General features: G+C 33.7%; 1 long non-coding RNA gene across 1 annotated transcript; it reads right to left on the bottom strand.

Annotated features, from left to right (window-relative positions):
- Positions 1–23,795: 23,795 nt before the first annotated feature.
- Positions 23,796–42,560, bottom strand: LOC116422314. Its single transcript, XR_004232905.1, has 2 exons — positions 42,044–42,560; positions 23,796–25,320 (listed from the first exon to the last, which is right to left on the bottom strand). It is a non-coding gene; the product is annotated as an uncharacterized LOC116422314 (long non-coding RNA).
- Positions 42,561–72,089: the final 29,529 nt, after the last annotated feature.

The raw sequence follows: 72,089 nt of genomic DNA, 5'->3' as shown, positions 1-72,089 counted from the left end.
CAAAGTGTAGGAGTTAGATTTCATGGCAATCTAAGGTGACTTCAAGCTCTAAATTTACAATATAAAGTCTACTACTTTAATTTTAATAATAAGAGATAGAGATAAGACAGAATTTATGGTTTTATTGATAGAAAACTCCTACTAGTGCACATTTTTTTTTTCAAATTAGAGTCTTAAAGATTGCCTAGAGAACTGCAAGGTAAAATAATTTGTCATATTAGGTTTTTTGGGAGGTGGAACTTGAATCTAAATCTTAGTGTCCCTGAGATTTACTATTAACCACTGTGTCACACTGCCTTTGATAACTTTAATAACAAAGAAAAACACATTTGGAAAAGTAGATGCCTATTTGCCATTTTTATCTATATAGACAAATCATATTAGTCATATATCCTATCTATAAACACATATGTATGCATATAGAGAGAAAACACAATTATTTCCTAAACCAATGATGCTATTACTTATGTAATTTTTTATATTAGATTATTTTCTTTCCCCTTCAGTTTTCAATATATCTGGAATATCTGAGACAGTTTTAATTTCAAGGAATTTTCAATTCTCTAATTGGTATTCTATTTTCACAATAAGGACTTTTATGCTTGAAGTCATAATAAAATAAAATGAATAATTTTTGTTTTTCTTGTTTCTTCAGTGGATGAGGGGAGGAGGAGAAGGAAGGAAAGAATTTGGAACTGAAAATAAGAGATGGCAAAGTATTTTCTAACGATGGTTCCCCTAACTCCTTTTCTTGAATATATCCAACCTAATTTTAAGTTATTCAGATAAGATTTACAAGTTCATTTGTGTAGCTATTTATCATTTTAAGCTACTTAATTATTGGGGAAATGCCTACCTAACACACTTATATTTTCATTTTTTGGTTTCCCTCCTATTTGCCTTTTGAATGCTCAAAATACAATTTTTTCCCTTCTCGTTATTCATTCATACCCCAATGACTGGGGTTTTACAACTTTCCCCTTTTAGAAGTGAATAAGCAACCCAAAGATGTCTTTAAGGATGACAACTAAAATCATACTGGTTTCTGGTTTGTTTCTGTCATGTTGTCACACTGAATCTGAGATTTATTTGTGGTCATTTTCCTCACAGATCTAACTCAGTTTTGCAGCTTTCCTACTTTATTCCTGAGTGTCTATTGTGTTTCTGTTTATTTTCTCCTAGAGGTATTTCCTTGCATTTTTACAGATGAAACTTTCCTGTTCAACCTCTTTTGTACATATTTCTTGTCTTCATGGTATTCTTCACAAGTTTATAATTTTGGGGGTGGTGGTAATAGGGACAGAGTTCTGTAAATCCAATAAGATTTTTAAATTAAATTTTTATTGATTATAATTGTTAATTTCCTGTTTTTTTAAGTTTTCTAGAAGTTCTTTCCTCAGAATATTACTAAAATGTAAATAATGATTATTTAAATACCACTATAAGCCCCTACACAAACCAATTTTTTAAAAAATCTTTGCATTGTATTTAGTCAAGTCAGTCAACTTCTTTCATATTATTTTAGATTGAACTTTCAAATCATTTCATAACATCTTATATAAAAATGTTTTACTGAATGTAAAAGTGTCATTTTAATGGTGTTACAAATGAAGAAAACTGAAGAAAATATTTTATTTTTCTTCCTATTTTTATATTATCATCCTAATGAATTCTAATTATTATTTGGGATTAAAAGCTCTGCAGTACAATCCTGAATATTAGAACCCAATGTTCTTACTATCATTGTAAATAATTTGCTTTGACTTAATGACTACATCTTTAAACTTTTTTTTCAGTGTCCATTATTTTCTTTTGACACTATTATCAGGAAAGTGGAACTTGAAATGATGGTAAGCACTTCACACATTTCTTTCTCACAGATGATTGTGTCTCATTTGAAAGTGGTGGCCTAGAGCTCTAAGAAAAGCCAGAACGGCTGCAGAAGGTTTCTAAGCTAATCCACTTAGAGATAAACCTAGGTTAAAGCAAAGCAGATCCAAAATGAGCAGTCATACAAGGCACCATTTATGGGTTGATGGTTCATAGATCAAAGGATTAGAGAAACACATGCACTTTTTTTTTACCAACTCTGGCAAAATGATAGGATAGTCAGAGATTAAATCAGAAGATACATAACCACCTGAGTGATTTCTTGGTATTATTTTACAATATTATTCAATGAAATGGTGTCTGTGAAGACACTGCAGTCATATTTAACCCTACAATGCTTTAGACAAAAATTAAAAAGGAGAGATTTGTTGGCCACCTGTCATGCAATGGAAAGAGTATAATGCAAAATTTTTCTTTAGGACTGAATGACAAGTGAAGAATTTAACAGAAGGTTGGGGATATATTGGAGGCAACTTTGCACATGAAACGACACTGAGTGGATATTAGAATAAGAGTTTAAGACAGTAAATGAACAAATTCACTGATAGCTAAGATTGAGTTTGACAAGGATGGAAATGGTTAATTATGGTCCTGAAAAGATTTATGTTTGCTTCATTCCAAGATAGCATATTTGAAAACAGAGAAATTCCATTCATTTTTTTCGGGGGTAGGGAAAATTAGAAAAAGTTTTCACACAATATTATTGCTCAGAAAAATGTTCTTCGTTTAAAAAAATGTTTTGAGATCAATGGGCTCCAGATTGAAATGTTTTTGCATGTTCTCTTAAGGCTGTGCTTGCCTGAACAATCTGCCATAGGAAAAATATGCTGCCAATTTCATACTAGCAAAAAGTGGTCAGGTTTATCCAACATCACTTTCATATACTACTTATCATCTCGGTATGATTATAGGTGTGTTTTCATGGGAATGATCATTCCCTTTAAAAAAAAAAAAAAGGATTGAAAATGCATTTATTCAACTTGATTCTTTTGGTCTTGGATAACTGTCTCTTGTAAGGTTATATAAGGCTGTAATAACCATCCTTAGAGTGTTTTGAGTTGGAAAGCAAGGCAGGTCTTTTTTACTCCCTTTACAAGAATCACTAAAGGGGGGTTAGCCAATTCATGTTGGAGCTATGGCAAGCCAGAGCATTGGGGAGCACAATTGCCATGATTTTCTTGTCTGTCTTCTTTCTAGTGAGACTGTGAAATAATCTGTATTCAGTGCCCACTGTGTGCAAGGGAATAGTTAGGTAAAATATGATCAGATCCTCGCAACTTCCTATTGTGCATCCAGAACAGAGGCTTCTGGCTGGCTGCTTGCCAGGGATTGTGTCCTCAAGTGGGGGAAGCCAGCTGGCTCGAGGGAAAAATTACTGAGAGGATAACACAACTATCCCATAACCTTTGGATAAACCATTGAGCATACAAAGAGTGCTGTGTTGAATGATAAAGGTTGTCTAAATCTCATATGGACCAATTCTTTCCTTTCATGTGCAGGGATGGACTTCTAGCTATATCTTCCCCCTCCCCTCCAGTACACAAAGGTGTTGATTCTTCCTGAAATTCTCCTGTGACCCAAAATTCTCTAAACATATTAACGTCATTCCCCTCACTTCACTCTTAACCTCAGGTCACCCTTGAATAAATTGAAAAAGCTTTTATAAACACTTTCTATATGCAAAGCAATGTGCTAAGTGTTAAGGATATTCATAGAAAAATAAGAGTATATTTTCAAAGAACTTACATTCTATTAGGTGGAGGCAATACATATAGGGGGTTACAACTGCAAATCTGGACTACTGATGACTCAGTGGTCCTTCAACTACAGCAACAAGGCTGATAATAATGGACCTTCTTTAGTATCATTTTCAATAATAAAGATATTTCATTATGATAAATTATTAATTAATAATTAATACTTTCATTAATAAAGAGAAATCAATTTCTGATGTTAAGCCATTTGGATTTTGGTGGTGAGAACTTTCTTGTTTTGGATCTAAAACACCCAAGGGAGTAGTTCTCAGGTCACATCTCCACAAGTAGTTTCTTTGAATAATACAAGAGAGGGAGAAGAGTTGAATTTGTTGTTCCCAGGATTATTCAGTTTACCTAGTTAACAGTGGCAGTTGGTCAGCACTAGTTAGTAATTAATGTTAGTATTACAACATAACACCTATCTCCATTCATCTGCCCTGGCTGATGGTTGGCTGGGGTGTTTCCTGGAAGCAAGGATGCCAGTCCAGGAGGAAATGTTCTTCTGGATCACAGAGTCCTGGGCTGTGTCCATTTGGGGCTGAGGGAATGAGATCCATACCGAAGCAGTGGTTTGATCAGCCTGACTGGTCTCTTCTTCAAGATATCTTGTTATGTTAGTCAGGCTAGTTTGCTTTGCCCTCTCTCCATAGAGGTAGGTCCCCTCAGACAATGGTCTCAGGGGAGGGTGGGAAGCATTCATCTCCAGATCAAACCCTTGAGGCTTTAGCCTGAGGTTCTCCCCAACCAACCAGTGAACTATATTTCTTATTGGGGTGATGGTGGTCCTTAAGTCGGCTAATAAACATTTATTAAGCACCTACTAAAGTGTCCAGGTACTATGTTAAATGCTGGTGGCAACTACAAAAAAAGAAAAATAGCTTTTGTCCTTAAGTAGTTTACTATCTAAGGGGAAAAGATAATGAATAAAAAGGAAGCTGAAAAGCAGAGAGTGGTGGGGAAAGGGGAGAAAGTATCCTGGGAAAGTTGGAGAAGAGCAAAGGAATCCAGTCTCTTAAGAAATAGTGATGGTAGTGACTTTTTCCATACTTCTATATATCTAAACCATCCATAAGCATCATTCTTTATTAGCTTGAAGACAGACCTTAAATAACCATTATTGTCAAGGTTGCTCTTCTCTAATGGACAAATATGTTTTCACTTGATCAATTACAAATCATTTCCTAATGCGCTTTCCTTCCCTTTTTTGCAATAATGGAGGTACTTTGGTCATGGAACATTGCATATGTTGTCAGATATAACTGATTTTTGCTGAACTGTTTTTTTTTTTTCCTGTTTCTTTTTTGATTGTCATCACAAAGGAGGGCTTGCTGGGGGGGGGGGGAGAGTGAGAATATACAGTCACAAAAGACATAGTAGAGCTTTAATAATTAATTTTTAAATGAAGTTCAGGACAAAGCAAGAGATTTCAATTAAAATGGTATTGAAAGTTAAAAAAAAAAAAAAAAAAAACTTTTCTCATTTTTCCATGACTCAGAACGGTTATGCAATGTGACTAAAAGTATCTATCAGTAATTCTCATAAAAGCCAAAATACATGCACTAGATAATTACAGATAGATGTTATATAGCCGTTCTTTAATGTATTTGTCTCTCAAAATTTTCTTTTTTGTAGATGTAGAAATCCAACTGAAATAAAAGAAAAGGTCAGAGGATTCAAATTTGGAATTCTTTTCTCTATTTCTTACTTGTTTTTTGAACCAGATATGCATTTATGAAGTTTAAATAATCCAAGGATTTCTTATCTTACATTATACAAACGGTCTCATATCTGTTCTTTTCAGGATTTCCTTTAACTCTTTACCCCCCTCCTTTCCTCAGTTTCCCCAAAGTTGGAACAGGAGAGATTTTTTTTTCTTATCATCACATGTATACTTCATTAACAGCTGTGTCATAGCCTGTTACTTTCTGAATAGTTTATACAACACCATTAATTTTGTAAATTCTTTTTCATCTGAAATAAGGATATTTTATTTGATAATATGCCTTTCTGTTTGAAAATGAGTCTGACACTAATTTAGGAAAGAATTATGTCAAATCAGAAGTTGCATTTATGATACAGATTTCATACAGCTATGTGTATGCTATAAACACAATGTTTATTTTGGGGTTGGAACTCAAGAAAGACGAAGGTTGTAGGAAATTAAACACACGGTGCATAATTTGCATTTGTGAGGTTCTTTAGAAAGAGTGGCTCATAATTAAGGCATTTCATGTTACTTGCATGAAATTAAAGTTAAAATTATGCCTGTAACACTTATCATTCCTGAAAAAGAGAGCAGTGGCAGCTGCCAAATGCTACTTTGTGTATAGAAAAGAAATGTTAATGTACAATACCATTGACTATTTGCTTAACAGAAGCATCATTATTTACAGAATTATGTTTGCTTATAAAAAGAAGGTTCTAGTCATTTATTTCATAGACTATTATTTAATATGAATTGCAAAATTATTTTCCATTAGTACTATGTGATTTAATTATAAGGTGATGAAAATCTAACCTTTTGATACACAAATATCATCTCAGATCACAGGATCATAGATCTAAACTGGAAAAGACCCCAGAGGCCATCTAGTCCAGCCTCCTCATTCTAAAGATGAGGACCTGGGAGATTAAATAATTTGACAAATTCACATAGAAAGCAATCAACAAAGGCAGGAGTTGAACCAATATTTATCTTAGAAATGAATCAAATCTATTCTTGGGGCAGCTAGGTAGAGCCCTGCCCTAGGAGTCAGGAGGCTGTGAGGTCACATTTGGCCTTAGATATAACACTTCCTAGCTGTGTGACCCTGGGCAAGTCACTTAATCCCAATTGCTTCACACACACACACACACACACACACACACACACACAGAAAGAAAAAATAGTCTATTTTGGGGGAACTATGAATTTGCATATATATAAAATGACATGTGCACTGAAATGTTTTCAAAACTTATTGAAATACATGGTAATAAAAGATATAACTATCCGTAGTAGAGGGGCAAATGGATGAAAAAAATACTAATTAAATTATGAGATGCAATTAGATAGGAAACTCATTGAATTAGTCTGCTTGTCTATCTATTAGACAAGTATCTCAGATGGATGGTGACCTGAACCAGTTGACAGGGACAAGAAGCTTGTGTTAAATTGAGTTTGGGGAATTTCATAGTGTTTCAAATACCTCACTGGAAACAAACTTGTCCTTAACACAAAAATTCTTCTAGCAACATTTATATGAATGTAATTTGTGTGATTTCACAACCATGGAACAATAAAAATATCAAGTAGCAATGGAAAGGGAAAGATACACCATAAAAAGTGGTATAAAAAACATCATCAACAATTTGTACCTGGAAAAAAAGATGGGAGATACATGTATACAGCGTGAGAGATAAGTAAAGACAGACTACAGACAACTTGTGCTTGACTGGTACATTGGGACTATTAAACATATGGTATGGAACCTTTAAGTATATTTATAAAAATGAGATTATTTATATAAGTATCTAAGAGATTTCCTTTAAAAGTTGAACATTCCTAGCTGTGTGACCCTAAGCAAGTCACTTAACCCCAATTGCCTTAGCAAAAGAGAGAGAGAGAGAGAGAGAGAGAGAGAGAGAGTTGAACATTCAATTTTTGCTTTGTAGGAATCTTAGAAAAATGCATGTTTCCTATATTGTGTTTTCTATATATATGAAATCTTATTATCATCAATCACTAATTTCTGCCAGGAAATTGCATTTCCCCCTTCCCCCATGTAATAAGCCTTTAACTACTTGAAAGAGATAACTCTATATACATAGGATCATTAGATGCAGAGTTAAAACAACATTGGAAGATAACAAGTCCCAATTCCCTCACTTTTCTTTTTTTACAGAGAAGGAAACTGAGGCCTAGAGAGCTAAATTATCTTGCCTAAGGTCATTCAGATAAGTGGTAGAGGTAAGATTGAAACCAAGGTTCCCTAATTCCTGTATCACTGTCTCAGTGAAAGCCTTCCTATTAATCTATTTAGTTATAATTATGCAAGAGAAATTTTGCCTTTGCTGAACAGTCACTGACCCTTAAAATAATCCACTTATTAATTTACATGTAAATCTTATGATTAAGATGCCCAGAGCTAAGGTTTATTTATTCAATAGTACCAGAGATCTTCATCCAGAGATGCTTTTGTAAAAAACAAACAAACAAAAAATCCTATTTTTGTGGCATTTTTTGAATAATAGCTGCTATTTCTATGGGAAGTTTTACAAAATAACCCATATCCACATTAATTATATTAGTTGAGTTATCTCAGTTGAACTTCAAAACCATCATGCTGACCCAGTAAGACATAGGATCCTCACCAATGTATTGCCAAATTCCAAGGCCAGAGATTTCTCCTCTACCCTACCCCCAAAGCTGTTGACAGCTATGAATAAAAGGCAAGTTCAATGAAGTCAGTTCTTTCTTTTTATTATCTTTCTTCTGAAAAAGATGAAAATAATGTGGAAAAAACTTTGATATTCCTCTGTCTCTGTTGATTATGAACTTGGGGAGCAGTGCAGAGATATGAGAATGGAAAGTGTCAAATTTAGCCCAAGATAGAAACAATGAATATTTTTTTTCCTAAAAGTTACCTTTGTGGTAACCATTTTGGACAGATCTAAAATTTAAATTATCTTGGCAATTTTCTTGTTTTTGTCTGGACTATTAGATTGATTGAGGAGGAAAAACAGGGATATCCAAAAACATAGCTCACCTAACTTACAGTCTCTCTAATGATTTAGATCAAGACTTACATTGAGGTAACCATGTCCTCTCCCAAATCATTAACTGGCAATAAATTGTACATGTCTTTTGACCTAGAAAAACCACTATTTGTCATATATCCATGAAGGCCACAGACAGAGGTAAAGTTTCCACAAATACAAAAATATTTATAATAGCACTTTTGTGGTATCAAAGAATTAAAAAGTAAGTGGGTGCTCATCAACTGGAAATGGCTAAATATATTTTTGGTTTAGAAATATAATAGAAAATTATTGCACTATGAGAAACAAACATCAGATATTTGCTGAAATTCTGGACAACTTGAGTGATATGATGTAGAAAGGACCAGAATAATCTAGTAATAGATGACTACAGTAATGTTCAGGAAAATAACATTAAAAGATTTCAGAATTTTGAAAAATGAAGTGATCAATTATGATTTGAGAGAAGTAATAATGAAGCATTCTTCTCAGCTCTTGGTAGAAGAGTAGCGATATATGAGTGCAGAATGAGACATTCACTGTTATATGTGGTTAACATGTTGACATGTTTTGAGTAACTACACTTTGTTATAAAATTTGAATCTATGGGACTGTTGGATAGGGTATCATTTGGAAGTGACTTGAATATAAAAAAGAACATAAATAAAACATGTTTATGTTCAATGTAAACAAGCTAAACAAATTCTCACATCAACCATGTCCAAAAATGGTCTCATTTTATAATTTTTAATGAGGAAAAAGGACACAGAGAGTGGGGGGAAAAAGAGAAATTAAATGAATTGAAAAGAATTGATTAACATAACATAATAATCAATGACTATAGTAATATAGTATTTGATAAACCCCCAAATTCTAGCTTCTGGGATAAAAAGTCACTATTTCACAAAAATTGTTGAGAAAACTTGAAAAAATATGTCAGAAGCTTTTCATAGACATACATTTCACACTCCATACCAAAATAAGGTCAAAATGGATACATGATTTGGACATAAAGTGATACCATAAGCAAAATAGGAGAGCAAGGGGCAATTTACCTCGCAGATCTTTAGAGAAGGGAAGATAAAAGAAGAACTAGAGAACATTATAAATGCAAAATTGATAACTTTGATTATATTAAATTAAACAAAAAACTTAAAAACAAAAACAAAAACGCGATTAAAAGGAAAGTACAAAGCTGGAAAAAAATTTCTACACTCAATGTTTCTCATAAAACCTCATTTCTAAAATATATAAAGAACTGTCAAATTTATAAGAATACAAGTTGAAATTCCCCAATTGATAAATGGTCACATGCTATGAATAGACAATTTTTAGATGATGAAATTAAAACCATCTATAGTCATAAAAAATGCTCTAAATCACATTGATTATAGAAATGAAAATTAAAACAACTCAGACACCACTTCATACCTCTCATATTGGCTAAGAGGACAGGAAAAGATAATGATAAATGGTGGAGGGAATATGGGAAAACTGGGACACTGATGCATTGTTAGTAGAGTTGTGAAATTACCCAAACATTCTGGAGAGCAATTTGGAACTAGGCCCAATGGGCTATAAAATTGTGCATACTCTTTAACCCAGCAGTGCCACTAGTGGGTCTGTATCCCAAGGAAATCAAAGAGGAGAGAAAAAGATCCACATGTGCAAAATGTTTGAAGCAGTTCTTTTTGTGATAGCAAGGAATTGGAAAATGAGTAATACCCATCTTGGGAAATGACTGAATAAGTTGTGATATATGAAGATAATGGAATATGATTGTTCTATAAAAATGATGAACAAGCTGATTTTAGAAAAGCCTGGAAAGATTTACAGGAACTGATGCTAAGTGAAATAAGCAGAACCATGACTACATTGTACACAGCAACAGCAAGAATGTGTGATGATCAACTATGAAGGACTTGATTCTTCTCAATTTCAGTAATCCAAGGCAATCCCAGTAAACTTTGGATAGAAAACACCATCTGCATCTAGAAAAAGAACTATGGAGATTAAATGTAAATCAACACATGCTGTGTTCACTTCTTTTTTCCTCTTTTTTTTTTGTCTCTTGGCTTCTCCCTTTTTTTCTGGTTTTTCTCTCCCAACATGATTTATAAAGAAATGTGGAAAGAAAGAAAGAAATGTGGAAAGGAAGAAAAGAAGGAAGGGAGGGAGAGAGGTAAGGAGGGAAGGAAGGAAGGAAGGAAGGAAGGAAGGAAGGAAGGAAGGAAGGAAGGGAGGAAGGAAGGAAGGAAGGAAGGAAGGAAAGGAAGGAAGGAAGGAAGGAAGGAAGGAAGGAAGGAAGGAAGGAAGGAAGGAAGGAAGGAAGGAAGGAAAGGAAGGAAGGAAGGAAGGAAGAAAAGAAATGATTGCTATGATGAGAACACCTCTCTGAATAATAAATTTGAAAAGATGTATGGTGCAGTGCATTCAGAAAGACTTATGTAGAATCCTGCACTTGAAATGAGAATCCACCTTCAAATACTTATAAGTTGTGTGACTCTGTGTATGAGTCATTTAACTTCAGTATCATCACTGTAAAATGGGAATAGTAATCACATCTATTTTATAGGATTATTGTGCTTGACACTTTGTAGGCTTCAAATTCATATAAAAATGTAAGTTACTGTTTTGTTAATTTATCTAGCTTAATTGACTCTTCTGGCAGATAATTTTAAAAATTCACATATATTGAGCATCTTATAGCTTACCTTGACTCAACTCCCATCTTTCGTAAGAGACTTTTTTTCCTGATTTTCCCAGATGTTAATGCCCTCCCCTCTTAGTTTTTCCTTACTTCTTTTTAAGACTTAAATCAAATCTCTGCTGAAGATCTGTTTTTGATTCCCGGTTATGAGTGCTTTCCTCTCTGAAATCAACCTCCCAATGACTCTCTATGTCTTCTATATATTTATATTCATACATTGTCTCCTCCTTTAGAGTATGAGTGCCTAGAGGACAAAGTCTGTTTTTTTTTTCCCTTTCTTTGTTTCCAAGATGCTTATCATGTTGTCTCACGCCCAAGGAGCTTTGTTAGTACATTTTTTCATGGATTAGTTGATCCTTCCTACATTGCACAGGAGGCCATGAGAATCAGGGTTAAAGTGACTTGCTTTTGGTCACACTATTACTTGCCAAGGCAGACTAGCACAGAATGGTCTTGCTCCTCAATCTAACAATCTTTTTCCTATATCATATTGTTCTATGGTGACAAGCCTGATGGGCTAGTTTTATGATCTCATGTTATATTGCAGCAAATTCAGTCATGAAAATCACATTCTATTGCTCTTCAACAGTTTAGAATTTGACTAAGGAACAAAAGTTTCATGTTCTATTGTTCCCCGAAGTACCATATGCTTCTGGTTCTGCAGTTCTCAGAGATTACAACATCAATCTGGAAACCAAACTAAAACTAAAACATTATTCCAGGACACATTGTGCTACTGAGCTTTAGTCTGTATACTTAAATATATAAGTATAATAATACATAATAACATATAATGGCCACAATGCTAAGTAGTATGTATGTAGAGGTGATAAAGAAGGTGACAGAAAAAAAGAAAGAGACAAAAGAACAGAAAAAATGGAGAGCAAAAGACAGAATCAGAGACAAGAGGAGAGATTGAATAGTGCTAACAGAAGGAGGGCACAAGAAATAGCTGTTATAGTGTAGAGGAGCAACAATGCTATAAACTTGATGGATTCAATTATTTTTTCTAAATATTCTTATGCCCTTAAAAATCAGAATTCTCCAAATTATGGCAAACAAATTTCAGTTATGATATCAAATTATTCCTACTTATCAGTCTAGAATAAGACCTCCTTACTATTGTTTGTCCTTTGTTCTCAAATGACATCAGGGAGGGAATGCCATGACATGCAAGTGAATTGGATTTAAATGAGGAAGGGGCAAGTTTACCTTCCTCACTTTCCCCTCCAGAGACACCTGGGTCAAGTGGCAAGATAGCTGGAGATGACTCTGGATTACATGGGAGACCTTGCCCTTTTTAAACTAAGGTCTTTAACAGGTCTCAGTTTTCCTGAGGCTGCACCCAATCAATAATCAAGGCTAGGTAGCAATTACTTACAGAGATGCCCTTAAAAGCATTTTTTTCTCTTATGCACCTCTGAACTTTTACTGGCTAGATTTTACTGGCTAGATTTCTTGCTTAAGGACCAGGCCTTAAACCAAAACCAGTATGTTTCGAATTGGCCATCAATAGGTCCTAGATCAAACTCTATTTGGTTATTGTTTGGGTCCTGAATCAACCAGGAATAGGAGTCATTTCTCTTTGGCCAAAATCCCTAAGAGTCTTCCCCTCCCAGATTCATTTATTTATTTAGATTGTTTTTTGGACCACGTGAAAGAGGAGATTGTTTACCTCCAAACTACCTATTATCAATCACATATTTGTATCCATTTATTACACATGAAGTTAATTCTAAATGACATTTTATCTAACAAATCAATATCAAGATAATTTAAAAGATAAGGTAAATTCAACATTTGGTCAAATGTATGTACTTCTAGGCTCATACCTTATTATGAATTCAAGATAATGTTGATTACATAATAGATTTAATATAGTAGATTAAAAAATCAGACTTTATCAGCAGCTTTGCTTCCTATTTAATGTACAAGTTTGTCTAACTCATGAAAAATCTAAAAGAACAATACAGATCAGATGGAATTAGTAGAAATTTTGCCCATTGCATAAGACAGAACTTTTAATGAGCATGGGTTTGGATTCTTCTTTCCAGGATTGGAAATGGGAAAGTGGAATGGAAGAGAGGACCATGGTGAGGAGTGTCTATGGGTAGCAGCTGTATACAATTGTACTTTGTGATTCTGGGGAGCCTTGAGGTGATACAGAGAGATGGTGATCATTGTTAAAAAAAAAAAAACCCAGAAATATTGGTTCTGTAGAGCAAAACTCTGTTTGCCCAGGTCTAAGTTACTCTCTGTCATGTAGACAAAGGAAAGGGAAAGCTGAGAATCAATATAGTTAAAATCATTTTTATCTACATTCTTTCTGGAATCAAATGGCAGGAATGAGGGGGGAGGTAGAAGAAGATAGTGTTGTTCTGTGCTGAAGTGTATAAAAATGACTTTAATCTACATTTCATATGTTCTGATTTTGAGTTGTTTTGAATTTTTAATCTGCTTTGAGTTGGATATCCAATAGGCATCTCAAATTAGACATGTCTAAAATAGAACCCTCTCTGCACTATACCCCTCAACAATGAAAAACCCTAATGCAAAATAACAAAAAACAAAATAAAACAAAAACTATTCCACAGATAGAACAGTAACAGGAGCCAAGAACCTATTTTTTTTTTTTTTTTTTTACATTTTTAGTGTGAGAATTTATATCTCAGAAATAATCAATCTACAAATATGGGATGGATTTGTTGTTTTATGTATTACTTAGACTTTAGAATGTGTTAATAATTCAGATTAAACTTCAAAGTATATTCAAAAATATACAGACTAAACTTCATAGTATGTATATTTTCCCCCTAGAGAGCCCAGTTGTTAAACATATGCCAGAATATCCTCGTATTGATTTATAAACATTGTCTGAGCTCAGCAGGAGTGCAGTAGGAGGTTCAGGGAATGAAGGTATCACCAAACTGGAGGCCTGGTGACTGATAATAATAATGATACAAATATAACTGATATGTATGTAATTCTTGACAGCTGGCAAAGCACTTCACATCCATTATTTCATTTGAGGCTCACAACACTCCTGATTTTTCATCTCTCCCAGCTAACCAATTCCATCTTTTTTATTTGAATGGCTATCATCTTAGTTTGACCCTCATTACCTCTCATTTGAACTGTTTCAAAAGTCTGATTGATCTACCTCCCCCAAGTCTCAATTTCCTCCTACTTCTGCCCCAGTCTATCCTACACACAGCTGCATTTATTTTTCTCAAGGACAGGTCTGAACATGTTACTACTCTGCTCAATGAAATACATTCATTCTCTCATCTCCAAAATCAAGCAAAATTCTTTTGTTTAGCATTTCAGCCACTTCATAATTTAACTCCAGCCTACCTTTCCAATCTTATTGTGCCATCTTCTTTTTCACAATCTCTAGTCTAAATATAAAGGTCTGCTTATTGTTCTTTATATATGATACCATTTTCTGTCTCCATATCATTTGACTCCATGTTTGGAATATATTCCTTCTTTACTTCCATATCTTTTTACTGACTCCCAACTATTAGGGCCTGCTCCAAAATTGCTCTGTGTTAATATGCATGTGTGTATACACACACAATCACTTCCATGCATATATTTACAAATATACACACGTATGTGTATATACACACACATTCACAAACATATGATTGTGGATGTTGTATTTCCCAATAGAATCTTACTCCCTGAGGACACAATTGTTTCTTTTTGGTCTTTTTGAATCTCAAACCCATATAAATAGTAAGTGCTTAATGAATGCTTATTGAATAATTGATCATTTATTCCAAAGGTCTTTATTACTGGAACACTCAATGCAAGTCAAAAAAAAAACTGATGTTTTGGATACCCACGAGCAGCAATTTGGTTCTTGAAATTATTCTTTGTGCCTCATTAAACATCCTCAGTTGGTATTTTCTGTATTCCTATCCCTTTTACCTCTTTTCATATACCTATCTTGTCTGAACTTGGTTGTATGAAACAGAAGTGGGAAGATTACTTGAACATGCTGTCAGCTGAAAGTACTATAAAATATAGAATTATCATTTTCAAGATTTTTTTAAAGATGTGGCACACTTTTGAATAAATTTTTGACTATATGAACTCATAGTAAGTTTTATACATAATAATAAATATAGATATTGATGTGCCATTCCACTGTTAAAATATTATTTTAATGACACCATGGAAATGATCCAGTTAGTACTTATGGTTTTCATGAACCCAGACTAGATACCAGACCTAGCTCATAATCTCCAAAATAAATGCATGTTGTTTCATTGTAAAGAGAACTAACTAGCAAAGTGAGTGTAAATTTACTCACTTGCATTATAATGTTGGAGAAATGATGCTATCTATATGCCCTACTGACAATGTCTTTACATTTATATATTATATCTCTCTGTGAATGTGCTTTTTAAAAAGGAAACCAGTTTCTTTGCACATTGGCTCTGCCCTCATGTCTCTAGTTACTGGATTTTCCCTAGTCTCCCTATCCCTCACCTCTATTCTGACTTTGTATCCCTTTCTTCATATCCTATAATTAGCCTTTTCAAAAATGCACTGTGTACCACTGCATTCTTCTGCTCTCCAATTCTGTTTAACCCATTCTATTGGATTTCTCCTTTTACTGATGCAAATTAGCCTTATCCAGGAATTTCCCATAAATACGAAATCATAGATGTGGTCTATGTCTACTGTCCCTAACCTTCACTTCTTCATTATTTTAAAAAAGAGTAGTCTGTATTACTTTTCTACACCAAATCATACCTCAATCCCTAATTTTCTAGAGGAAAGGCTATTTCTTTTCAAGATCAATGAATAATGGTTTAATTTCAGAACAAACAAAAGTTTTATTTATTTATTTTTAAATTCTCAGTACTTATCCTTCTTGATTTTTTGGTTACATTTTGTACTAATGATTACCCTCTTTTCTGGAAACATTCTTCTTCCATACTTTCTAAAGTTCTGCCCTTCATCTTTTCTATTTTTATTTAATATTCTTTGTTGATTGTATATATTTTATTATTTTATTTATCATCTCCATTCAAACAATTTCCATGTCTATACATTGAGTTTAAATCTCCTACTGATTATTACTAGTTCTGCATTTCCATATATGCCTGACAGATCTCTGTTCACTTGGATGTCCCACCAGCATTTCAAATTCAACATCTCTAAAACTGAATGCATCATTTTTTCTCTTAAATGTCTTTTCATTTCCAATATCTTATGTCTTTTGATAATATCATCATCTTTTACATCATTCAGAGTTGTAAACTAAAAGTCATCTTTGACTTTTCTGTCTCCATGATCTCCTACAACCAATCAGTTATCAAGATCCATGACTATTGAGTCTAATGATTCACATTTCTTGCATCTTCACCTTCTTTCTATTTATACTATTCTCACAGTGTGACTCCTTTAACCTGAATTATTGCAATCTCTTCCAATTTCTTCTCCCACACCTCCAACTTATTCATCCTAATAGCCAAAATAATCTTCCTAATTTGATGTTCTTATAATATTACTTCCCAGCTATAAAAAAATCCTGAATTTTCTTTCTAGTACTAATAGGATAAAAATGTAAATTTCTTAGGACAATATATAAAACCTTTTACAATCTGACTACAGCCTACGTTTCCAATCTTATTTTGATAACTGCATCTTTAGCTACTCTAGGTCCCAGTCAAAATGGATACCTAGCTTCATTGTTCTTTCCCCTGCATGCTTGTTTATTGTCTTCCCCATTCTTCTACATCTTTGACTCTTTAAATTATTTTCTTCTTTTAACACTGAACTCAATAATCCAAGTATTACCCCATCCATGAACCTTTTCAATCTCTTCAAGGTGTTCACAGGACTTTGTTTGAATCTCTCAAAATCACATTATTTCAGAGTCACAAGAGACATCAGAAGTCATGTAATTCAGCTCATATCTTTAAAAGGTATTCCTATGAAAACACTTGACATGATGTTTCTTCCAAGAAAGACTTCCAGTGAGAAGAGTCAAGGATCTTTCAAGATAGCCCATTCCACTTTCATAAAATCTAAATGTTAGGAACAAGTTCAAATTTGCCTCTTTGCAACCTCTATTAATTAGGTTTACTTTTGAAGTCAATTAGAATAAGTCTAATCCTATTTACACATTATAGCCTTCCAAATTCTTATTTGAGTATGACCTGCACAAGTCTTCCCTGTAATATTTGGGCTAACTCTCTGGAGGGGATCAGCTTAAGTCCTTGGTCTTAGTGGAGAAGTGATGAAGGCAGGACAGCCATCATGAGACTGGTCAAAAATAGAATGTCCCATTTCCAGTCCTTCTCAGCCCTTATATACCTTAGTACAATTACATCATTACAGCATACTGAAAATCTGTGAACTAGAGAACCATTACATCACCATGCTAAATACTAAGTATATCTGTGAACTAGAGAACTATCAACTTATCAATTCCACTGAGTTAACACCTTGTTTCAAGTATACTTCTCCAGAGTCCTGTTCCTCTACACTTCCCTTTTCCACGATGAACATGCCCAGTTTCTTCAATTGATCTCCATATGATGTGGATAAAAGGTCTTTCACCATTATTTATGGTTGCCTTCTTTGGACACTCTACAACTTGTAAATGTCCTTTTTAAAATTGTTCTTTGTCAATTTTGATCATATAAAATTTAAAAGTTTTTGCACAAACAAATCTAATGAATTAAAGTTAAATAGAAAACACACGTCTTCATAACAAACGTTTCTGACAAAGGTCTCAGAATCCAGCTACATAAGAAACCAATTTTGTAGCCATTACCCAATCAAAAATGGTCATAGGATAGTAACAGGAAGTTTTCAAACAAAGAAAGCCAAGATGAAAAAACACCCCAAAATAATAATTATTAGAGAAATGAACATTTACAACAATTTTGAGATTATACTTCACACCCATTGGATTGGCAAAAGTGAGAAAAGAAAAATTATGAATTTTGGAGGGGTTGTGGGAAAACATGAACAGTTGGTGGAGCTATCATTTGATTTAGCCATTCTGGAAAGCAATTTAGAATAATGATTCAAAAATTGTCGAACTCTGCATATAACTAGTTAAACCACTATTATCCCCAAAAGATTGAAGAATGATAAAAAGGATCTGCTTGTATGATTTTATTTACAGCAGCTCTTTTTGTAGTAGCACCAAATTGGAAGCTAAAGAGGTGCCCACCTTTTGGTGAACAGCTAAACAGATTATGTAATATGAATGTGATAGAATATTATTGTGCCATAAGAAATTACAAAATTACAGTTTAAAAAGATACTGGGGAAAACACTATGAACTAATACATCGTGAAGTCAGCAAACCTAGGAAAACAGTTTAGACAATGATAACAACATTATTGAGAAAAACAACTTTGAAACACTTTAGAATTTTATTCAATTTAATAATAAGCCCCAAGTTCACAATACTGAATATGAACCTTGCCATCATATTTCTGCAACAGCAATGATGACATTTTTATATATAGCCAATAAAAGAATTTGTTTTGTTGGACTCTATTTCTTGTGAGGGTTCTACTTTTTAATTTAAAAATTGTTGAATGAAAGAACAATGGGAAGGAGAGAGAATAAGTAGATGTAAGATAAATAGTTTTTAATTAACAAATTACATATCCCATTTGTAAAACTGTGATGCCTAAAATTGAAAACAATATTTGAGTCATTGTCTGAGTGGATGTAGCAGAGTGGAGAATAGGACTATCACCATCTTGTCTCTAGAAACCAAGTTTCTCTTTTATTTTCCTTACCACTGCTCTACTTTGAATCATACTTATTTATATGCCCATCTTATCGCACATTAAGTTGTAAGCCCCCAAAGCGAAGAAAAAATGATATATCAAATTCTCCATACCGTAACAGTGCCTTCTTCACTTATACCAGGTACTTAATTGTTTGTTTAAATTGGCAGATATTTAACCAAGAATAAAGTTTAAATTAGAATTTAATAATGAAGTTAATTAAAGAATACTCATTGATTTTTAAAATAGTTGTATCAAAATAAAAGTCTATTAAGTTTAAAATAAAATTAATAAAATAGTTTCACATAAGTTTAAATGTGACTTGACTAATTTGGTTGTTGTTGGAATCTGCTCAAATGAGCTGAATTTCACAAATGCAACTATGTTAATGTGCTTTACAAATACTCACATATTTAGTGATCCAATTATCTATTTATCTATCTACCTATCTCTTTCAGTTCTAAATGATAATTCCCTTTGAGATAATTGATGCACTTTTGTTTCATTCAGAACCCAACTTCTTAAACTGTTGTTTGCAACTGTATGTGGGGTCTTGTAACTGAATGTGAAGGATGATCATGAAATTATGATCTATTCCAATAAATGTTTAATTTGTATACCTATTTATATACCTATATACTCATGGTTTTCTTGTATGAAAAGGAATCACAAATATGAAAAGTTTAAGAAGCCCTGATCTAGAAAGTTGAAGACAACTAGAGTAAGAGGATCATAAATTTTGAACTGGAAGAATCTTTAAAAATCTTACAGATGAGAAAACTGATTGTCATATAAGTTAAGTGATTTGTCTCAGGTCACAGAGGTAGTGTAGGGACAGAACCGAAATTTGAACTCAGGTCCTCTCATGCCAAATATAGCACTCACTGCACTTTACTATTCATTTTATTTGCTAAGAAAATTCAGATTAGACTATTAGATGACTTAAAATAAAATGTTTTCCAAAGCCTTATAGTGGAGCTGAAATGTATTTGATACTGATTTCCAGAAAGTCTATATTTTATCATTTTAAAAGCATCTCTTCTTTTTTGTCATTAATGTTGTCTTTGCAGTATTTAAAATTTTAACCTGATGCAATACACCATTCAAATGCCTTCTTATAGAATCAGAGTATCAAAATAGGAAAAATCCTTGGAAAATATTTATTCTAATACTGTTATTTTATAGATGAGAAAACTGAAGAATTCAAATGAATTCTGCAAGACCACACACTTAATGAATGACAAAGCCAGAATTTGAACCTATGTCTTGATTTGCTTTCTAGTGCTGATTTAAGAGATTCATTCTGAAGAGATTTCTATTTTCTTAAACCACAACAGTATATTATAATTATATTAATAACAATAAACCCAATCTACATAGAACTTCATAAGTTAAAATGTTTATCATTTTTATTTGAGAATCTAAAAAAATTCTACCACTAAAATCAAAATGTATCTGATACATGTGTATGAAATAGAAATTATTTATTAATATAAAAACTAAACACTATATCTGGTTCCTGGAATGATGCAATGGAGATATATGCCCTGTGAGGCTCATAGGCAAGCTTTTTCAAGTCTATTCTTCTTTTGAGAAACATCTCGACTTAGTGTAGAGAGATGCTTACCTTCATTCTAGTATTAATTTCCAAATTATTTATATAAAAAGAGAAAGTAAAAGAAAACCATGATATTCAAGCCCCTGTTTATCCCATAGTTGAACATATTTGATAAAAGAACTGTCTAGAGAACTGTTACTACCAAATTCTGTCAGTTATGGCTCTGCCCACATTCTTATTTAGAATTTCCAGGGCTCTTCCAGGAGGTGTATTCTCTGTTCCCTATATATAAGAGAAGGGTGAATCTCTTCTACCCACCCCAAAAGAACAAAAGGGTACTTCAAGAGGCTACATAGACACTTATGATGACCCCTGCTTCTAAATATCATAAATCTTCCCATCTGCACAGTGTATAACTAATAAGCTAAGATTTCAGAAGATTTGTTTAGGATTAGATGCCCCAGATATAAGCCCTAAGAGTTGCACCCTCCTCCCCAGACCACTGATCTTTCTGAAGTCATTTCCCTAGAAAGCAATCCCTGTGAAGATGTAGCCTGACTTCTTTAGGAGCTATAACCTTAGCTTGAAGATTCAAAAAAGAAACTTCTCTTCATCTAAGTCCTTGGCAGTGTTAAATGGTTCAACATCAGAAAATGATTTTATCAGTTGACCTTAACAGACACTGATCAATATGACATTAAAGATGATATGTTGTCATCTACTTCAGCATTATGCCCTAAAGATTATGGGACCTTTCCATTTAGTTATTGAAACATTCTATATGCATTCTTCCCCGTTAAGATCTGAGCTTCTAGACAGTAGGAACTATCTTGTTTTTTTGTTTGTATCTCCAGAATAAAGCATGTGCTTTGCACATAAGATTTAATGATTGTTGAATTGGATAATTGCTTTTTTATTCATTTGCTTATTCAAAATCTAAAAATAAATTTATATTGAGCCTTTAGATTTGCATAGGGTTTTTCCAATTTTTTTTACTTTATTCTCACAACTACCCAATAAGATAGGTAATATTATAATTTCCATTTAATAGATGATGAAACTGAGGCAAATGGATTTTAAGTGATGTCCCTAGAGTCACACAGAAAGTGTATGAGGCTGTATTTGAAGTGAGGTCTTCTGGTCTTTCAGCCCAGATACTCCAGCCAGCACGCTGTCCAGCAACCTCTACTAATCTTAGTTATGAATGGTATTCTCTTGGATTAATCTTGGAGGTAGAAGGGAAAACAAGGTGCTTCTAAAGTTATTTGTAGCTTTAAATAATGGACATTTGAAGCCTTTCCTCTGCTTAACTATATTTATTCTGAATAACAAGTTATCTGAAGATAGCCAAAAAGAGGTCAAAAATAAGAAAACAGACTCATTGATTCTGTCTCTTCAGGCTATACTTTTAGGGAGCTATAGTGATTTCCTTAGGTAGATTGGGAAAGGATATGTTATTTCTCCTTTCCAAGTACTGTCTGAACTAGAAATAATCATCCATAACAGTAACAACCTACATGTGCAAAGTACATTATGTACTCTTATCTCATTTAGTCCTCATAGAATCTCTATGAAGTATAGACTGCAGATATCATCATACCCCTTTTCTAAATGAGAGAATTTAGAATCAGCAAGGTTGTCCAAGGTCATCCAGTTAGTGGATATTTCATACAGGATTCATGCTCAAGTGTTCCTAACTCCAAATGCATCATTACTCTATATAATAAGTTGCACTCTTGGCTCCCATTATTCCCCACATTAAATTCCTTGTATTGTGTTTTAAGAAGTTAGTTGGGAGAACAGAATCTAAGGTGAAGTTATCTATTTGCTAACTCTGTAAAGGGTCTCAGTAATATATAACATTCTCATCACTCTCCAAAGAAGCAAAATTAGTCTTCATATGAAAATCTTTGGAAGGATAAGATATGGTATAAAAAGAAGAGCTAAGATCAACGACTTCCTTTCAACAGTAAAATGTGTGAATATTTGACAAGTTCTCAATTATTACTTTCTCCATTCACAAGATAAAAGAAATGAAAAAAAGATTGGTTTGGATTTTCTTTTTTTTTCATGTCTAAAGTAATTTCTCTCTGCTATAGTAACCTCATTGGTTTCATTTATCTTCATGCTTTGACAGAGTCCATACAAATGAAAAATTCTTACACTAAATTAATTTTACTTGATTCTCTTTAGCAGTAGTTCAGAAATAATGTCCCTTTATTACCTGCACATATAATTATAGGATATGTTGGCATTTTTTTAGAACTTTCTAAAACATATTCAGCTTTTTTTGTGAAGGGGGGGTGGAGAGGGGGGAATGAGACCACAGCTCTAAAGTTTTAGAATTTAGATCTTTAAAGCACTAAAACTACCATATAAAACTAAAATTGTCTCAAATCTTTTAACCTCTGGTTGGTATCTAAATCTCTCCCCCAAAAAAGTGCTGATTTTGCAAGAGTAAAAGGGGGGTCCACATGCCTTCCTTTAAAAATTACTTTCCTCCTATGTAGTCTATAATAAAAGCAAATACAGCTTCCATCCATGACAAGATGTCATAGCTTTTGGCATCCAACTTTTTAAATAGGAATTAAAAATCCATTTCTTTTTAGATCATGTTTCTAGTAAGGACTTAAATATTTTGTCAAATGTTTAATGGATAAAACAGCTATTTTTGGTCAGTTATTTGAGTGTATACAGAGCAATTTTTGAAGCAGCAAGAATGGTTGTAGACTTCATTATACACCTATATTTTTCATATGACCATTCAAGCAGCTTAAAACATTCATTATCATCTTCTAATCCCATATGATGAGGTCGATTCTCCCAAATCCCTATGAATAATGGAAGGAGTTGTTCATGTGTAAGCCCATGTGGGAATATTAATCTCTGCTGACACAGGACAATGAAAAGTCACCTCTGTTCAGCAAAGGAGTGGAAAAGCTCTGAATGAAGCTAATTGACAATCTTTGGACAATAGCAATGATAGCAATGGGAATAGGGTAGGAAGATGGGATTCATAGACCAGACTATGTGCAAGTGAAATTTCCCTGGTATGCTGTAATTGCTCTGAGGCATTATTATGTCCATTCTGATAATGTACCCAAATTGCTTCTAAATCCATTCATAATAGTTGTTCACATTCCCTCAAATAAGGCAAGAGACCAATTCAAACTGAAAATCTTGGAAATGGTCCAGCTGAGGTATTTTCTCCCAGTTCTAGTTAAAGTGTACTGCTTGTGTCCTTTGAGATATAGAGCAATGTGGCCTTCTTGTTGAGGAAAACAAATGGAAATTTAGAATATCTTCAAAATATTTGTGACTTCTAAATTATAATAAAAAAATCTTGCTGATACTTTTAATCATTTTAACAATGTGTTTCTATAATAAAAAAGTCCCTTCTTTGACATGTATTCTAAGCATTAGATATGAGAGTAGGATCATTTTCTCATGACCTCAGAGGGTTAGTCTGAAGTCCTCACCATTGAATAATAACACATTTCATCCTGTTAACATTTGCTCTTCAGCATGACCACAGTTTATAGTATTAATGTTCTATCCCCAAATTGCTAATGCCATGTGTACTTTCATGAGCTGTGGTTTTCTTTGCACATTGTGAATCAAAGAGTGGTACTATGTCATACAGTTTCAAAAATATTTTTTATTTTCTTGAATAGCCATATTGTCTGAGCATTGTCTTTATTGCCTCTTTTCATGTGGAGAGACAGAGATGTGACAAGACAACACTAAGGTGCCACATCAAACCTGAAAGACAGAATTATTATAGCATTTAGAAAAGCTTACAAAATAATTTATTATGATGCATATGGATGGTATGGAGAGCTAACATTGCTGGGTCATAACTTTTCAAATACATTCATAGAGATAACACAAAGATCACCTGGCAATTCTCATGCTTGTGTAATCTGTTTTCCCTGAAGTTTTCAACAAAAGTGCAAAACTGCACATCCTTGGTGCCCCTCAAACTATGCAATGAAATTGCACTATGTCATAAAAATGAATTTGTTAACACTCCAATATGAATGAGATGCTGGCATACTATATGCCTATTGGCTTTCTTCTTTCACATTGAAAGTTCATAGTCTTTAATTACTTGGCTATTTATTTTTGGGAGCAGCATTTTTTTTTATTATGACCACTAAAATAAAATCATCTGGGGTAACTTTGGGAAAAAAATAAAAAAAAGAAGAGGGCCATAATTGAATTACTCATGACTGTTCCCTTGAGCACATCCCTCATGCAAAAACAAGCTAGAAGACAGTTAACTTGTTTACAAACTTTACTGAGAAAATCCATTGGAAAATGAAGTAGGCGAGACTCCAGATGTCACCTACCTTAAAGATGTTACAATCTGATGCTGATTGTCCTCAGGACTTCTCTAGTCATGTATGTAAAAGTAAAAATCTCCACAAAGCTGCCTCACAGATATTTTAAACAGAGAGCCCTGCTGGTTCAGTACCGTGCATAAGCAAGGAGGTCGATGAGGACTCCACAAGAAAGAGGGAGGAGAGACGGGCCAGGTGGGATGGCTCAGAATACCAGCAAAGAGATGTGATGGAGGCCTTGACCCCAGCTGTTGAGAGGGCCCAGTCATTGGACTATTAGGTGAGATGGGTGATGGCTGCCGATGGCGTCAATCCATATATTGTCTGCCCCACCCTCCGTCCCCACAAAATTGCACCATCAGCACTCTTGTTGACATGACAGTCCCAGGAGCAAAGTCTCCCCCTTCCATCCCTCAAAGGCGTCCCTCCACATCAGAATCATGGCACCTTGATGGCACCATGTATGCCTGTCTGTGCTGCTCTTGTGGTGTAGTAGGGCAAGGGATGACTCCACACTGTCCAGAGCTTTCAAGTCCCTCACTGGGCACTAAATGGAAGGAAAGAAGAGAAAAAATACACAAGGGGAAAGGAACAAAATCAATGTTAACCCAAAGAAAAAAGCTAAATCATGCAGGAGAGACATTTGACTTCTATATTTCTAAGAAGTTATTCTATAATTACTTTTAAAACTACTTGGCAATGCCCTTTTATTATTATATGCCTAGATTCCCATTGTTTATCATGGCAAGTCAGAGAAAAATGAATTTTTCAATTACATATAATTTTGATTGAGTTATATGGACAAAATAATAGCTAGCATTTATATAGGGCTTTACAGATTTGCAAAGCATTTTATAAATATGATTTCATTTGACACTCACAAGAAATTCCATGAGACAGACGGAGCTTAAGTGATTTGTGCAGGATCACACAACTAAAAACTGTCTGAGGCCAGATCTGAACTGGCGTTTTTCTCACTTTAGTTACAATGCTCTATCTATCCCCTGTGCCATCCAGTTAACTTAATCATAACATGAGAATATGGTGAGTCTAGATCTCTGTTTTTTTTTTTATTAAGGGAAATCCTGGGTAAATAAATTGCCTCTACTAAGACAGGTTGGTACAATTTCTGCAATTTAGAACTGTAAGGTGTTGACTTTAATAATGAGAGGTTAGGATCACATAGCTATTTTCTGTCAGAGGCAAGATTAGAACTCTTGGTGGCTCAAGGCCAGCTCTCTACTGCTACTTTATGTGCCTCTCATAATGTAATAGCAAAAACTATTAAACAAAATATATTTAAACTCATCTATGCTATTATCCTTTAATTAAAAACAAGTCATATTCTAAACAATTTTGGCAAGGGAATCAGTACAGAAATAATCAATTTAATTGGAGCAAGAATAATGTTATAGGAGGTTTCTTAATTGAAATTATTTTATGAGATTACTTTAGTGACTATAGATTTTTTAGTAATAAAACCTTAGTTTTCTATATCTTTACAGATACAGTACCAAAGATAAACATACAAAGGATGGCTCTTTTAACAGAGCCAGATAAAAATAAAATTGTGAAGTAGAAGGATTTGTTTTCAGCATCATCAGAATGTCTATTTTATCAGTCTTCCTCATGTCACTCAATGCCCTCTAAATACATAGTGAGTCCATCATTCCCTTTATGTCCCCATTGTTTTGCCCCACCTAGACTGGTCCTCCCTTAAGTTTCTCATGTTCTAACAGGGGTCCTCAAACTTTTTAAATAGGGGGCCAGTTCACTGTCCCTCAAACTGTTGGAGGGCCGGACTGTAGTAAAAACAAAAACTTTGTTTTGTGGGCCTTTAAATAAAGAAACTTCATGGCCCTGGGTGAGGGAGATAAACATCCTCAGAAGCCGCATCTGGCCCGTGGGCCATAGTTTGAAGACCCCTGCTAAGATTCTGTCCTTTTACAATAAGCTTGATACTATCAAAATAGCAGTGGAAAAGGAGATCTGGGTTCAACTCAGATTTGCTAGCGCTTAATTTTGTGACTTTTGACAAATCGCTTCACCTCTTTTGGTTTTAGTTTCCTCATGAAAAAAATGAGAAGGCAGATGACCCCTAAAGTGTCTCAAGTTTAGCACAGTGCCTCCAAAGCTTGGTGTTAATACCTGGCACATAGTAGGTACTTATGAAAATTTCATTCACTTACTTTCCAGCCGGAACAATCTACATACAAGATCTGTATCTATCCTCTTTCTCTCACAACCCTGGCCTTTGTTTTCCTAGGGGACAATTAGCTATTTGATAAACTCTTCTAGACTAAGAAGTCAATGAGTGAAAATGGATGAATCCATTTACCTCTTTTCAGGCATAATTGCACTTTAGTGCCACTGGGAAAACACAATATCTGAAGTCTGGAATTGGTTTCTAATGGTGGGTATTTCAGACACTGTGACAAGCAAGTTAAGGAAATCTTTCAGAAGACAGGGATACTGATCTTTTGTTGGGAGGCTCTCAATTTACACCAAGTAAGCAGCTGCTCGTCCTACTGATTTTGCCAATAAATTATAGTTGATTGAACTAATATCTAGTCAATAGTTTATTTGAAAATGCTATGGGAGTTCTAGAAAACTCAATATGAATCAACATTAAGATGAAAAGAAGCCAAAAATTCTAATAAGGGGTTAGTCCATGCTATGACCTGAGTAATGGAGGTGATAATCAATCCCACTGAACAGGTAGTAGTATATTAAAAAGTACACCGGCTTTAGGGACAGACAGACCTTACTTATATGATATTGGACAAAACAAGAAAACTCTGAACTTCAGTTGCTTCATCTGTAAAATGATTTCTGAGGTCCCTCTTCTTCCTAAATCTAATATATATCTACTACACCAGACTGCATCTGGAATATTTGCATTCATTTCTGGATGTCACATTTTAGAAAGGATGTTGACAAACTGGAGGAGGGTAATAGGAATATGACTGGAAGAGGGAGGAAACTAGAAACCATACTGTATAATGTTGGTTGAAGGAACTGGGGATATTTAGCCTAAAGAAAAAAAGACAGGTATAGGTACTCCTGTCTACAAGAATTTTAAGGGTTAATAAGTAAAAGAAGTGTTCAGTTTATCCTACTTGTCCCCAGAGAGCAAAATTATGAGCAATGGATGGAAAATTTAAAACTGTTCCAAAATGGAATAGACTACCTTGAGAGGTAGCAATTTTCTCTTCTTCATATAGGGGTTGGATGACAATTTGTCAGGAATGTTGTAGGAGAGATCCTTGTTTGGCTATAGGTTGAACTAGGTGACCTTAAGATCCCTCTGGGTATTCTGGAATTTTAAGTACCAAAAAAATGGCTTAGCTGTTTATAAGAACAGGATTTGTTGCATCATAGCTGGCTAGGGAGTTCAAAAATGTATTTCTACCCAATTTCTTGAAGAAAATGAAACAAAATAAAATTATACAACTCTTACACCAGTATGTCAGTTAAGCTCTGTGATTGTTCTAATTAACTGCCACAATTTGGAAGTCATGAAAGGAGTTTATGTGCTAGGCTGAAAAATCTGAAAACTCAAGTAAGGAAAAGCATTCATCATCACATAAGAATAATACATTTTCAGAGCATCGTCAGTCTCTATTTCTCTGATCTAAAACATTACTTGAATTAGTGTTTTTTCAATTTTAAAAATGTTTGTCTTGTCCATTTTTCTAAATTTTATTTTTTATAAGTAAATAATTTTTTTTGTTTTTTTTGGTCCTTTAAAATATGTTTAACATAATGCATAACTTTGTGTCTTTCCATCTTGCAAAAAATATGACGGTATCTTGCATTATTTGTTCTTTAACTATAGGTGTTGTGCCCTTTTCCATCATGTTTGTTATCCACAGATTATTTCCTATTTATCTGTCTATGAACATTGTATTCCAATGCTCCACAGAAACGAATGGAAGCTCCCAGGCAGGGATTGTTTTTCATTTCTTGGGTCTCTGTAAACCTAGAATCTAATGAAATGCTTTGCTCATTTTGTATTGGACTTGCGATTTCAATGGCAAAGAAAACTGCCCAGAAGGAAGCTCCCCATAAATTGCTAATTGGCAGCTGCTTCACAATTTAAAGACTAAAAGAGTTCCTGCAGACTCCAAGTATTTGTCAGGATCAAAAACCAGTAGGTATCAGTGGTAGGATCTGAACTCAGATGATTCTGATTGAAATTATTTTCCATCCACTCTACCATACTTCCTCTTTGCTAGAAGAGTTTGCATGCTTATAACTTCTCCCTTTCTTGAAGCTGTAGAGTGGATTATTAAATTTCAGCATGAACATTTGCATCTTAAAAATTGGCAATTGCTTAATTTTCTAGATTTACAAAAATTCTAAAAATTAAGATTAACTTTAAAATGTATATATGTATACCTTCCTCTCTATACCCCTTTCCTCCCAGCTTAGGCAATTAAATATTTACCAGCACGCTGCCTGATTACTCTATAAACAGTTTGAATTCAGAGGAAGCATAATAGCAGGCCCAGGAATAAAGTCACCACCAGAGTAGAGTTCTAATGACTGTAGCACATCAACAACTACAATGATAATAATAATGTATAACACTTATAGAGCACTTTATAATTTGCAAAGCTTTACATGATCTCATTTGAACCTTAACCCTCCTACCTCCAATTAAGTCCTATCTATTCTACTTTACAAATTTATTGCTTCAAATATTGCCTTTAAGCAATTCCTTCTAAATGGGTTTCTTGCTGTAAACCTGCATTATCTATTGTCTTCTAGACTCATCTTCTCTAAATCTGCTGTTTTTCTTAGCTTCTATACTTTTTTTTGTTCGTGATAGTACCATTTGTCCAGTCAACTATGCTTAAAGCTTTGCAGTCATCTCCCTGTCCCTCTTCAGTTAGTCAGTCACGAAAAACCATTTCTCCTACTTTTAAAATGCTACTTGAATCTGTTCCCCCCTTTAGCTCTTGCTTGGACTATTGTAATATTTTCCTAACATGTCTCTCTGCCTCCAATCTCTCAATCTGTTTTATTCATCAGTGCCCTATGAATTTTCCTAATGTACAATTCTTTTTTTGCCACCCCCTTCAATGACTCTAAACCTTAAGTTGATATTTAAAACTTTGTAAAGTTTAACCCCAATCCACCTTCCCCCCTTGTCTTCTACTAAGAGTTTTGTTTTACTTACAGCAATTCTATGAAATAGACATAGCTGGGATTATTATCCACTTTTTACACACAAGAGCTTGTCCATAGATTATACAATTAAGTAAGTATTTGATCTGGGACTTGGTAACTGATTGACAGAATCCATACTGCCTTTTAGGCAAATACATGAGAACAAAGGGTTCAATACCCCTAAAATATATAGGTCTTTAAATGTTTGTCATAGATTGTAAGATTACTTGATGCACTGGAAAATAAATTGGTTTGTAGTCAGATTTGAATGCCAATCCTGGCTGTAAACTTTACTATTTAATTTTTCTTTTTCTTTTTTGGGGTGTGTGTGTGAGGTAATCGGGATTAAGTGATTTGCCTAGGATTATACAGCTAGTAAGTGTTAAGTGTGTGAGTGTGAATTTGAACTCAGGTCCTCCTGACTCCAGGACTGGTACTCAATCAATCCACTGCACCATCTAGCTGCTCCCATTTAATTTTTCTGACCCTTAGTTTCCTCATCTTTAAAATTAGGTCATTGGAACAGATGGAATCCAAGGTCCCTTTTAAGTCTGTGATTCTATAAATTGAATTAATCTCTAGGGGGGAAAGTTACAAATTTATTTTGTTGCCACATTTCTTCTCTTTTGACCATAGCTTAGAAACACTATGGAATTTTTTGCCATGTATTTTAACAAGTTAGAGTGTCTAAACGAGGTGAGATCAGCACACAAATATGCTTTCTTAGAGGGCTTCCTAAGTGCCTAGTTGAGCTGCATAAGCCTGGAATCTCTATCCCTCCCAAGGGAAAGGGCCTGGGAAAGGAATTGCAAACACTGAAAATCTATTTAGAACTTCTTAGGTGTACTGAGGTCTTTAAATGTTGGAACAGCTTTTAGACTTCTTCCCATCCTAACTTAAATGTAATGAAAAAGATGTTTATATTTGAAGCAAAAGAAACTATCAAAAGTAGGAACGTATTGAAGGTCCCATGACAGCGTGAAGAAAGTGTTATACTTGGACTGAAGAGAGCTAGATTTAAAGTCCATCTCTGACTCTTAATGGTCTTGTGACTCTGGGCAATTGACTTAACCTTTTATGCATCTCACGGAACTCAGTGGGATTTTCCTACAATGTTATTGTGATATATTTTAAAAGAGGAGGGTTACACACAGTAAATACCTCATGCTAAAAATATCATAGAACCTGACTAAAATTTTCCCTCATAAGAATTTAACACAGAAAAGTAAGAATGTAGTGAAATAGTCCACTCATGGCAAGCACCAGGCAAAATTATGAGGGAATTACATTGTATCTTTGGTACCCTTCAGCCCCTTTTTCTTTCTTATCTTCCTTATCTTCCTCTCCTTTCAGTGTCCCATCAATTTTGTGCCCAATGGTCTCAGATATATCTAGTGTTATCCTAAACTATGATCTGAAAAATAATTTTTACTGTTATAGGAATGTTAGAGCTAGAAAGGACTTCTGAAGCTACCTGTTATAACCTTTTCATTTTGCAGATGAGAAAACTGAGCTTTTGCTCAGGGCTCAAGGAAACCTTGCTAGTTAGTGTCAGAGACAGGAGTAAATAAACTTGCCTTCTAATTACTTCTAATACCCAGTTGCTTTTCCTCTGGATCATACAAAACAATGTCCCAATTTGGACAGAAGAATCTATATTTTAAGAGAGTATTCTTGAATAGAGATTGTAGTGAATCCCCAACAAGTGCTATCATGTAGAAAAGGCTTAGATGTGTACTAGAATACAGCAGTAATGGAAGTTGGAAAGAGGAAAAAAGTGTATTTTTGATATATTATAAATAATATAATGAAAATCTGACAATTAGAATAGTACCCCAAAAAGGGGTAAACTGCTTCACAGACGATGGGTTCTATTTCAAAGGAGGTACTGCTAATCAGTTTTGTTATCAGTCATTCTTTTTTCCAGGTATGAGTTAGACTCGATATTCAAGGTACTTTCCAGCTCTGGTATTCTATGATTCTATAATTATTAAATATCAGCCATTATAGCACTAGATTAAGGGAGATAGTTTATATGGGGAGGGCTTTCCTGATATTCTTCAAATTACATTATATTTACCTCACTCATGTGTAAGTAAGCCTTTCCTGCTCCTATGATTGGGGGGTGTTATGCTTAATATAATGTACTATCCTCTGGCCTCCCAATCACAGTTGAATGTATGGAGTGAAAATGTTAATATCATCAGTTCAATAGAACAAAATTTGAGTTTAAAATATTTTAAGGGATAGCTTCACTTTCCAGACTTATGTTATATCACCCTCTGTTGCTTACTATATTTTGCAGTCAAATTGGCCTACTTGCCATTTCTTTTTATTGGATATTATATATCTCTTGCCCCTATGCCCTTGTGAAGGCCTTCCAACTCATGCCTTGAGTGTTCTCACTTTCACATGCTGATATCATTAATTCTCTTGAATTGTCAATCATAGTACTTAAGAAAGTACCAATTCTCTCACCTGCCTCCTTTACAATTATACTTCCTATATTTATATTTACATATTTATGTGCATATTGTCCTCTGCCCAGACAGAAAGTAAACTTCTTGAGGGCAGGAGCTTTGTTTTTTACTTTATGTGGCCTTGCCTAACACAATGTCTTGTATATAGTAGAGATTAATCAAAACTTGTTCAATTGAATGGAATTGAATGAAAATAGCATAGTTGTCATAGTAATTGTTAGTCCTATTATTTTAAAAAATAGCCAAATTATTTTTAAAAGTCTATTTTATTGTCTTACATGAGATTTTTATTTTTAGAGACAGCAAAATCTAACTAAGATTTTCCTCTTTATGTAAAAGATTTTGACGTTTACAAGAATTGGGATTGCTAAAAAATATGACTGAATAAAAGCTATCTATATTAAACTATTCTATGGCACTTCCCTTCTAGGTTTACATCATATTTCTTCTTCTTGAATCAACATAATGGTCAGCTATAAAATATCGCATGAACAAGTTATAAAATAGATTCATGGTTATTAGTATCTTTTGGATTTATATTTCTTGAGCTCAGAGAATGATTAAAGACTCAATCTCTATATTGTTAAATGTTCAAGAAACAATGAAAGACAAAAAAATTGAAGCTCCAGCTTATTATTTTGTCATTGTTGTTTAAAAAAAGAACACAACAAAGATCCTCTAAACTGTCCAGAAAATTGCTTTGCAAACATCTTCAGTTGGGAAGCAGCAGTGTATTTGTGGATTCTGGGCTCCCTGAAACATTGCTCTGGTCTGATTGGACTGCTGACTCTTTTGGCCAGAGTCCCCAAATTCCCTTAATAGCACATTGTACTATATAAAACTCTGACCTCCAAAGAGCTGACTTACATCCCCCTTCACTCCTCCTTGAAAAGAATAATTATTTATTCAATATGTTGCTTTGGGGGCAAAAATCTAGCATTTTGCTATAAATAGTAATTCTGAGGCCCAGGGAAAGAGACATGAAATACACTACAAATTCAATTGGTAGACGGGGTAATTGAGAACCATCTCCCAATATTTTAAAGCATTCATTAAGCATCTTCTATATAGCAAGACCTGTAACAGGCACTGGGAATGTAAATTCAAAAAACAGAACAAAATTAGAGTTCCTGCCTTAAAACATCTTACCTTTTCTTGTTCTACTGGGATCTAAGACACTAAAAGGCCACTGTTAGGCAAACCACCTGGGGAAGGGAAACAAGATAAAGCTGAGAAGTTCACCTGAACTAATAATCACCACCACCACAATAACTAACATCAGTATAGTGGTTTAAGGTTTGCATAGTGAAATATAAATATATATGTTTGTGTATTTGTATATATATGCACACACACTGTGTATGTGTGTGTGTGTGTGTGTGTGTGTGTGTGATTTCATTTGATCTCCACAACAACTCTGGAAGGAAATGCTATTTTTTTTTTTGAAGATGAGGAAACTGAAGCAGACAAAGGTTAAGATACTTGCCTAGATTCATATAAGTAGGAAGTGTCTGAGACAAGATTTGAACTTGATTTTCCTCACTTGAAGTTCAAAATGCTATTTATTATGTCACCTAATTGATCTAATTTCAACACTGGAAAGAGGATGCTGTCATCTTGTAGCTTTCCTTTTTAATTAGTTATTTTTGTTAATTAGGTGTCAAGTTTCTGTACTTCAAAGGGATTGAAATTGATATTGCACCTGCTTGAAATTTCATTATTAGCCTCTCGAAGTTAGGGTCACTTCCAATCTACAATGAACCTTCAGAGGGGGACTTTTGTGGATGAACTTACAGCACATTTAATTCAATTTATTACCTTGTGAAAATGAAACTCCTATTTTTATAACTTTAAGAAGAAAAGCTTACTCTCTAATTTTAAAATATCACCATTTTATTTTTTTAGAATGTTAATTCTCCTAATTCTTTTCTAGTAAGTCTATTTATTTCTACTATTCATTCACCTCTTGTGCTGCTGTTGCTTCTCTTTTTGTACGTTTAAAATGACTTCATTTTATCTTCATTGAAATTAGATTGAATTTAACTTCCATGTTCTTCTAATTCCCATTAGGCTAGGTAGATAGGTGCAAAAACAATAAAGAAAAGTCATTAGTAAAACCTTTTGACAATTTCTTAAGTTTTAATCCCAGTTAAACTGTGCATATCTCACAAAGATAACAAAAGCAATATTATCTTTAGAAGGTTATTAATTGTTAGAGGTTTTGAAGTGAGATAGTTTTCCCACTTATACTGAATCAGTATATGTTCTCTGAAGACTTATTATAATTGTTATGTTTAGCAAATCTATTACTTTAATAACCTTATCAAGTTAAATAGTCATCAGTGGGCATGTATGTTCTTCATTTGGCAAAAATATTTAAGTGCCAAAGCACAAAATCATCTTGTTATAAGGGAGAAACAGAGTATTTATTTTAGTGAAGAGGAGGTGATAACTATCACTGTTGAGTCATGGTTTAGTATATAAGAGGTGTTTGTAAAATAATAAGGGTTTTACTTTAATAAAACTGTACAGAACCAAATATGCGTTACCCCTCAAAGCCATCATCCTGAGAAGCTGTTCATTAGTTTTCATTCCAATGATGTTGATATTGCTGACACTATTTTTTGGAACTCACTATGAATTTGTGTTGGCAATTTATAAGCCACATACACAAAAATCACTCTCATTACTTCATAATTACATCTCATCTTTTACCTCAAATGGCATTATCCAGTAGCTCTGGATGACTTTTGGCTGATTCAAAAAAAAATGAAATGTACTTTCCAAGGATGCAGAATTTATGCCATTGAAGAAACTCAAAAGCATTTAATTGAATGAAATACAATAAGCATTTATTAAGCACCTATTAAGTGCTAGGCACTATGGTAAGATCAAAGGTACAGAGACAAAAATAATTATAGTCCTAGACCTCAAAGAGCTTCATTCCACTGAATAGCCTATAAGATCTGATAGCAATTGGGATAATAAGTTCTAAAAGTTTTTTAAATAATGCATGATGGAAATGGATGTGATCCCTGCCACACTGAGAACCTTGAAAAGAACAAAGTTCATTTGGAGGCATCAGCATTGAGATGTTTATTAATGTTTTTTTTTTGTCTTTTAGTCAGACCACATATTTTTCATTATCTAAAATAAAAAAAATATTTATAGAAAAAATAGATGAAATTTATGTGTGAAAGCTTATTCTCTTTAAAGATATGGTTACATCTATTTCACAAGTATTATCCAGCCAGGCTCATTGCACACTGGATTTTACTGTTTGACACTTTTAAGCTTAGATTTGATCATTTTTCTTAGTATCCTCTACTAACTCCACCATTTTTATTGGTGTTTTCTGTAAACTCATTAAATAAGAATGTAAACTTCTTAAGGAAGGGGTCATCTTTTGCTTCTTTTTGTATCCCCAGAGCTTAGCACAATGTCTAGCACATTCATAATAAATGTGTATTAATTGATTCATGTTTAGCTTAAGTCTTCTCTCCACCTTTTTTACTAAGTACAGTTTTATGTAAAACTTTGCATTGACTATTATACACATTTGCATCTTTTTACATGTAAAATTATATATATACATAATAAGTATGTGTATGACACATATATGTGTATTTGTATACATTATACATAAATAACTCCATTTTTATAGTGAACAATGTATCCAAAAGCTAAGATGCAAAATCAACATGCAACTTTTCTTATGTATCAAAAATGTGCAAGATTCTTTATTATATCTTTCAATATAGCAAATTTTATTAGTGAAGGACTTGCAATTGAGGTTAATTTAAATATGAACACTATATTATCTGTACAGAAGGGGTTAAAAATAAAGAGGAATCTACAATATACTTCATTTTATGCTTATAAAGCACTCTATATGCATTATCTCACTTGGGCCTCCAGATGACCCTCTGGGCTAAATAACAGTTATTATTTTATTCCCATTTTATCACAGTTATTTTATCCCCAATTTACAAATAAGCAAATTAAGACTCAGAGAGGTTAATTTACTTGCCAGAGGTCAAAGTTTCCTACTGGCAGGAATGAACTAGAATCTTCCATCTCTAAGCTTTCTATTTTTTTTTTAATATACCTTATTAATCAAAAGAAAAAAAATACAGAAAAGACTTAGATTTCTGACTTAAAGAGAGGACTGAATGAAGCCATCATTGGTATCTAGACACTATTCTTTAGCTAAATTTTCTAGTTTTTGAACACTTCATTTACACAGCAATGATATTTCCTTTTCCCTGAAATAATCATCACATTCTATGGGATAAGCACTGTCAAAATACTTAATGTCTTTTGGAGTATGCTTAAATTTCATATTTCTGTTTTCCAATCCTATCCAATAAAAACTCACTGATAATCTTCCTTTGTGAACATCTTTCAGGTCTTTAATTAAGTCAAATAAAAGTTTGATTTGAAACAATATGGTATTTGCTTATTACTTCTGAAAGCAATCAACAACTTAGGCATAATGTAAATCCACTCAATAAAGTGCTTCTATTAAACAGAGACTTCAACTTTGGACAGTTGCTATTTTAGCCATTTTTATTATACTGGTCAATTAGCTTATTCAAACTGTTGAATTCAGATTAAACACTTGACTTGATTGATTTTTCTTACTGAATTGTTTGGGGACTATATCTCCTGATGCACTGGATGTAAACATTGTTTTGGTGCAATGAATCATAGAATTTAGATTGGAACTTTAGGAATTATCTAGTCCAACACTCTCCAAATTCTAAGTTGCCATGTATTCTTGCAATTTTATCATGGCATTGTAATTTGGGTGAAACCCTATTTGTAACAATGAAACTAAATTTATTTTTATTTGATTCTCACCATAACTTTAAAAGAAGTACACTGCACTGGACCATGAAAAAACTTGCTTCAAGAAGCAAGACGCCTACCAGGGAGGGACTACCTTCTATTCTTCCCTACTATAATTCAGATGGGAAGAGATAAATAGTTGGACCACAGATTAATTGAGGATGGAAGCTCAGACTAATAGCTACTAAAACTTCCACTTGCCCGGTCACAAGTTGTTTGATACCACTTTTTCTCTATAGAAACTAGTCTCCAAACACTTTAGCTATGTCTTGGTGACATAGATTGGATCCTGATTTGAACCAGTGTTCTATGACAACATGTTGTTTTTGAACCATCTTATTTTTCTTATATTAACAGCAAAAAGACTTACCTACCACCTCATTTTAGAGGGCTAGCTCCCATATCTAAAGAGAATTTGTTGAGTATTGATCCAGTGTAATATTATAAATTGTTCAGTCTCACTAGCACAGCCTTGCTGAGAAAGAGTCATTCAAACTCTGAATCCTGTCAATGACTGAAAAGTTGAATGGCTATAATTGCTAGAATCGTTTTACATATTTTAAATTAAAGTTTACTACTCTATAATATTTATCACTAATATTAGTTTTAAAGACTTTTGGAGTAGCAAAGAAAGATTTTACTACCTTTTCTATGTGCTAGTCCTTCAAATACATGAAAACTATCATCACTATATCTTGTTATCTCCAACCTTCTTTCAAAATCTCATCCTCTCTAGTACCTTCAGTTGATCCTCAAATGACTTAAGTTCCAGATCCCTCATAATTTTAACTACCTAACTTTGATTACTTGATAACTACTGACAGTCACAATATCTTTTTACACATGTGGCCCCCTGAATTGAATACAACCTTGGTAACTGCCACTAAAGTATTCTTACGGGTATCTTTACATCACTATACAATATAAAAATAATAATCAAAAGAAAACATTTCTTAAATATTTTTCTATGTGTGAAAATTATTTTACTAAGCTATTAACAGTATTTTCAATTCTTGCATATTTTGAAAGGCATTCAGTTTATAGTGGGATTGTGTAAGGCAAAGGTATAATAAACTAGAATAGCTATAATCTTAATGTTTTCCCCTATAACTTTGCCTTAAAAATTCAAGTAACCAAAACAAAATTACCCTTCATACTGTGGGAAACTAGAACTTATTACCGTTAGGTAATAGTAATAGGTTTGGTTAAATTTTCCATATTCAAGAAGAAATGCCACTTTGGCAAAATCTTTATAAAAAATGAAATCAGTATGATTTCACAATGTATGACTGTGAGTTATATAAGTACTGGCACATCTGTCATCTAATATAGTTTAAAAGAAAAAAGAGTATTTGTAAACCTCTGAGGAAAGTTCAACAATCATAATATATTCTTTAATTTCTATTATATTTAAAGATGACATATGATGTGTTTATATATATGTATGCACACATATTTATGGAAATTTAGGTGAGTGGCAAACCAATCAATAGTTTTGTGTTCAGAGATTCAGAAAATTAAGCTGTTGTAGATCTAAAATTTTAGCATTATTTTTCTCTGCATAGTTATTTGTGAATCGCCACTTAATTTTATTAAGCATACATTATTACTGGGATCAAGAAAATGACATTCTTATTTACTCTAGGTTTGACGTCATTGCTCTTTACTCTTTCTTTCTACAGAAATTAACCTAATGTTCCAAAAATTCTAATCTTATAATTTATAATTCTAAAGACTTGTGGATTTGCATTATAATGAGATGAGCAAAGCAAAACAGAAATTTATATTGTTGATTCAAAACATTCATAAATTCAGAGTGGAAAGAGCACTGGGCTTAAAATCAGAAAAACTGCATTTGAATTTAGTCTTCTCTACTCACTCTTTACACGACTTTGGGGAAGATACTTGACTTTTCTCAATGTCAGTTTCCTAATCTCATCAATAAAATGTATAAAGTAGCTTTCCTCCTGTCTTTAAAGCGTTGTGGCAAGGGCCAAGTTATGGGGACAACACTACTATAAATTCAGAAGTGCTATGCATTTAAATTATTCTTATTTCAGTATTTGAAGAAATGAATTAACTTCATTAATTTGTGAGTTAGTATATGATGGGAAAAATAATTTATTAATTATAAATTGTATTTATGATTGCAGTTTAATTTTCAGACACTAAGCTTTGTCAAGATTTTGCATTGGACCCCTGAATAGGCATGATGATTACCCTTAATCATATGATTCAGTTAAATCATCAAAAGACCCAATTTAAGTGTGGCTACTTCTTTTGCATAATGCAAATAGAAATCTAAGCCTATTCATCCTAGGTGAAATGTGTGCATATATCATATATGGCATGCAAGCAAATGTTTTACCTGAAGCATATCTGAAACATTAAATAAATAAGCCTTACCTTGTAGCAATGGGAACTAGTCACATAAAGGGTATTCATCTAAAAGTTTCTGCTTAGACACAACTTGGGGAATGATTAGATTAGAACAGAACCCAAGCAGATATGAGATTGGCTACATAATCTTTCATGATCAGTACCTAGCATAGTGTTTAAATGTTGAGCTGTATTGAACATAGTTATCTGTATTATATAGTTGTTCAGTAATTTAAAAAAATTGAATGTAAATAAAAACATCCCTTGTGAATTTACTGGTGACTTACATTCCATTTCCCCTACTACCTCCCAATTTAATCTAAGCAGAGGATTGGATTAATTTTTCCTTCTCCAACTTAAATTGCTAGCAGGATATGTGCTTTGCTGGATTTTAGAGGGGAGAAATCATGTGATGTACTTTGAGATATAAAAGTGTAAAGCTTAAGTAGCCTTTTACTACAGTGCCAACACTATTTTTCAAAGCACTGAAATCTGTGATTTTTTTAAATCAGTTTTTTGTTTCTATAATAGTTAATTATACCTAAAAGTGAGGCCTTAGACTTCTGAAGTTTTTGAGACCCATGCCATATATATTATGATACTTTTTTCTATTTTGTCATGAGGTATTTTAGGATCAGATGTGTCTATGTGCAACAAACAAATGAATTCCTAATTATAGAACAAATAAACAGTCAGGCACCTCAGCTGCCTTCATTACCTAAGCTGGAGGTGTAAGAATATTAATGTCTAGGGACCTTTAAGCTACAATTTACAATTGAACACAACAGAGCTCTTTTAAAAGCTTACTTTGACAATTTTAGACAGAAGTCTAAAACTACAATTTTTTCCACAAAAATGTAAAAGTGAAGAGGCAAACTGTTTTCATTTGATATTCCTTTAATTTTTAAAAATCATTTTATCTTTTTCTTACTTAAATTCTAGAGATGTAGACTATTGGAGAAGCTAACTGGTTGTCTTCTTCTACTCTCAAATACTGCTTTTAATCATGGCTGGAAAATGGCATTTTTGCATCATTTCCAAGACAGGCTTTCAATCCATCCCAATTTTTGAAAGTTCCTGGAAGAAGTAGTGGATATGGGGTTAAGGGAGAAATAGATACTTTACCTCAAGGTATTAAACCCAGAAAAGCAAAATAAATAAATAATGTAGTACAGATAGTACAAAATCAGCAGTGCAACAAAACAATACATAAATAACAGGGCAGCTTCTGTGTGCTACACTGTTTTTCTAGCTCTACCTGATTGCCAAACAAATATATTCAGGGAATTTGCAAATCCATAAATTATCAACATATTTGAGTATGTTACTTTTTTTTTTCCTTCCAGAGGAACATTTCAAAAGGGTGGCAATTGACTTGCTAACAAGAAGAATATTTATTGAGAACAAATCAAATGCTTCAGTCTTTCAGAACTCCAAGTACACCTTATTTAGAAGGAAAGGTTCATTTTCTGCCTTTGATCTACTCTTGAATCAGAGAGGAAGGGGAGGATCCTGTTGGATTCTGTTCTAAAAACTTGAATTTTTTCCCCTCAAGGTGAGTATCTGCTTCAAATCTGAGGGCTTCTTCTTTTCTTCTTCTTCTTCTTCTTCTTCTTCTTCTTCTTTTTTTTTTTTTTTTTTCAATTACTAGATGGATTTCCTTTTACAACTGATGAAGCATTTGCTTCCCAACCCCCTGGGCTCACCTTTATGGTCTGTTTAGCAGTGCAGTTATCTTGTGCATACCAATGTGGAGCTGCAAAGCTATCAAAGTCACTTACTTTCAAACCTCCCCCCTAGTCCCATCCTCATCTTTAGTCTTTATGAAAGATTAGTGAAGGTAAATGCCCCCTTCCCCCCAAAAAAATGCTTCCAAGCAATCGGCCCTGGACCAAACAAATCATAGTCTTTTGCCGCCAACATCTATCCAAAATGTCCCATCTTAGGACAGAATGGGGGTATGTGTGTGTTAGGGAATGCTCTCAGGTCAAACCAACAACAAGAAATACAGGCAATATTCTTGGACTATTTCCCTTCCCCAGTTCTCCTTCCTCATTACCTCTCAGGAATTAAAAAAGACTGGAGCAGGTTAACCTTCCTCCAAGTGGGAAAACCCAGAACTGGATCTTTCCCTCACACACCTACCCAACCCACTGCCTGAGACAGTCAAAACAATCTGATACTGCAACCCTGGATGGGAGGGGGTGGGGGTCCTTTCTGGTCATGGAGCCTAGCAGACAAATATTTGCCCAGAAGTTGTGGCTTTTCCACTCGTGGCACCTCAGTCCTTACCCCCTCTACACATCATCTTCATTTCTCTCTTGCCCCCTTTACCCACTCTTGGTTCTGCTCCCGGGGCTATGTAAACAAGACGTGGAGACTCACCAGGGTGACCCTGCTGTCTGAAGGTCAATTCCACGTCGCCGGTGCTTAGATGTAGTTGTCGCCTGCCAGGTTTCGATGAGGTTGTAGGATCCGAGGAGTTGACGGCTGCTTTTTCCTTCCCCACCCCCATGCCCACCTTTTCTCTCTCTCTCTTTTTTTTTTTTCCTCGTCTCCACCACCGTCCTTCCCCTCCACCTCTCTCACTCTTTCTTTCTTTCTTTTTTTAAACCCCAGATCTTTTCTTCTGTGTCTGGCTCTCTTTTGATCAAGCCCCCTCCCCCCCTTGAGAGACTCCACTGTCAAGCAGTCTCCAGCTCCAAGGCTGCCCCGCAGCCCGACTCAGATGCCGTGGTCGCAATCCACATCGCGGCAGATGTACCAAAGGATAACATAGAGGATCAGGAGGATGGCAAAGATGAACAAAGCCACCAGAATCGCCTTGGTCACCGGAGAGATAAGGGACTGCATGTCACCCGGGACCGCCGCAGCCGGAGGAGAAGGTTACTTAGCGATGGTTAACAGAGGTTGGGGCGGGGGAGAGGGAGGGAGGGGGCGGGTGGCGATCACAGGGCACCGTTGGATACTGACGGTCCCTGGCAGCAGCCGCCGCCGCCGCACGGCCAACACCAACACCCGAGCGCCAACACCAGAGGCGCCACCGTGACCTGCTGCTGCGCCGCTACCGGGAGGCAGCGAGACCCCCCAACTGTAACCTGTGGTGCATCTGCAGTGGTTCGTGCCAAGTTGACCAAAATATAGAAAAACGGGGTTCTTCTGGTTCTCCCTCTTCTCCTTAGCCCCGTTTCTTTTTCTCCGTGTGTAGCGGCTGCCTCTCGTATATGTATGTGTGTGTGTGTGCGTGTGAGTGTATGGAGAGAGAGAGAGAGAGAGAGAGAGAGAGAGAGAGAGAGAGAGAGAGAGAGAGAGTTGTAGCTCCGGGGCGAAAGCGGACCTTCTGCTCTTGGACTGGAGCTCCACAGCAGCTGCTCACCTGCTCCAGATGTTGCTCTCCCAAGGCTTCGCCGGGAGGAAGCGAGGGAGCAGAGGTGCTGAGAAGGATGAGGAAGAAGAATTTAGGGAGGCGGGTAATCCTGCCATGGGCTCCAGGACTCCAGCTGTACTCCTCGGCTTTAAGCTTAACCTCGCACCAAAGAAGAGAAAGAAAAAGAGAAAACGGAGGAGGAGGAAGAAATAGAGAAGGAAATAGCAGCGGCGGCGGCGGCGGCAAAAGCTCCAGCAGCAAACCAAGTACCTCCAAACTTGAGATGCGAGACAGTTCGGCTGTGACAGGTGGAAATAGTGAGGCTTCCGCGAAGGTCTCTGAGGATAGCCATCAAAAGAGCAGGTTGATGTTGGGAAGATGGGTAAAGGTGCAGGGAACCACCAGGACAGGGAAGAAAGGATTAGTAAAGGGGACTAGACAGAGACAGACTGACTGTAAGTTGCAAGAAAAGCAGCCGCCGCCAGAGCTAGAGGGGTCTACTTTAGTGCTTCCTCCTCACGGGCTCTGGGGGAGTGTGTGAAAGACGTGGGAAGGAGGGAATCCAATGTGTGCATTCATGTGAGAGTCTGTCGGGGTGTGTGTGTGTGTGTGTGTGTGTGTGTAGGAAAAAGAGAAGAGAGAGAAAGAGAGAGTGGGAAAGAGAGTCAGTCTGCAGCGCAGGCAGTGGGATTGCTGCAGACAGGGAGACAGGTTGATTAGTATTCCGCCCAGCAAAGACGTTCCCTCCTCTGCATCCCCCACCTTTTTTCTACTTTCTCGATCTTTGATTCTCCTTCTTCCTGTTCTCTTCTCCCTTCTTTCTTTCTTCACACCTCCCTCTCTCCCCCTTCCCGTCTCTCTCTTTTAGGGTCTGCGTCTCTTCCCGCCTTTCAGTTTCTTTTTTTCCTTTTCCCCCTTTCTCTCTCTCTCTCTCCCCCCTCCCCCCCCCATACTGTGCAGCAAGGAAACCTCCGCAGTCCGGGTGTTGGCTATGTCTATAATTATAGTGTACAGTAGTGAGTAGTGTTGTTTTATCGACGTTACTCTCTTCCTCTTTTTTCATTGGAGACTAAGAAGATATGATTGACAATAAATGAAAGGCAGTGTAAGGATTGCCTCCGTCTGGATGCTAAAAGGGGGAAGGGAGTTCTAGCTATTGGTAGAGGGTCTAGTTCCAGATGTGTAATTTCAGAAATAAGGATAGGGAGATGGAATGCTTCAGCAGGTACATACCTGAAGAGTAGAGGGATGAAAATAAAAATTAGGCTAAGAAAGACTCCACCCTGTGAAGAACCCATTTTATTTTTATGTGCCCCTTACTCTATTATCTTATCTAAGATTTTGTAAAATGGAGGTAGTGTAGAGCCAGAAATGAGCTTGAAGTAGCAGTCAGCTGAGAAACACAAGCTTCTTCTTCAGTATATACACTTACTTAAGAAAGCCTAGGCCCAGATGAGCAGAGAGCTGGACACCACACTGCATATCAGTGTCAATAAAGAGGGATTGTTGTCAGACTGGAGTGTTATCATTATGAACAGAATGAACACTTGTTTTTTTGGGGGGAGGGGAGTTGAAGCGAGGAAGTGGGATGTGATGGCATTCAGGGAATAAAGAAGAAAAATCTAAATAAAAGATTTTCAATCTTAAAGAATATAGCAAATTAGAATCACATTAAAATGTTTGCCTCCAGCTGGGTCATGGACTTCAATCTTATACCAATTATAATTAGAATGATTATTTGCATTACACTAAGGACAGTTACAATATCAGGGATAAAAGAGGAATACAAACTCAAGACAGCTTAATGATAAATTAACCTCACACAATTTCAACCCCATCTTGGAGCCAGAAAGCTTTTACTCAAGACTCAGATCTGCAATTCACTATCTATGTGACCTTGGACAAATCACCTAACCTGTGTAGGTTAGTGTAAAGAATAGAATTGGGGGACTACTTATTCATTAAGGTTCTGTTCAAACCTGAATACTTTCTCTTATCTCCTTCAGTCCACAAAATGCATACACATCCAGCAATGAAATTTCTATCCATAGCTACAACTATGTGATTTCCTATAAGGTGAAAAAATAGAGTTCCTTTCTTCCCCTTATAGTAAGAATACTGGCTGGTCTTATATTTTGGGAGTGAATTTTTTTTAAATAGGGAAAATGAGACACAGAGACGCAGATAACTTCCAAAGGCACCACAGAAAATGCATAATTAAAGTAATACACAAGAGCCTGCTTCTAAGAATCATAAGACTTCTAGTGAGGTGGAACCTACTTCCTCCAGAAATGGCTGATTTCACTTATAGATAGCTTAAATTGTTAGGAAGTTTTGCCTGATCTGAAACCTAAATTTTCTTTGACTACTCCATCCTTTGTTCCAAGATCTGCCATGAGATCAAGTCTACTTTGTCTTTCCCTTGACATGTTTTCTAGAACTTAGAGATATCATGATCTCTGAGCTTTTACTTTTTCAGGCTGAACATTCACAGTTTTTTCAATCAATCTTCATATGGACTCAAGATCCCTCACAATTCCATTTATCTTCCTCTGGAGACTTTTTAGCTTATTTTCTTTTCCAAGCTGTGCTGTCCAGAATGGAACATATTATGTCCATTTTGGGCACATCAGTGGAAATTACTAGATTAGCAAGACCCCTAAGCAGTCAAATACAGAAGTCCAGTTTTCAATAAATACAAGAACAAAAACTTCTGGGGGAAGTTCTGTATTCAAAATAACTTACTGAGAAAACTGAAATGCACTTAGATGTGTTAACTTTTGACTAGCACCTGACACTATCTACAACAGTATGTAATCTAAATATTAAAGTTCACATCATAAGAAAATTAGAAAAGAATTAAAGGAGATATCTTTTTAAATTAAAAAGCTTTTCATAAATGTCTTCCCAGGTATTTCTAATGAAAGACATCTTGGGTAGACATATGAAATACTTTAGATATAATCAAAATAATATGTTTAGTTTTTTTTTTAATTTCTCTAATCCATGTTAGATTGTGATTTCCCATTCCCATCCTCTTTAGTCAGTTATGAAAAATATCTTCATTTTTTTCTAATTTCCTTATTGTTGTATGTGATATCAGATGCTGGTGGAAGGCTAACCACCTAAAAGAAAAGAAAGCTAACCACCTGCCTAATGTGTAGATTTGTTTTATTGAACTCTGCACAGTTATTCAAGAATTTTGTTTTTCTTTTCCATTTTCTGATAAGGCAGAAATGGGGGAGGGACAAAATAAATGTTAGTTAATTTAAAGACAAAATCTGATTTAAAGAAAACTTTTCCTTGAACAAATCCAGTGTCCCTAGAATAAAATGAGAAATGGTTCATGGGAAAAAAAGAAAAATTTCACATCAAATTCACTGGAATAAGTCTGATATCCAAGATATAGCAAGTTGACAAAAAAGATGAGATCAAGAACCATTTCCCAATAGAAAAATGGTCAAAGAATATGAATAGTTTTCCAAAAGATTTGAAAACTATCAATAATCTTATAAATGTTGTACCAAAAGACTGTTACATAAAAAATTAAAATTAAAATAGCATTGATATTTGACCTTGTTCTCCTCAAACTGGCAACAGTGAAAAAAAGAACAGTAGTCAATGTTGAACTGACCAGAAAAAAAGTTAGGTCCATTAATAGAAGTTTTGTAGAGTTGTGAATTAGTTCATATTTTCCAGATAGAATTTGAAATTGTGCAAGAAAATTACTTATATTGTTTCACCCAAAAATTCTGGTACTTGGAAGCCAAAGAGGAAAGGGTTCAATATATAGCAAATATTGTGAGTAGTTCCTTTAAAAATAGCTGAAAATCTTGTGCATTAATTGGGGAGTGACATCAGTATTAGTGTTAGCATTATACCTACTATCTGTAGTAGAAAAAGATTTAACAGAATTTTTAATTTGTCAAAAGATTGATTTCCATGCATTTCAATTATCTGAAGAGGATTTAACAACATACAAAAAAAAAAAAAAAAGAAAAACAATGAGCAAACAACACTCTGACTGTAGAAAGAAAATCCTGTCTCTACATTCTGATTATCTTATATATACTTTATATAAGAACTGAGAACTGACTTTTGTGCTCCTGACTATGTATAGTTGCTTCTGCCTTTTAAAACTATCCTTACAAATGAAAATGATATGGACTGTAGCCCAAAATTTTCCAATGCAATGCATAGCATTCTACTTGGGCACTAGCTGTCACAAAATTTTCTAGCTAATCAGAAACAGTTAGATTTTGACTATTATTTAGAAGCTCCCAATTGGGATTGCAAGAAGAATGAACATGGACATCATTTGCTTATCATTAATGCAAAAGGTTTAACAAATCAAATAATCCAGATGCAGGAATTTATTGCATTCTTATTCACTTTCCTAGTCCCCAGTGATTGATATATATATATATATATATATATATATATATATATATATATATAATCCTTCAGCACTAGCAAGGTAAGAAATAATACATTATTTTGCTTTGCACATGAAGTAAGTACCATGATGATCAGGTGCTAGAAAGAAAAACTACTGTATATGTTCCTAGGTCTTATATTTGAAATGTTTAAATTTGCTGAATTTGATGTGGTTGATGTGGGTGTCTATAATCCTCTATGGAGGATGAAAATGATGGGTGAGTTGAGTTCATGAGTTCTTAACTATTATAAGCTATTCAGGTACTTGCAATATATATATATATATATATATATATATATATATATAATGCCCCTTCAAGAATAAGGGATGCCTAAGAAGGGATAAAAAAGTCCAAGTCAGAAACTGAGCAGGCCAGAGCATCTATGGAGGGGGATGGGAGGGAGGGAGGGAAGGAAGGAAAGAAGGGAGAAAGGGAGAGAAGGAAGGAAGGGAGGAAGGGAGAGAAAGAGAAGGAATGAAAGAGGGGGAAGGAAGGGAGGAAGAAAGAAAAAGAAAGAAGATAAGGTGGGAGGAAGAGAGAGAGGGAGGAAAAGGAGAAGGAGAGGCAGGAAAGGAGGAAGGGAGGGAGAAGGAAAAGAAAAAAAAGTTTGCTGAAAGGTGGTTTAAGAATAGAGTCAGGAAGAAGGCTATTATTTGAGTCAGTTTATTTAGAGTGGTAAGTAAAAGTTTAGTATTTGAGATTGCATATACCAGAATGATTTCCAGGCCACAGCTTTGAATAAGTTCTAATGATGGAAGATAGTAAAAAAATCTTGAAATAACCAATTGACAACTATATATTTAAGAGACTTAAGTTACTCTACTTATTTTTCAATAGTTATAGCTAATGAGTCTAAATCTGAACCTATGCTGCAAATCTACAGCAATTAACTCATGGGAGGGAAAAGAAAACTACTTATGGTGATTAATTTGTATCAGTATTGTTTCCCATCAAAAGTTGATATTCTTCAGCTTCTCTCCAGCAAGGAAAACTAAGTCTTCAGGCCTGACTAACTAAATATCAGGTTCCACAGCAATAAAGCCATTAAAAAAAGGAAATCTGAAAAGTGGTGAAATTTGTAGTTAAACATAAGAGGAAATCTTTTAATTCCATGACATAGACAGCTAAGTGGAAGTTAACCTTTATCATCATCATCCCAATATACATCATCATCATCATCACAATGACTAGTGATTATACATATAATGCTTCAAAGTTGCAAAGCACTTTATAAATATCTCATTTTATTCTCAAAAGAACACTTGTTCTCCTCAAATTGGCAACAGTGAAAAAAGAGAGCAGTAGTCATTTTAAACTTCAGGAAATAATTAGACAAGAAATTAATTAACTTGTCCAAAATGGCTACATTTGAGGTTAAATTTGAGCTCAGATCTTCCTGACTTCTAGTCTAGTGTTCTAGCCCTGAACAACCCATCTTCATAATAGAATCAAGTGAAAAATAATTCCTTTGAAACTCCAATAATAAATTTAAAGTTACTTTTCACCTTCTAGTGTCATTTAGGATACTTTACTGACCCTTGTTCTCTATAGAAATTTTATTGTTAATCCTAAGCCAACACTTAGTACTTTCTTGCCTGGAAAACATGGCAAACTTGAATTATAAGAGAAGATGATAATATAAAAACTGATACTGATTGTGTCTAACCAGATATTGGATAATTTCAAGATAAACCCAATAACATCCCAATGAATTTAGATGGCTTACTTTCATTGATCTGACAAGGCCTAAATTCTTCATAGAATTGCTGTAGTTCAATTTGAATATGAAAAAAATTAATTTGCATTATATAAAAGCTTACTTGGGTACTCAAAGTGCTGGAATTATTCTGAATTTAGTAAGATTCAAGTGATCATATTGAAGTTGTAAATAGTTTGTCAATACATCATCTGAATTACTACCAACTCCTCACTATATCTCATGCTCCTTGAAATGTTTTTGTTATTGTTTCTCACAATTTACCTTAATAAAACTTACAATAATGCATTGCTAAAAATGGATTATATGTTGTTTCTGCTAATAGAATGTCCTTCCTAAGAATAGGGAGCTTTGATTTTTTTTCTTTGTATCTATAGTACCTCTTTCACTTCCAAGCACATAGTGTATACTTAATAAATGCTTATTAATGAATTGAATCAAAATATAATTGTTATCTTCTTTGTGCCTCAATTTGTGCATCTCTAAATGATGAGGTTGGAATAAATGATCTTTAAGATATTATGCTTTGACAAGTTGTGATTTATTGTAAATAAGTACAAAAATAATTAAGTAACTTGTCCAAAATGGCTACATTTGAGGTTAAATTTGAGCTCAGATCTTCCTGGCTTCTAGTCCAGTGTTCTAACCCTGAACAACTTATCTTCATAATAGAATCAAGTGAAAAATAACTCCTTTGAAACTCCAATAATAAATTGGGTTGAGAATGAACCTGAGACTCAGATCACACTGTACTTTATAAATATACTAAGCGAAAGGATAAATTGATTGATTTAGACCATGTCTAGAAAGGCAAACTTTAAGGGCAAACTGGTGAATTATTTGACAGGTAAGGATAATTCAGATATATATCTTTTCCCTTCATGTGGAAGAATTCCACCTGAATTTTCCAGATATTTACTTCTAGTCTCCATTTCATTGAGTTTACATAAATTTATTTTGCAAACTGCAGTTTCTGGGATCCAGTTAGCTCTTTTGTTATATTTGAGATTTCTGTTCTTCATTCGATGAAATGATTTACAAATGAACTTATTATACCAAGTTCCCATACTGGAAAATACCATAAAGAAGAAAAATGAACTTACTTTATGCTAACTCCCCACACACATATAATACACATAAACAGATTTATCATTCTAAATTTATAATGGCTTATATTTTACATCTATTTATAGAGTTAACACTGAGAGTACCATTTCACAAGTATTTAGGGAAAGTTGGCATTGGCATCTCCTGAGAAACTTTCTTACCAGTGCAGGTTGTTCCTTTCTCCATAAGTTACATAATTACCTAGAGTGCAGTATAGTAATAGAAGTCTTAACAATAGATAACTCAGCCAATATGTACCTGAGGTGGAATTTGAACCCTAATTGGGGCCAGCACTCCTTAAAATTTTATTTATTTTATTTTTAATTTATGAAATAAAACAAGCATTTCCACAACACAGTAGGAAATTAAAGATGATTGCACATAAAATTGCAAATCTATCATGTACAACTTGCTATTCCTTTTAAAAATATAATAGTCACTGTGAAATTTTCTTTTTCTTTTTTTTTCTTCTTTGTTCTCTATCTTTTCCCCAGAGATGGCTATCAGTAGACACAATAGGTTTGTTTTTCTTATTATATAAAAATACTGATGATTTATGTGGATATCCTTTATATTCTGCTATTTTGCTAAAAACATTCTTCAACTAACTTTTTAGTTGAATCTTTGGGATGTTTAAAGTATATCATATTGTCTGCAAAAAAGATATAGTTTTACTACGTCATTCTCCATTCTGATTCCATTTATTTTACTTCTCTTATTGCAATTGATAAAATTTCTAATACATTGAATAATTTTGGTACCTCACATTTTAAAGGTATTTTCACATAAACCTGATCTCCTTTCATCATAATTGTAGTTTACATTTTATAAATCATGTTTTTTTCTTTTTCAGTTCGGGCCTGTGATTTTGTTAGTGTGGGAAACTGGCAGCTAGACAAGTCTTTCAAATGAAGCAAATTCATGATTGGTCTGTAATTTGTAGTCTTCTAGGGATGCTAGGAGCAGTGGAGAATAAGGGTCAAACAACCCTGCATAAAAGGCAGGGCTTGACAGATAAAAAGCTGATTCCATTCCTGCCACTACTCATAGCACTTTATGGTTTTTGGAGTAGCTCCTTCACAACAATTCTATGCAATAGGTGGTCTTTCCTACTATTTTATCACCATTTTACAGACTAGGAAATTGAGGCTCAGAGATGTCAAGAGGCTTAATAGTCACAAATAAAGTAAGAATCAGTAACAGGACTTAAATTTTCTGTCTCCCAGTCCAGACTCTTTCTCATATAATATGTTGCTGTTCCTAGAAATCCTGTGAGATAGACAGAAAAGGTATTATTGTTCCTTTTTTATAGATTTTAAAACTGAGGTTTATAAAGGATGTTCCCAATGGGTTTATAAGTTAAAGGTAAGTTTAAAATTGCCTTAAGGCTTTTGGTTCACTATGTAAGTTATTTCTCCAGTCTAATCTAGAGGTCATTATACTTTGCCAGGCTGCCTCTTTAAAATCCTATTTTTTTTTATCAGTTTTAATGGGTTTTAAATTTTGATCATATATTAGTATAAATTATAATTATAGAGTCCTAAGGGTCTTTTCCACTTCTAACTTGCTGTTTCATCTGGAATATTGTTCTAATTCAGACCTGTACTATATATAAAATTCTAGCAAATTTAAAGGCAGTTACATGGTACCTTAGACAGAGTGTTGGGCTTGGAGTCAAGAAGACCAGAGTTCAAATTATGCTTCAGACATTTACTAGCTTTGGAATTATGGACACTCCACCTCAGTTTTCTCAACTATAAAATGGGGATAATAATGTACCTGTTTTTTGGTTTGTTGTAAGGATCAGATATAGTAAGTGCTATATAAATATCAACTATAATTACTATTAACTGAAGGAGAATAGCAACACTAAAGGATCAAGAATAGTATCTACTCTTCATTCTAGTAATCAACAAGAGTGAGTTGAATTATAATTGTTCCTATGTAATCAAATTGCTTCGCAAAACATAAATATAATACTTTCCCCCTCCAATGACAATATTCCTGGAATAAATACAGTATTACATTTGTAAGGAAGTATAATTTGATAATGATTCTTTCTGCATAAATTTTTATTTTGTTTGATTCACAGGAAAAAAATAGCCTGGAAAATGAAAGGAAAAGTATGAACAAAGTTGGAAATGATTCATGATTAAGTTTTTAAAGTTGTGAACACTATTTTGGGGGTTAGCCCCTTTTTTGTTAGTGGACATATAAAGGGTATATCTCTAATTGTAGGACTCTATAATCAAAGACCTTGAAAGATAAAAGAGCTCCAATTCCATCATCTTATAAAAACAAACGAGGAAACTGATACCCAAAAAATTAAGATGATTTGCCCTAAATCAAAAAGGTAATTGAGTTGGGCTTTGAACCATTGTCTCCTTTTCCAATCCATTGCCCTTTCTTAATAGAAATGAAAATTTTAAGTATGAACATAAAAAACAAGAATTGTTCCACATATTCTTCCTATATGGCTTTTTCACAATATAGTGACATATATTCCCTCTGAGGTCACCTACATTTATATTGCATATATTATCTTATGAATACATTTTTTCAAATTGAATCCCGCATATTGAATGTACATTTTTTTGAGAATAGGGAATATCTTTGTTTTTGTCTATATGTACTTGATAAATCCTTGTTGATTGACATATGCTTTATGGAAGTTAGGGAAAGTTATGTGGAAGTTCTAGAAAAATAATAATAGAAGATAATTTGGGGAAGGCAAATTATTTTCTGCTATTATTTTTCTATAATTTCCATAATATGGAAATATTCTGAAATATTTAACTTAGTATATTATCATCATAACTAATATTATTATCTTATTGAGCTTATTAGTTAGTTCTACTATTAGGTAGAACTAAAACAGGTATCATATTTTACACATTTTAGTATCTCTAGAACCTTTCATAGCACCTCACGGGTAGCTAACATGTGTTGGTTACAATTCAATGTCAAGAAAGTACTTATTGAAATTGGTAATTTCATCATTTTTCATGTTCTCTCCACTTATGCAAATTGCAACCCTACTTAATGGATCTGACTATCAAAAACATTATTAAGACTAATATGGAAATATGTTTTGCATGATTGCATATGTATAACCTATATGAAATTGCTTATCATCTCAGGGAAGGGGAAAGGAAAGGAAGGGGAAAGGAGGGAGGGGGAGACTTTAGAACTCAAGAAAACTTTTTTAAATGTTGAAGATTGTTTTTACATGCAATTAGGAAAAGTAAAAGATTTCTAAAATTTTAAAAAATATTTATTAAGCCCTTATTATGTATTGGATACTGTGCTCAGTGCTAGGTATACAAAAAAAAAAAAAAAAAAAAAAAAAGCAAAAGACAATACCTGCCCTTAAGAAGTTTGCAGTTTAATGGGAGAGACAACAGACAAACAAATATATACAAAGCAAACTATATACAAGATAGATAGCAGATAATTAACAGAGGAAAGGATTAGGATAGTCTATGATAGCCTTTAAGAATTGTTGTGTACCAAAAATGTATCACTCTAGTGGTGAACTTTTCAGAACTTAGGCTGATCTTTTGATAACAATCAGACAACCCTTTACTGGTCATTTACTTAGAAGTTTTCCAGCTTGGAATGATTTCCCGAAATTTATATAAAGATTAGAGAATATATACACAATAATTAGATATTCAAAAAAGGACATTAGAGTAGGCCATAACAGTAAATCTCAGAAAGGAGAAAGACTTTCTAATTGAACTGATTGTAGTGAAAATTAGAGCACTGAAAAATGCACTTTAGAAAGCTTGCTTTGTTTAGGGAAAAATACAAATTGTTGCTAATAATAATAGCTACAGTTTCTCAAATGACATCTGTGACTAGCTTCAATTTTAAATGAACAAGACCAAATGAAGATATATTTTACAGAATAGCATTTTTCATAAGGATAATGAATATTGCTTTGTTCCATGAAACAGACAGATACTATCTTGTTTTTTTTTTTTTGTTGTTTTTTTTTTTTTTTTTTATTTAATAGCCTTTTATTTACAGGATATATACATGGGTAACTTTACAGCATTAACAATTGCCAAACCTCTTGTTCCCAATTTTTCACCTCTTACCCCCCCCACCCCCTCCCCTAGATGGCAGGATGACCAGTAGATGTTAAATATATTAAAATATAACTTAGATACACAATAAGTATACATGACCAAAACATTATTTTGCTGTACAAAAAGAATCAGACTCTGAATTATTGTACAATTAGCTTGTGAAGGAAATCAAAAATGCATGTGTGCATAAATATAGGGATTGGGAATTCAATGTAATGGTTTTTAGTCATCTCCCAGAGTTCTTTTTCTGGGTATAGCTAGTTCAGTTCATTACTGCTCCATTAGAAATGATTTGGTTGATCTCGTTGCTGAGGATGGCCTGATCCATCAGAACTGGTCATCATCTAGTATTGTTGTTGAAGTATATAATGATCTCCTGGTCCTGATCATTTCACTCAGCATCAGTTCGTGTAAGTCTCTCCAGGCCTTTCTGAAATCATCCTGTTGGTCATTTCTTACAGAACAGTAATATTCCATAATTTTCATATACCACAATTTATTCAGCCATTCTCCAACTGATGGACATCCATTCAGTTTCCAGTTTCTAGCCACTACAAAAAGGGCTGCCACAAACATTCGTGCACATACAGGTCCCTTTCCCTTCTTTATAATCTCTTTGGGATATAATCCCAGTAGTAACACTGCTGGATCAAAGGGTATGCACAGTTTGATAACTTTTTGAGCATAGTTCCAAACTACTCTCCAAAATGGTTGGATTCGTTCACAACTCCACCAACAATGCATCAATGTCCCAGTTTTCCCGCATCCCCTCCAACAATCATCATTATTTTTTCCTGTCATCTTAGCCAATCTGACAGGTGTGTAGTGGTATCTTAGAGTTGTCTTAATTTGCATTTCTCTGATTAATAATGACTTGGAGCATCTTTTCATATGACTAGAAATAGTTTCAATTTCTTCATCTGAGAATTGTCTGTTCATATCCTTTGACCATTTTTCAATTGGAGAATGGCTTGATTTTTTATAAATTAGAGTTAATTCTCTATATATTTTGGAAATGAGGCCTTTATCAGAACCTTTGACTGTAAAAATATTTTCCCAGTTTATTGCTTCCCTTCTAATCTTGTCTGCATTAGTTTTGTTTGTACAAAAACTTTTCAGTTTGGTATAATCGAAATTTTCTATTTTGTGATCAGTAATGATCTCTAGTTCTGCTTTGGTCATAAAGACCTTCCCCTTCCACAGGTCTGAGAGGTAAACTATCCTATGTTCCTCTAATTTATTAATAATTTCATTCTTTATGCCTAGGTCATGAACCCATTTTGACCTTATCTTGGTGTACGGCGTTAAGTATGGATCAATGCCTAGTTTCTGCCATATTAGTTTCCAATTTTCCCAGCAATTTTTATCAAACAGTAAGTTCTTATCCCAAAAGCTGGGATCTTTGGGTTTGTCAAAGACTAGGTTGCTATATTTGTTGACTGTTTTATCCCTTGAACCTAATCTATTCCACTGATCAACTAATCTATTCCTTAGCCAATACCAAATAGTTTTGGTAACTGCTGCTCTATAATATAATTTTAGATCTGGTACAGCTAAGCCACCTTCATTTGATTTTTTTTTCATTAATTCCCTTGAAATTCTTGACCTTTTGTTTTTCCATATGAACTTTGTTGTTATTTTTTCTAGGTCATTAAAATAGTTTTTTGGGAGTCTGATTGGTATAGCGCTAAATAAATAGATTAGTTTAGGTAATATTGTCATCTTTATTATATTTGCTTGCCCTATCCAAGAGCATTTAATATTTTTCCAATTGGTTAGATCAGACTTAATTTGTGTGAAAAGTGGTCTGTAATTTTGCTCATAAAGTTTCTGATTTTCCCTTGGCAGATAGATTCCTAAATATTTTATATTATCAGTAGTTACTTTAAATGGAATTTCTCTTTGTAACTCTGACTGTTGGATTTTGTTAGTGATATATAAGAATGCTGATGACTTATGTGGGTTTATTTTATAACCAGCAACTTTGCTAAAGTTGTGGATTATTTCTAATAACTTTTTAGCAGAATCTCTGGGGTTCTCTAAGTATACCATCATGTCATCGGCAAAGAGTGATAATTTGGCTTCCTCATTGCCTGTACAGATACTATCTTGTATGGCACTTGACATCCATGATGCTAGAAGCCTTGTTGACAAGAAAATAAGGTGATCAGATTTGTAGGGGGTGGAAAGGGTTCATGTAACGATCTAAAAGGATTAGTCAAAATGATGAGCAAAAATGCTAAAAGAGATAATCCTGAAAAGATTGAACATCTGGCCATTCTTGACTTTAAGATTGCTTGTTCAAAGGTGCAGTGATAAAAATTGGGGCAAAAATGTGCAATTCATGCTGCATACATTTAAAATTAGATGGTAGACATTTTGTGCATAAAAAGACAAATTGTGATAACGCCTCTTAGAATCTAAAGAAAACAAGACATCCTCATTTTGGATGTTTAATCTCTAAGGTACTTAAAAAAAACTATTACATATCTATTAATTCCATGATTTCCTTCAATATTATTGAATGCTGAATTAGAAACAATAGAGAAAGAGGAAAAATTACTTGGACCAATAATAATGGATTTTTTTAAAAGCGATATTAACAAAAAACAAATAACTCTGTATCGGTTCCTCACTCCCATTCCCATTTATTTTTGTCAATCAAAATAAATGTATCCTGGCCCCAGGAAAAAAAAATTCAAATCTCAGTCATGCTATGCTGGTTCTTCTGATGAACATCAGGCAAATCATCCAAAATATTGTTGTCATTATTGCTTCCAATTCTTCATGACCCCATTTGTTTTAAATATTATGAGTTTCTTATTTCAAGATAATAGACCTGACTTCATGTTCCAGTTCTTATTACTACTACATGATCATGGGAAAACCACTTAAACCTCCCTGAATCTCAGTTTTCTTATCTATAAAATAGGAATTATAATATTCACATCTATTACCTCAAAGGGTTTTTGTAAAGAAAATATTTTGTAATCTTAAAATAAATTTAATATATACATACAAATATATTCACATGTGTATAAATGTACTCATGTATGTATCTATAAATGTAAATGTATGCTATATATATATAAGTAAATGCGTGCTGTATATACACACATATATGCATATGGATATGGATGGAGAGAGAAAGAGGAAGAGAGACAAAGAGAATTTATTTGCTTGACTATGAATGTTTGTTACAATAAATATGTTTTTATTTTCTTTTTAGTAAGATGGGGGTAAAAGAGAGAAAAGAGATTTTTGTACATTTTTTAAAATAGAGGTAAGAAGTGCCACGAATGTGAAATGATTCATATAGTTTCAGATGAAGTTCTTGTATTATTAGTTTTATTTAACTTTTTGATTTTGTTATGAGACCTCTCATGACTTAGAAGTAATATGTAAATTTTCTATTTGAAAAGAAAACATCAGAAAACTTTTTAATCAATAAACATAAAGTACTATATATTTTTGAATTATGATTATTAAGTCAATTAAATAGGTTCATATAAATAAACCTTAGACTTCTAGAGTTAAAAGGACATAATTGTAAAAGAGGCACACAGTTCCTTAATTTGAGAGTAACACATTATCCTATATGTGAGGACAAGAAGAATTTGCTTAATTTTCTAAACAACCAAAAGTTTAAAAAAAAAAAAAAACTAGTAAAAAAATCAAATGGACCAGTGGCAGTTCAATTTAGATATTTCTCTTTAATTTAATTGAATTCTTTCTCATTTTCTAAATTTTCTGTTAAGAACATAAACATCGCTGATTGATTTGGCTAGTTTCGGCCCATGAAAATGTGAATCCACATGTCATTCTGAATTAGAGTTAGCCTATACTAGACTTTGATATATCTAAGTTAAGAGAAAGTATTTTTCATTAGCTTTAATAAAAATTTGCACCTCTTACATGATCTAAAATAAAAAAATCCTAGTGTAGTGATTCCAGTACTGGAGTAAAAATAAATTTCAAAGAAAAGATATTATGAATGATTTGGTACAGTGGAATGGTAACATACTATGATATGGTATAACATCAGAAATCTTGGGCTCAAATCCTGTGTCTGGTATTTATTACCTGTGAATGTAATGAGAAACTGAGGACTTCTCAAGAATAGTCACTTGATAATTCCAGACCCAATTTCAAAGGTCTGTTAATCATTATGGTTCTGGGAAGGAGAACAAAAGACTTGTTTTTCTAGTAGAAATATCTGATCTCCTGTACCTTTATTTAACCACTTAGAGAAGAATCTAACTATTTAATGGCCTGGAGATATTCTAAGAGGTCTATAAACTGGCTAATCTCTATTTGTTGAGGAAGCCTGAGGTAAACTAAGTCTCCTTGATTATTCTAGTTTAATGGATTACTTACTTCTAAACAAATATCTTTGTGGGGGATTATATGGTTTCTTATAAAAATCATTAACTAAGGTAGATTAAATTTATAACTTAGATTCAGTTTATCTGGGGAATTTGGGAAAACGAAATAGGGTAAACAGTTGTAAGCAGTTGCAAAACTGACCACCATAAAACATACCTGCAAACAGTTGTAAACCTTGTGAAACTGACCATCATAAAATTCAGGTCAAAATTTAACAAGTTCATGTTACTTCCAACCATAACTCATTTCAGTCTCTGTGGAAATTAATCTCTCTCCACTGGTGGGACTCTAGTGGAAAGATGTTTACTTCCTGCAAGATTCTAGAATAAACACTTCTATTCTTCACTTGAGATGTCTCTTGAGTGTTTTTGAATTGGATTTGCCATACTACACATCTACTGACCCTGTCTAAGTCATTTGCAAATTGAACCTCAATTTATACAATAATAAAGTAAAGTAGTTAGACTAGATCACCTTTGAGGTCTATCTATTGTTTGCAAAATTTTTAACTTAAAAACATTTATGATTATATATTGTTATTTGTGACAGTATCAATAAATACTATTTTTCTTACTGATAGTATGGGTTTATATACATACATATCAGTATACATACTATATACTATTATGCTATAATATACTACTATATCATAATGTATATAAATACACATAATAGTATATGCTATATTATATGTCTGTGTATAAATTATACTATATTTGGAAATAACATTTGTGGTTTAGCATTTATAAATGCTATCCTATCAATAAATATATTCAGGCATGATATTTAACAGTTACTGTTTGGTCTTTACCCAAAAGAATTTGGATCACATTATATTAATCCTCTATGGGTTTCAGGAAAACTGAAACATAATAAATTAGCTCTATCCTATGCTCAACCTCCATTTAGCTGCTACTAATGTTTCTCCTTTAGGGTATAGTAACAATTTAGGAGATATTAAAATCAGAAAAATCCTAAAATTCTTCTTTACCAAGTGACTTTAAGTAGTTGTATAATCATAGGCAAGTCACTTAATTAACTAAATTTCCTCATCTGTAAAATAAATGGATAGACATATCTTGTTTTATTGCATTTTGCTTTATTGGGCTTTACAGATTCAGCATTTAAAAAAAAATAGGTTTGTGGCAACTCTATATTCAACAAGTTTTTTAACCCCATTTTTTCAAACAGTATATACTCACATCATGTCTTGGTGTCACATTTTGGCAATTCTCACAATATTTCAAACTTTTTCATTATTGCTAAATGTATTATAATGCATTGTGATCGGTGATCTTTGATATTACTATTGTACTTGTTCTGGGACCCCATGAATCATGCCCATATAAGACAGAAAATTTATTGATAAATACCGTGTGTATTCTGACTGCTTTACTGACCAGCCATTCCTCATCTCTCTCTTTCTTTGGATCTTCATATTCCCTGAGAAACAACAATATTGAAATTAGGCCAAGTGTTAACCCTACAAAGGTTTCTAAGTGTTCATTTGAAAGGAAGAGTAATCTAATGTGGTAAACTTCATTGCTGTTTTATTTTAAGAAATTCCCACAGCTAGTCCAACTTCAGGAACCATGAATTTATTTGATCAGTCAGTAGCCATTGATATCAAGGCAAGACTCACCATCAGCAAAAAGATTATGATTTGCTGAAATGATGCTAGCAGAATTTTTAGCAAAAAAAAAAAAAAAAAAAAAAAAAAAAAGCAGTTTTTCATTAAGTACTTTTATTATGTACTTTTTAAAAATACCATTGCATAATTAATAGACTACAGTATAGTAAACATAACTTTTATGTGTATTGGGAAACCAAAAACTTGTGACTCATTTATTGCAGTAATCTGGAACCAAATCCACAAAATCTTTGAGATAGGTCTGTACTAGATTAGTTGTTTTCTTAAGTCTGTCACCTCTGAAATTTTATGATTTCATGACTGTTATATGGTTTCCATTAACCCAAATCTTTCTCCAATTTCCCCAATATCAACTCATTCCTTAATCTAAGAATTTCATCTAGCTCTCTACTGAATGAGTAGCTATATTTATTGAAAGTACCTTATTGGTCCTCATTGGTTGATAGATCCTAGCAAATTATTTCTTATAGTCTTAGTTATGGGTTTGATCTCAAATGTATTTCTTCTAGGAAAAGGTCTTCTAGGATAATACTTATAATAATCATGTTTTGTAGCATAAATATATTAATATATAAAATAATTATATGTATAATATGAGGATACTATTATCATTGTAGCTATAACTTTTTAAGTGCTTTAAAATTTTCAAAGTACTTTTCATTATTTTATCTCATTTTGTCTCCCAGAAACTCTGAGGTAAATAATCCCTATTTTAACTAGATAAATGCAGGAGTTTCAGAAGAGAAATATATTTGACATCCAAGATTCAATATATAAGTACCATCAAGGACAAAAGTGAATTTTTGTCCCAAATTTGGGATCTCCTAAGCATAAAATTCAAATTTGGGAGTGTAAAGAATGTCTTCAAGAAAAATGACATTTATAGAGATTTTTGCTTCTTTTATTGGTAATAATGTAAAGATGTTTGGGAAAGTATATCCTTATACATGAGAAAGTTTTACATTGTATTAAAGTCCTCTAACGTTCAGAATGAATGTAAGAGCAAAAAAGACGTATGGTACAATTCACATAACAACCTTTTTCAGTTCCTCATCTGATAGCACCACCTAATGGGATTAAAAGGAATATGTTATCTGTCCTTAAGGTTGTTCATTAACTGTTGTATGTGTATTTATGTTTCCCAAATCTCCATTTTGGTAAAGAAAAACAGTGTCTATATTTGTAGAATACCTGCTAAATGTGAGATGCTATAAGAATTGTGATTATGTATGTTTGTCCTTTTAGTCTGAAAATAATACATAGAAGAGAGGGTCTACTATAAAAGAAGATATGAATTTTGTCATGTCTAAATATAGTTTTTCATTCATTTAGAGTAGAAAGAACACTTCCAATCCTAACTCTGACATTCACTAACATAAGGTTCTTGATCAAGTCATTTAACATCTCTCTCTTAATTCAGGGTTCTCATTTGTGAAATGAAGACTTTTAAGTCAGTTTCTTCTAAGATCCCTCCGGAACTAAGAGCCTATGATTTATTTAGCTTTATCATAAAGACACTTAAAATACAGATATGCACATATTATTTATCTCTATCATGCCTATCAACAAGCTGATTTATTACTGAACTAAACCATAAACCAAGATTCCTAATAGAAATTTTTAGATAGCAGTACAGTCCCCTCTATAGCAGGAACATTCATACACACATACAACACAGATGTATATTTGTGTGTATACATATATGCATAGTATATTATCTACCAAATATGTGATGCACACTATATATTCATGTGCATATGTGAATGTGCTATATGTGTGTGTTTTGATAACTGTATTGAGTTCCTTTATAATCCTATGAATTTTACACTAGGCATTTAAAAATACAATTCTAAGAAGTAGCCTGTAGGTTTTATTGGATTTCTTTATCCAAAAAAGATATTTGGCAAATCAAAATAAGAATAAGAATGAGAACCCTTTCTGTTCTTGCCTTTAAGGAATTTATGACTCATTGAGAGCTTAGAACTACCAACCACTAAAAGGTGTCTCTTATGGTATGGGCTTAGAATTTCTATATCCAGGAAGTATGAACAAGTTAGCATGATTCTAATGAGATTTGTTTTGCTTACCTAAACTAATGCTTATTCAAGATAATCTAAATCTTCATATCCTGATAGAGAGGGAGAGGGCAATTTGTAGCAAACAAACCAATTTAAAAAAAAAAGAATTATATTCGAATTGGAAAAAAGGACTCTGGAGATGCTCTATCCCAGCCCACTCATTTGGCAGCTGAAGAAACTGAGGCATAGAGAGGTGAAATAACTTGCTTAATGTCACATACCTAATAAGTGACAGAGTAGAGACTAGAACCCATATCTCTTGATTCTCAATACCCTTCTTTTTTAATGCTATCCCCAGGCATGAGTTTCTCTCCTGTGAAATTTCTGAATAGCAATATAGAAGATTATCAGCTCTTTGAAATGTTCATCATTTGGTTTGAAATACTGTGTGGTTGTGGAGGTGGTGTTGTGACATATAGTGCATTGTACTCACACTGGTTTTGGAGTCAAAGGCTATGGATTTAGATCCTGACTTTATTTGTTTTAGATCCTGATCCTCAGTTTTCTCAGCTGTAAAAGGAGGTGATTGGACTAGAACTTTTAAACAAAACACACTCATACCACACAAATGAGTATTCAAAGTGCTAGTGGAAATTATTGGTGGTTATTAGATAGTTTTAGATTATTTATATCCCAGATTTTCTATATTGGTGCTGAGTGAGAAGAGACTGCAATTGATAGTGGGTTTTTCCTAATAGAATATTACTCTCTGAAGGGATTTCCCACTATTAGGCTTCTTCAAGCTGTGCATTGCATTTCCCAAGAAAAGAAGCATGATTGCAATTACAGCAAAATGGTGGAAATCATTGACAATTTTAAGATTTCTAAATTAGATCTAGCCTGAGGGTGGAAATTACATTTTTATAGTACTGGCTGCTATGATGAATTTAATGAATTTGCTAAACTATTGCTAAGTAAACATTTTCAAAGAGAAAAAACAAAAATTAATTGATGATGTTATAAAGATAGTAAATTTGGTTAGATTTTCAATTATACTTGCTACATAATAATTAAAGGGTAAATATAGTTATTGCTCACATCAATTAATAAAGAATGTTATGGTCCATGTATTAATATTAAATCTTTAGTATCTTTTTGAATGATAGGATGATTTTAATGATAGACATAAATATAAACTTTAATCATTTCTAAATTCTATGATTTCTTTGTTTATATAAGGAGAAATTTATGTAAGGGCCTTCATGAAGTGAACTTGCCTGAGAGCTAGAAGACCAATGCTTAGACCTAGCTCTGTCACTAAGTAATTGTGACACCATGCAAATCACTAAATTTGCATGAGAAATATACTATAAATGAGAAAGCTGGACTAGATGATCTCTAAGAAAATCCCTTTCAGGTCTAACATGCTGTAATTTTTCTGTGTATGGCATATAGTATGATGTAACAGTCAAAATACATTTACATGCTGAGATAGACCATGGGTTAGGAATATAATGGCATCAAGCTATTGAGAATGATGAAGAAATGATTCTTATAACTTCTTACTAAATTCCCTCTTATCCTTAAAATGAAACAAAGATAAACACAAAAAAGAGAAATGTATCTTCTGCATCTGCTGGTAGCCATAGAGAATGAGAAATCATACTAGTTACAGTCATTTAATTTCTTTTTTGCTTAGTAATAGTCCTGAATAAGACCTTTCCCAATGGAAATAGGGAATATATTGTCTAACCTTAAGAACTATACCCCAGTGAAAGAGAATATCTGACTTCTGGACACTTGATCCAAATTATTTCTGGTCCCTTGAATTTACATAGCTACTACTCATATTTTATTTTATTTTTAGTTAATGCCTATTTATGCAAGAAAGAGATAATGGTGTTTCACAAAGGATTTTTAGTCTTATATCCTCCTTCTGTGGAAATATCATTTTTCCTATTACCTAACCACCTAAAACAGATTTTATCTATAATTTTTTAAAAAATGTCATTTTAGCCCCCTGTCCCTTCTATCTTCTTTTCCATATCTTCACTCCCACATATGAATAGTCTCTACAGTTTTAGCAAGCATGTTATACTTTTGTTAGGTTCCATAAACACTGGGTGAGACACTGAAAAATATACAAAGACTAAATAACTCCCCATGGATCTGACAGTTCAGTATAGAATTTGGACAGCAAGATATCTATATATATTCATATAAATATATATATGTGTGTGTGTGAAACTATAATATAACAGAAAAATCAAGAAGAAAAATGCTATCTGAATATCATATAAGATCTGAGGCAGAAGGAACCATTCATTTCTATTTAGAGAATTATAGATATCTTAACGAAGAAGATGGCATTTGTATTGAACTGTGGTGAATAATTAGAATTTCAGCAGGTGAGATGAGGAAGGAATAGCATCATCTAATGTATAGAAAAGGGAAAAAAAAAAGATGTGTGGAAAACAATAGTTCCCTTTAGCATAGAAGTGACTTAGTTCTGTATATTTAGCTCAAGGTTATTCCCTAAACCTTTTAGCTAGAGCAATAAAAACTATATGATGTATTTGAAAAAAATCCAAATTGCTCTGTTACTTCACAATCTGAGAAGGCTATGGCCAAATGGAAAAGAAAAGAAAGGAATTATCAGTTAGATGTAGGGAGAGAGGAAACTCAAAGATGGTAAGTGTCTCTGCTACTGACAAAGTAGTCAGAAAGGGGTGAAGGCATCAGGGAAAGATAAGTTTGGATTTGGAATGTTGAATTTCAGATGCTATGATAGATTTTATGTGAAAATTACTGTCGGTTATTTAATATGAATCTCCATATTTAGAACCCAGTATAATGTATGTGGAGTAGTATGGTCTGTCAAGGAGAGACAGAGAGAGAGAGAATGAAAGAGAGAGAAAGAAAGAAAGAAAGAGAGAGAGAATGAAAGAGAAAGAAAGAAAGAGAGAGAGAGAATGAGAGAGACAGAGACAGAGAGCGACAGAAAGAAAGACACAGAGAGAGATAGAGAGAGACAGAGACAGAAATGGAGACAGAGAGAGAGAGAGAGAGAGAGAGAGAGAGAGATCTGGATAGATATAGGGTTGTTGAAATTTCAAGGTCTTTGAATATTATATTAACAGAGATTAAACTTGATTATAGTTCCCTGTTGTTTTGTGATATAATAAGAAGTTGCAAAGAACTGTTCAACATAGAAGTGACTTAATCAGATTTATACATAATTAATTAATTTGTCAGCAATGTACAAGCTAGATTGGAAAGGGAAGAAAGTTGAGTTTGGGACACCAGTTAAAAGACAATTGTAATAATTCAGAGGGATGGCAAAAAAAATGCCTTTATTACTATAACTACAGTGAAGTAGGAAAGAAGGAATGGTTTTAAGAATTATTATATGGGTAGAATCTGATAGACAATTTATAAGCATTATAGTGATTAATTGACAAAAACTGGTTGAAGTCTGACTAAAAAAAAAAAAAGACCTGAGAAGAGAGTAGTTCTATTTTACAGTGGAAAGAAGTGGGCCTGTCAGCTTGTCCATATAGTTTCATGTTCAAAATGTATTATTTTAAAATATTCCATCTTTAGGTTAGATGAGACAAAATTAGACTAAGTGAGACAAAGAATAGGGATAAGATCCTTTATCTTGAAATTGGTATATATATTATATTATACACCTGTAATGAGTGGAGAGATAGCTTCAAGGAGGAGCACAAGAATGCAGCATCAGTGAAACTGTGAACCAAGGCAATGAGAGCAGGCAAAGGATAATTACCAAAACGAAGATGTTTGAACTTATACTAGGTAAATAGCAGAAAATAATGACTAGTTTGGGATATCTGGGAGGGATGATAATAACATTTGGAGAAAATCAGAGGAATAGTGATAGCTTATAGTTTCATGGGAATAGGAAGGTAATGGAATATGATATAGATAATGTCTTGTTTTCAGATATTACCAGCACTAATTCTATATATCTAGCTCAAGGTTATTCCCTAAACCATTTAACTAGAGCAATAAAAACTATATGATGTATTTGAAAAAAATCCAAATTGCTCTAAGTTACTTCACAATCTGAGAAGGCTATGGCCAAATGGAAAAGAAAAGAAAGGAATTATCAGTTAGATGTAGGGAGAGAGGAAACTCAAGGATGGTAAGTGTCTCTGCTACTGACAAAATAGTCAGAAAGGGGAGAAGGCATCAGGGAAAGATAAGTTTGGATCTGGAATGTTGAATTTCAGATGCTATGATAGATTTTATGTGAAAATTACTGTCAGTTATTTAATATGAATCTCCATATTTAAAACCCAGGAAAAAAGGCAAGGATTAGATATTTAGATCTATGAAATATCCTACATTATCATGGAATGTCTAATTACTTCATAATTAGACATTGGAGTGAGTAAAACAGTCAAGGGACAGAGAAGAGATAACTGAGGACAAAGATATGGAGGACACCAAGATTTAGGTGGCAGAAAGTATAGGAGCTAGCAAAAAGACAAAGAAATTAAAGTAGGAGGAGAATGTAATAACTCAGAAGCCAGAAAAAGGGTATTTCCAGAAGGAAAGAATGGTTAACAGTATGGAAAACTGCAAAGAAGTTTTGCTCTGTTCTTTATCTTTAGTGATTTGGGTGTCATTATTGAACTTGCATCAGGTTAGACTCATTTTTTAAGATATTAGATCAAGGAAGGGAGAAGAAAAAGGCATTCTAGTGGAATAAGTTAAAGAGATTAAGTGGAAGTTTTCTTAGATTGAGGATAGCCAAATATCTTTGTAGGTAAATATAAAAGAGCCAGTACAGGGGGAATTAAATGTACATGGATACACATACCTGTGTGTATGTGTGTGTGTGTGTGTGTGTGTGTGTGTATGTGTATTAGTAGAGAGCTGAACTCTTCTATTTATGTATAGCTTCTATTTCTGTTTGGATATGTACAATTTAACTTGTGTTCTTCCCAAGTGATTAAATTTCAGTATTCTGCATAACCTATCTAAAGTAGTCAATAACTCACTGACCAAATCCTTATTCTCATCAACCTTTCCTTTACCTTTTTACATTGTGTATCATCCTTTTTTCCCAATAGAGAATCTGACATCATCAACTATATGCTAATTACATCCTATATTAGTCAAGCCAATAAAATTTTTTCAGTTGAGATAGTAAGGAATACACTATTGTTAATACATCAATTTATCTTTTTATTGGGCAAAGGATAAATGCAGGGATAATATGCAATTCCCAAAGCCCTAGCACTTCCCAAGTTTGGGAAATGTAGTAGCATGGATGATATTAGAGCTTCTAACAACTGGGATATGCTTAGACACCTTTGGCTAAAGTCTAGTCAATGAATAAAGACATTTGTGTTCTCTGAGCAATATTTATTGTTTTTGTTCAGTCATGTCAGTCATACCCAACTATTCATGCCCTCATTTTGGGTTTTCTTGGCAAAGAAACTAGGATGATTTGTCATTTCTTTATTAAAATTTGACAGATGAAGAAATTGAGGCAAACAGGATTAAGTGACTTGCTCAGGGTTACATAGCTTGTGAGTATCTGATGCCAGATTTAGATTCAAGTCTTCCTGATTCCAGGTCCCCACTGCTCCACCTAGCTTCCCCTACTCAGCAATATTACTCAGGAGTAATTATTTTGTAACAGTAGGGAAAGTCCAATAGGAATAAAGTAATATTGTTTAAATAAATAACAAAGCTTGACCAACAACAGAAGGAAAACATGGGTTCCATTGCATCCATATTATGTAATTATAAAACATTGAAACCATTTAAAACCATCAAATCCTTTTTTTCTTCTTTCCTTCCTTCCTTCCTTCCTTCTTTCCTTCCTTGAAACTAAGGAAGAGATAACTGAGGACAAAGATATGGAGGACACCAAGATTTAGGTGGCAGAAAGTATAGGAGCTAGCAAAAAGACAAAGAAATTAAAGTAGGAGGAGAATGTTATTATTTGTAACAGTAGGGAAAGTCCAATAGGAATAAAGTAATATTGTTTAAATAAATAACAAAGCTTGACCAATAATAGAAGGAAAACGTGGGTTCCATTGCATCCATATTATGTAATTATAAAACATTGAAACCATTTAAAACCATCAAATCCTTTTTTTCTTCTTTCCTTCCTTCCTTCCTTCTTTCCTTCCTTCCTTCCTTCTTTCTTTCCTTCTTTCCTTCCTTCCTTCCTTCCTTCCTTTCTTTCTTTCTTTCTTTCTTTCTTTCTTTCTTTCTTTCTTTCTTTCTTTCTTTCTTTCTTTCTTTCTTTCTTTCTTTCTTTCTTTCTTTCTTTCTTTCTTCCTTCCTTCTTCTCCTTCCCAGCAGATATAATTTAATAAATGGAAATTAATTCATAATAAGAATATAGGGATTACATTCAAGCAGGAGAATGAATGTGTATAGTCTGAATGGTCACAAAACTATGAGCTCTGTAAATCTCTTTCAGTATGATTTGAAGTGTTATTTGCAGAGTTTTCCATTGTTTATTTTACACATTTTTTACAATAAAAAATCCTTTGAAAGCACATGAAATCTATATTGGAAGAGACTCATTTCTCCACAAAGCTAAGGTTTTAGTACATTGTGATCTGTCATGTATACAATATCATTAACCATGATCTGCTAAGAACCTGAATTGATCTCAAAATCAAGGAATATTAAATTTCTTCCACTAGTCTGAAAGTATGGGAGAGGGGGATCATGAAACATGATACTTTTGTGGTTACACACACACACACACACACACACACAGAGTTTTTAGTAATATACCCACAGTAAATAACACTTAAAAAATTTAAGATGAAAGAACAGTTATGCTTGTTCCTCTTGTCACCCTCTTTCCCCAACAGATCTTGGTTAGACCACTCTCATTATCAGCAGATGACCACACATTTAATTTTAGTGGAAAGAGACAGTCCATACAATGTAAGTTCTAGCAAGTCTTCTCCCAAGTCCCCAGACTCTATATCTCCACCCATATCCTTTCTCCTTTCCCTAATCTCAGAAGAAGAAGACTCTTTTTGTCAAGGTGAAATTTTTTACCCTCTCTCAGGACCTAGCAAGAAAAATCATCACTTATCTTATGTCTTCAATTTCTCCTTTTCTGCTTACCTTAGAAAAACAGAACTTCCTTTGATTCTACTATCATCACAACCTATCATTAATCTCATCTCTCCTCCTTTTCACTGCTAAATTTCTGCAGAGTAATCTGTGCTGAAAAATCCAACTTTTGTTTCAACTATAAATAGTTTTCTCAGATCCTTTAGTTCTAGCTTTGTCTAGTTTCTCCTTTATTGTACCTTGCACAGGGTATCCTACACTAATTTAGGGATTCCTGAACCTCCTGATCTCATTTATGAGATAAACATCAGGGACAGATTTCCTGTCTCCAAAATTGCCATTTCGTGTCCTTTACTCAGGGAAGATTTACAAAAAATGAAGTCAATCAAAGACCTGAAGCCCACTTTTAGGCTTATCAATGAAATAATACATTGACTGCCAGTTTTGTGTGCTTATTCTCTAGGCTGCCATTACCAGTGAGGGAAGGGAGCTTGAAAGTGAAATCTCTTCCCACTTGGTGGAAGTCTAAGGGAGATAAAGCCTCTGATCCTTTCTGAAGGAGAGTTTCTCAAAATAGATCTGAAGCAATTGCTTTTCATTTTTCTTCCAGCCTACTGAAATAATACCTCTTCCTGACTCAGTTTTAAACATGATTCCCTAGTAATGAGGACCAATAACAGTATTGTTTCATCATAAAGCACAAAGCTTTCAATACTTGGCCAAAACACATCTTTCCCAAGGAACCAGCACACACATGTATGTGTTCCACGAGAGGTCTAGTAAATAGGGGCTCTCCTCCAATTATCTCTATGTTTATATAGTGCTTTACAATGTACAGTACTTTATTTCATTTTTATAATATATTTCATACAGAGACAACAACAAAATAGTTTCTGATATCAAGGACCTTATATTGTCCTAGAATTTACCTCTTTTGTTAATTGCTTCAGACCTCTTTTGTAGCAAATATCTAGTTATCTTGATTATCTTGCCACCAGATAGTTAATTGGATATGACAGTTAACATATCACCTTACACAGAAGAGCCCTCAATTAATGCTTATTATCAAAATGACTTTTTAAACTCTTCCTAATTTATTAACATCATTTTAAATGAAATTTGTGAATAATAGTGTCAAGGAAAATACAACTGTAAGTCTAAAGAAAAAGGCCTTTTTGCCTTCCTTTGCCACTGGCAAAGCACTTGCTGGGTTGCACATAAACACATTTGGCTTTAGGGTATCTTAATTCTTTATGAAAAAATCAAAAAGTGTATTCACCACTTATTTTTTTTACATATGTATCTCTATTACATATTGAGCCAAAGGAATAACATGAAGTTCTTGACCCTATATTCTAGTTTACAATCTACAATAGATAAGAAAATAAAAGGAAACAATCTTTGAAGATAAATGATTTCACAGGGTGAGGAAAACGAGCAAATACACAGAAGAAACAGGATCCGAATACTGTGGTCAATGACAAGATAATGAGCACTACTATAGTTCCTTATCATAGAATGTGTTGAATTCTTCAGAAGAGTAATCGTAGCATCATAAGTTTAGAGGAATTGGCACTGTAAAAATAATCTAGTTCAATCTTCTCATTTTACAAATGAAGCAAATGAAATGCCAAGAAATTAAATGATTCTCATAAGTTCAGATTCAGAACTCAAACATTAGATTTAGTCTCTTAACTTATGCTTTTGTCTCAGTTTCTTCATCCATAAAATAGGTCTAATAATAGCAATTCCTTTATAGGGTTTTCATGAGCATCAAATGAGATAATGCACTTAAAGAGCTTTGTAAATCTTAAAGTATTACACACAAGTAAGCTGTTGTTCTTATCTATCTGTAAAGAAGACAAGAAAACATTTGAGAACAATACAAATATGTGGTACGTGGGTTTGGAGCTTTGTTTGGTCAAAGGTGAAAAAAGAAATGTTGCTATAGTAGTTGGACTTTTATAGGATGGGAGGGGAACTGCCTTTTCTGTAATTGACCTTTGAAATGCGGGTAGACCAGATTCTTTTCAATTCCTCCCTGTTCTCCTCCCACTAGCTTGGATCCACTCCCTAGTAACCTGGTAAGAAAACATTGAGGACAGAGTGGCCTTACAACCCAACCTTGTCTCAGTCAGGAAAATGTTATTCTTACTTTTTTTTTTTTTTTTTTTTTTAATCTGGGCGGGAGGGGGAAAAAACCTATATTCTGTTAATTCTGTCTTTTAGGAAATTTATTTTTAAAATTATTAGTACGTCAAAAGCATAAAATTCCTTCTTGATTTGAGTATAGGAATCTTAAAAATTCCTATAGGAATAGGGTGAGGAAAAAGGAATTCCTTTCACTCTGACAGTCAGATAAAGGAGAGTTGTATTAGGCTGTCTCTTTATCTCAAATACCTCTATTTCTATGAACACCCTATAGACAATTACATGAATACAAAAGCAATTAAGATTGTATTTTTAAATAAGAACCATATCCTAATTGATAATGATCGAAAGATATGAACTATGCCCAAAGAGCTATACCACTACTAAGCATGAATCCCAAAAGAATTTTTTTTTAAAA

Source organism: Sarcophilus harrisii, chromosome 3 (genome assembly GCF_902635505.1).
Source record: "Sarcophilus harrisii chromosome 3, mSarHar1.11, whole genome shotgun sequence".
Classification (NCBI taxonomy): domain Eukaryota; kingdom Metazoa; phylum Chordata; class Mammalia; order Dasyuromorphia; family Dasyuridae; genus Sarcophilus; species Sarcophilus harrisii.
This window is presented reverse-complemented; position numbering and strand designations above follow the sequence as displayed.